General features: G+C 38.9%; 1 protein-coding gene, 1 long non-coding RNA gene and 1 pseudogene across 2 annotated transcripts; all 3 read right to left on the bottom strand.

Moving 5' to 3' along the window:
- Window positions 1–24,253: 24,253 nt before the first annotated feature.
- LOC148028675 (uncharacterized) lies at window positions 24,254–40,012 on the bottom strand (annotated as a pseudogene).
- A 12,542-nt stretch (window positions 40,013–52,554) lies between these two features.
- LOC148028674 (uncharacterized) lies at window positions 52,555–53,678 on the bottom strand. Its single transcript, XM_087688474.1, has 7 exons — window positions 53,608–53,678; window positions 53,441–53,518; window positions 53,257–53,349; window positions 53,097–53,159; window positions 52,948–53,010; window positions 52,742–52,862; window positions 52,555–52,562 (listed from the first exon to the last, which is right to left on the bottom strand). The coding sequence occupies exons 2-7, from the start codon at window positions 53,441–53,443 to the stop codon at window positions 52,555–52,557; spliced, it is 351 nt and encodes a 116-aa protein (XP_087544600.1). The 5' UTR covers window positions 53,444–53,518; window positions 53,608–53,678.
- Window positions 53,679–54,568: 890 nt separating this feature from the next.
- LOC148028673 (uncharacterized) lies at window positions 54,569–60,474 on the bottom strand. The gene is made up of 3 exons (XR_015692458.1): window positions 60,457–60,474; window positions 54,829–54,939; window positions 54,569–54,664 (listed from the first exon to the last, which is right to left on the bottom strand). It is a non-coding gene; the product is annotated as an uncharacterized LOC148028673 (long non-coding RNA).
- Window positions 60,475–72,089: the final 11,615 nt, after the last annotated feature.

Below are 72,089 nucleotides of genomic sequence, written 5' to 3'. Positions count from 1 at the left end.
AGGCATGTCATTTGGAAATTCCTAGCCAAATAGTGCCAATATGCTTAGAATCTAGACTTTAAAAATTTCATACTATCATGGTGTGATTGTACATCTTTTTGTTAGGGTGGATGATATATAGCCACCCGAACCTTCTACAAACATAATAAGTTAAAAGAGAAATATGAAAATCTTGTTATTTCTCTTAGTCTCAATGCTATAGATGGAGATGAAGAAAACTTGCAAGCTAAAAGTGTAGAAGCCAATGCATGTGATGCACATATAGAACATGGGGATGAAGACATAGGATTCAATAGGTGGATGATGTTCCCATGGATAATACAGGAGTGCAAGATGATGCAAATCTATCTAATAATACTTTTTATGAAACTTAAAAATAAAACATTAGAAAAACAAATCATGGAGACTATAATTAAGTTATAGCCATTGTGGAATGAGCACAATGCCTCAATAATGCTACAAGAGAAGATGCTAGAAATTCCCTTTGGTGGTATTGGGGATCAAAAAAGTAATGAGAAGAGCACTTGTCTTATAAAGCTCATAGTATAGCTCCCTAGTACCATGGAGTGGGTGCAATGCCTCATGCAAATTAAGGTCCCAAAAAGTTGGAACCCATTAAATTTTTTCTTTAGCAATCTTGGCATGCATCAAGTAGAACATTAGAGGAGATTATGAATGAGGGCATCCATAAATACACATCAACCTTAGATACTTTGTTCATTGAAGAATGATAAATATTTGGGAAGTATGGTTTATTATGTATGTGAGGATCACTATTTGCATCGTAAATAGCGTGGTTATTTGTGTCGCTAAATTAATTAGCAATGATAACTGCAACACTAACTACGACACTGATAGTGATACTTAGAAGTGTAAACTGTGATACTAATGGGGACACTAATTGTGATGCAAAGAGTGATGTCCATGTGAGAAAAAAAAGGGGCGAAAGCCCGAGCATGGCCTTTTTCACAAAAATTTTCAAGAGAGAGTGAAAGAGAGAGTGAGAGAGTTTATCATCTTCTTGAGAGAGAGAGAGAGAGGGAGAGGAAGAAAGAAAGAGAGAGAAGGAGAGCTCCTCTCCACCACTGCCAGTGTACACGAAGAAGAGGGACAAGTGTGCACGGGAGAAAGAAGGGACGTTGTGAAGAGGAGGCAAAAAAGAATTCATCCTCGAGCCTTTGTGGTAGGTACATTGCCTCTTCTTGCTTTTTTTTATTTTCTTTTTTTTTTTTTCTTCGTAATGAGATGCATTGAAAGAGAGACATGAAGAGAGGAAAGGAGGGAGGAAGAAGAAGGAAGGAAGAGGAAGAGAGAACGAGAGAGGAAAAAGGAGGAAAGGTAAGAAAGAGAGAGAGAGGAAGAGAGGAATGAGATATGAAGGAAGAGAGAGGGAAGAAAGAGAGAGAGAGAGAGAGAAATGGGGAAAGGGTAACAAAGAAAGAGAGAAAGAAAGAAATTAGATACGAAGGGATGGAGAGAGGAAAATGAGTAAGAGAAACAAAGAGGGGGGAGAGAAACAAAGAGAGAGGCAACAAAGAAAGAGAAAGAGAGGGAGGAGAGAAACAAAGAGAGAGGCAACGAAGAAAGAGAAAGAGAGGGGGGAGAGAAAGAGAAACGAAGAGTGAAGAGAGACGTGGAAGAAAAGGGTGGGTTAAGGAGAGTGAAAAGAAAAGAGAGGGAGGGAGGGGGAGAAAAAGGGATGGAGCTAGGGAGAAAAAGAGAGATAGAGAGAACAATAAATAGAGAGCAAGAGAGAGGGAGAGAGAAAAAGGGAAACACGGAGAGAAATAGAGAGAATGTAATGATAGTAAAATAAAGGGAGACACAAAGAGAGGTGGGGAGATAGGGTATTGCAATGTCCTTTTTTTATAATTTTTTTATTTTATATATTTCATTTTAATTGTAACAAGATGCATTGAGTGAGAGTGGAGAGGAAAATAGAGAGAAGAAGCGAGGAAAACAAAAAGAGAGAAGAAGTGAGAGTGGTAGGGAAGATGGGGGAGAAAAATAAACATTGAGAGAGACAGAGAGGGGAAGAGAGAAACAAAGAAGGATGAAGGGAGGCAAATTAAAATGGAGGGAGGGAAACAAATAAAGGGAAAGGGAGAGAGAGAGGAGTAGATATTAAAATGGAGGAAGATCACAAGTGAGGGGAACAAAAATCTATTGTTTGCCGGAACATAGACTAAATGAAAAACGATGATGGTCATGATGCCCAAGATCGTGAGGTGTATCTTAATTAACATATTACGCATCCTTGCAATCAATACAAGTTGGATTTTAGATGAAAGTGTCCCTTGTCCATAGAACATACGATGCTTCGACGAGTTTCAATTGGAGATCATTGACCAGGGGATCTCAGACTTTGAGCGAATGGTAAGAAAAGTGTGTATCAATCATGCTTTACATTCGCAAAGTAATTGGATATCATATACAAAAATATCAGGCGTGCCCATGAAATTTATACAGAGAGGTGATGCTTCGTCCCAAGGAATGCACCTATTTTATGGCCCATTAGAAAGTTTGTGGGCATGCAATGGATGGATTGTGTGAGCTAGATATGCCTATTGGAGGGCATATCGTAGATGATACCCTCGATACCAGAGGAGACAATGGGCCTTTCGAACCTTCCTCCAATCTTGGAACTTGAGATAGAGGCAATGATCGATGCATTAATACCCATGGACGCCGAGTCATATGATCCATTGAGAGAAGAAGTGTCTATACCATTATATGATGGGTGCCGAGTATCTCGGCTAAAGATGTCACTTGCGCTCCTAAGTGTGCAAGAAAAGTACGAGTGGAGCGATACGAGTGTGACTGTGTTATTCATATACATTCTGTGCCCCGTCGATTTTTTTACTCTATTATAAAATAAAAAACATTTCTTATGCTCTTTAACGCATCTTCTGATTTTTTTAAAGATTGCTAAAGTATCATATATTACCACTTGGAAGCACGATGCCAGAGTCCTGTGATAATGCGTGATTGGTGTTACAAAAGCTTGGCATGGACTTTGATTCATGATTTTGTCTAAAGTGGTCATATTAGAGAGGCTCCACACTGCCAGCACAGCTTTCTTTAATGCATATCTGGCTTCTTGGTGTTGAAGGAGAAGGCTGGGGAGTGTTTGCTGAGTGGAGAGGACGAGCGGCGAGAGGGACCGTATGAGATAGCAGATGTCAGTGCATTGAGTGCGATATTTCTTGACGTCATGGGAGACGTCTTTGAGAGCCTTCTCCATCTCCTCTCTCATTAGACCTTCGTTTCCTTGTACTTCTCAGATTGTCATGGCTCCTCTATCATGAGAATGATTAAGTATGAGACTTTGCAAAAAACAAAGCCATCGAAGCCTTGGACCCTTTCCATGTATTTCAAAGCCCATCTTTCTTGCAATCTCCATAGCCACCTCTTTTCCGGCCAGTGCACCAAATGAAGAGCACCCTGCCACGACACAAATCGAACCATGAACTGGCCAAGAGAGGCTGGAAGTACACTTGCTGGCCACAAAAACCTACAAGAAACCTTCTTCTTCACCAAGAACCATTTCTCCAAAACACACAAGAGGAAGGCACACAAGAAACTAGGAAATTCTTCCATCCTCACCCTCTTCCTCTTCCTCACTCTCCATTAGATTTGGCAATGAAGCACAAGAGAAAGGAGCAAGAACAAGAAAGATGAGAGTTGTGCAAAAATGGGAGAGAGGAGGAAATGAAGTGTGAGAGGAGAAGATAAAGGAAGAGAGAGGTTGTAACCATCTCAACCTCTCACCTCCTCAAATCACCCAACAAGCCTCTTCCTTTTCCTTTCTTGATATTATAAAAATTTGAATTGCATACATTTTGGCTAAGGTCTAAAGACCCTTTTATTTTTGTAGGACACAATAGGTGTTTGACCTTTCTTTTCCTTTCACCATTTTTTTAATGTGAGCCTTTTGGAGTACACATTTTACATTGCTTCATATTTGAAATTTTGACAAGAAAGTACAAAAGCAAAGTGTCAATTTGCAAAGGATGTTTCCATGTTGAGCACATTTTGGTGCCTTTATTTGCACATATTTCCTCGTTATCATTCCTCCCACGCTTAAGTGTGACGCGTCCACGCGAAAAACTTTGAAGGAGATCCACGATCAACACTTTAAAAACCTTCATCTTCATCTTTGTCTTGGTTTCTTCATTTCTTTTCTTCATCATCTTTGAATTGTCATTGGATCGAAAAAGGAAATAATCACAAAAATACACACACAACCAGGTCATTGAAGCCTAGGTCACAAACACACCAAATAAAACCACAAACAAAACCCAAAAGATAGGGCTCTTCAACAAATTGAACACAAGAGCAATATCACACTCAATATAGAATGAAGGATAATCACTAGTGAAGCACAAATAGAAACTTGTAAAATATATGGAATCAAAGTACACCCTTACTACTAAGGATAAAACATTGAAGTTCTCCCACCCAAGTCATGGAAAAAGGAAAGAAAAGTAAGCTTTATTGAAGACAAAACAAAAAGAAACAAAAACATTTCTTGTGTCTTTTAGGACAGGGTGATCTTGATGAAAAGAAGAAGTGAATTGATAATGGAACAAGATGTGCATAAGAACACCCATTAAGAAACTTAAACATGCAACCATAGCAAAAAGTATTGATTTTTTAAGGCGAAAGGTTGAAGGATTGGTTTTAAACTATTTCTCAGGACGACAACATGGATTTCCCTCCACGCGGATGGATAAAATGATGGTGAGATAACCCTTCTGTGGAGGGCCAAGAGTCAGAAATGGTCGCTTATCAGTCTTACGGAAGGAAAAATATTCATCTTGCATTCTACGTCCTCTGGGGAGGTGGCCAAGGTTGCTATCATACCTAGGGGACTCGCGACAACATCATCCTAGAGCTTGTCAAGGAGACCCATTTCCACAGAAGTAGCAGGACTCGCACAGAGGAGAGGGGGGCAGAGTCGGGTCGATGACACGAAAGCCGCAGTTGGCGGAAAATCGATCACTTGCAACTAGCACTCCTCCTCTCTTGAGACCATTCGCACTCCTTCCATAGTCTTTTGCAAGCATTTCGTTGGCTCTTCTTGATTCATGATTTTGTCTAAAGTGGTCATATTAGAGAGGCTCCACACTACCAGCATGGCTTTCTTTAATGCATCTCTGGCTTCTTGGTGTTGAAGGAGAAGGCTGGGGAGTGTTTGCTGAGTGGAGAGGACGAGCGGCGAGAGGGACCGTATGAGATAGCAGGTGTCAGTGCATTGAGTGCGATATTTCTTGACGTCATGGGAGACGTCTTTGAGAGCCTTCTCCATCTCCTCTCTCATTAGACCTTCGTTTCCTTGCACTTCTCAGATTGTCATGGCTCCTCTATCATGAGAATGATTAAGCATGAGACTTTGCAAAAAAAGAAATCCATTGAAGCCTTGGACCCTTTTCATGTACTTCAAAGCCCATCTTTCTTGCAAGCTCCATAGCCACCTCTTTTCCGGCCAGTGCACCAAATGAAGAGCACCCTGCCACGACACAAATCGAACCATGAACTGGCCAAGAGAGGCTGGAAGTACACTTGCTGGCCACAAAAACCTACAAGAGACCTTCTTCTTCACCAAGAACCATTTGTCCAAAACAGACAAGAGGAAGGTACACAAGAAACTAGGAAATTCTTCCATCCTCACCCTCTTCCTCTTCCTCACTCTCCATTAGATTTGGCAATGAAGCACAAGGGAAAGGAGCAAGAACAAGAAAGATGAGAGTTGTGCAAAAATGGGAGAGACGAGGAAATGAAGTGTGAGAGGAGAAGATAAAGGAAGAGAGAGGTTGTAACCATCTCAACCTCCCACCTCCTCAAATCACCCAACAAGCCTCTTCCTTTTCCTTTCTTGATATTATAGAAATTTGAATTGCATACATTTTGGCTAAGGTCTAAAGACCCTTTTATTTTTGCACGACACAATAGGTGTTTGACCTTTCTTTTCCTTTCACCATTTTTTTAATGTGAGCCTTTTGGAGTACACATTTTACATTGCTTCATATTTGAAATTTTGACAAGAAAGTACAAAAGCAAAGTGTCAATTTGCAAAGGATGTTTCCATGTTGAGCACATTTTGGTGCCTTTATTTGCACATATTTCCTGGTTATCATTCCTCCCACGCTTAAGTGTGACGCGTCCACGCGAAAAACTTTGAAGGAGATCCACGATCAACACGTAAAAAACCTTCATCTTCATCTTTGTCTTGGTTTCTTCATTTCTTTTCTTCATCATCTTTGAATTGTCATTGGATCGAAAAAGGAAATAATCACAAAAATACACACACAACTAGGTCATTGAAGCCTAGGTCACAAACACACCAAATAAAACCACAAACAAAACCCAAAAGATAGGGCTCTTCAACAAATTGAACACAAGAGCAATATCACACTCAATATAGAATGAAAGATAATCACTAGTGAAGCACAAATAGAAACTTGTAAAATATATGGAATCAAAGTACACCCTTACTACTAAGGATACAACATTGAAGTTCTCCCACCCAAGTCATGGAAAAAGGAAAGAAAAGTAAGCTTTATTGAAGACAAAACAAAAAGAAACAAAAACATTTCTTGTGTCTTTTAGGACAGGGTGATCTTGATGAAAAGAAGAAGTGAATTGATAATGGAACAAGATGTGCATAAGAACACCCATTAAGAAACTTAAACATGCAACCATAGCAAAAAGTATTGATTTTTTAAGGTGAAAGGTTGAAGGATTGGTTTATTATGTATGTGATAGCTTTATAATGTCACATGTCTTTGTTAATATGCAATCTACAAATGCATATGGATGTTCTTCTATAGACATGATCATAATACACTGGCCATATATTACATTATCGAGTCTTACAATTAATGTGAAATTGATAACGTATTATTTCTATGTGAAGTCTTGAATACATGTCATACTACTTGCTATTATGGACTTGAAGAAGATGTCAAAGGATGGGTCTACATTAGTTGATTGCTTTACTGGCCTTACAGGTGAGACATTGCACAACATTCCGCTTATTATCCTTCTATACATATTTCATAGGACTCTTGTGAAACTCATAGTTCATGAGAATAGCTTATTTTGATATCCTAACCTTCATTTTTACAAATTTGAGGTATCATTTATAGAATCTAGAGGAGTCACTATTGTGAAACATCAGCTGTGAGCAAATCAAAATTTGCTTGGCATATATGGTATTTGTATGATGCTTGTCTTGTGGGCATGTAGAGTTATGTTTCATTAACATGCTTGTGGAGAATTGTATCAATTGACTTGCTAGAGGTGTAGCGATATTTGTGTGGGATAGTGCTCTTCAAAAATTTAGAGTCACGCCACAAGCTTGTAGTTAATAAAGCCTATAAAGAGGTAAATATAACATATTAAAATAGAACCATGGTGTGGAGAGAATATGCCACATAATTTTGCCTAATTAAAATTTGAAAGGTTTTTCTAGAGCCCACATGTGGCTTGTTTATTAAAATTTTTACTATGTTGTCATAAAGCTGGCTATGAATAATATTTTCTAACTTGAATTGTCAAAATAAAGAATATATGAACCATTAATTGCAAGCCTATATTTGACAGAGAGCGATATGTGATTTGGAAACTAGTTTCAAATTTTCACATTGCATAAACATAGAATACCATTGAAGATTGGTGAGATAGATAGCGTATAAAAAATAAAGTTGTTGTGTCAAGAGGCCAACATCATAGCAACCCCATGATCTCTTTCACTAGACCTCTTTTTTGGCATAGAAGTATGCTAGCATAAAGAAACACAAGGAACAACCTAATTGAAGAAGATTGAGTACTTTCTAAATGTGTTGCCACACAAGGCCCTCTTTGTTATTGGGGCATACTTGTGACTTGGCTAGCTAGGTTAATTACTATTTAAGAAACTCATATATCATGTTCTTCAAGCCACTAGCTAGGGAATTCCTTAGAAAATGGCTATGGCCATGATGGCACCAAAAAGAGCAAAGCACTTACCTCTTGGGTGTTGTTTTTTCCTCAATTTTGAATCTACGAACCTTGATTCCTGGTGGCATATACTTACAATTTCATGTGGCCTTAATTGAAGATATGGTGTACTTTCACATGGACTCTATAGCCCTTATGATGGCAAACCTCTCCTCTTCAAGGCAATCAATTTCCTCTATGAATAATATTATGATTTATATTTTATTCAAGCATTGTCTCACCTTCCATTTGGAGATCTTGTCATGATGGAGGAAGGTTATAACTTATAGGTCATTGTGTGATAGCTTGTTCAATTTGGAATTTGTGTAAAGTGGCATTGATAAAGAATACATCATACTAGAGTAGAAAGTGAGTATGAAAAGGAATGCAAGGTATAGATGAGAAGTACAAAATTAGAAACCTGAGGTGCACCATATATACCCTACTAGCATGTACTATGCTATATGCACTTTGGTAAAGTACTAGAAGTGATTAAATAGTACCTCTCGATGATTTAGAGAGCAAGTAGAGGAAGAGACAAGTGATGACCATTGTTGAAATTCTCATCCTTAATTATAGATGAGAATTGACATCAAAAGTAATATATGTTTTCTTTTTTGCCATTAAGTTGCAAAAAAGTATAAAAAACTATGGAGATGTATTTGGAGCCTTTTTAAAACCACTAGTTGAAGAGTTAGAACACCCCTTTGTGAATGGGATTGATTTGATATTTAATTAACCTTTGAAAGAAATATTTGATCAACCCCCTACCACTTTAAGGTTTGTGTCATGTTGATGATGGCGATTGGAAATCACCTTACACAATGTAAAATACGCCCTTTCAAGGATGGAGAACAATCATTTTGTATCAAGATAAACCTATTTCATCGCTAGATTGTAGCAACACATCATTTCAAGGGTGTTACATATATGACAATAATCGTTACTAGGCTAGATATCCACCGAAAAATAGAAGGATATCAGATATGGTAGAAGCTAAGAAAAAAGAGCTTTCAGTCGAGCTGAGAAAGATGTTACCTTAAAGAGAACATGTTTATCACAAGAGTCAATCTTATGGGGACTTTATGATCTATATGGCTTCAACTTGTCATGTGACTTGGTGTACGATACAATGCATATGCTTAGCCTAAATGTATTCTGCAAGTATATATCCACTTTAGAGAGATGCGAGCTTAGAAATAAAAAGACAATAGACTCTTGTAGTTAGTTGATATTCAAACATGCTTCTCCCTCAGTCTGCTTGGGTGTTGGCCACATTCACTAATCAAGCACCATGATAGCTTCAGAGCTAAAGAGAATCATAAGTTTATACAATGGTGTCTCCCATATATTATTTGTGTCACTCAAAATATACAAAAGTACATGTATGACTTGGGTCTTCTAACGATTGACATTGTTCACTTTTTTAATAGCTCTACACGTGAAAATGGATAGTCTAATGAAAATATCCAAGTCCTTAGGAGATTATTACTCTCTTTGAGAGTTTGCAAGGAGAAACATTTGCACCAAACTCATCTTCTTTAGAGCATGTGTAGGTTAGTGCTATAATTACAATATGTTTCTATGCCATTAAATGAATATTTTGAACTATTGTAACTTAAGTTAGCTTTTATTTTTTCATTATAGAAATTGGAGAAATTTTAGATGATGTCATTAGATATGGTCTACATGAAATATTTTGGTGTTATGAGTTGGAAAGATATGTATCACAATGTGTGAAGATATCCTCAAACAACTAAAATAATGAGGTTACATATGTCTTCTTCTACATAAGAAAAATTGTCAATTATGTGTTCCATGCAATGCATGTCAATAGTGATGGGGACTTAACTCATCAAAGAGCACTTGGAGATCTTCACAAAATTCTTAGGCCTCCATATGGATTTTCTTGTAATACATATTCATCAAATGAATGTGATCAATAGTTTGCTCAAGGCGTTTTAGAAGTATCTTTCATCATGAAGGCTAGGGAGATATGGACTCAATGTATGATACATCTTCAAAATAATGCACCCTACTATTTCACTTTAAAAGAAAATGGTATAGCAATAACACCTAAGAAAAGCGTATGTACAACTCTAACTTTAGAGGAGATTCAATATCTTCAAACCTTCATAGGGTTATTGGATGAATGACTGAGAACTTTAGAAGTGACAGAATATAAACAAGTATTTTACAAGGGAGAGGTGTATCGTAGCGAATATTATATGATTATCAAACATCGAGTAAGAATATTACTACATCATGGTTTTGTGGGATGTGTTCCCCCATGGGTAGAGGAAGGATAAATAATAGTAATAAGAGTTGTACAAACTTCTAGTGACTCAATAAATAGTAATTTTGCACATGCCATAGTACATAAGGTAGATCACATGCAAAAGAGTGTTCAAGTTCGATGGTTATACGCTTATGGTGGGAATGATAAAAAATCAAAGATAGATAAGGAGGATAATTGTCTTATGCAAGCGATTCATTTTTCAGTGTTCTAGAAATTGGATAGTAATAAAGATGAGAAGTGTGATCGTTAATTATGTGACAAAGCTATTACCACTCGCATGGCAAAGTAATTGATTGGATATTTTATATATCCATAATTTGTGAGTCATCCAAGTTTTTTATAGCAAGTAAGTATAAAATAAGTTTGTACCTTGGATTTTGTTTTTATGTTGCATTACATAGATTCATTTGTCCTTGGAATCTCAAAGTTTTATAAATGAGTTGATGTTCAACTATTAACAAGATTTTAAATTTTTCATTGGGCATAATATGGGCCCCCAAATTCTTCAAAAACTTTAGCATTTCTATGAAGTTGTGATGAAGAAAGATCTAGAGGTAATGAGAAAAGTGAAGGCTATTCTCAATGAGAATGTTAATACAATATATTATGAAGATGGTTTCTCATCAGGATCCATGTTGAACTCTAAAGAGGAGAGTCGAAGCCTTGGAATTTTACAAAATAAAGAGACATGAGTGCTCACCACCCAATAGAGTAAAGGAGCAAAGTCTCTCAATTATAGTAAGGAGTACATCCTAATTTTATCTTTTAATATCATTATTTAATATCAAATACTACTAAACAAATTATATAATTTTCTCAATACTAATTGACATTATAGCTAATTTTTTAAAGCAATATAAGGAATATATGGACCCAAAAGGTTATCAAGAACAAGTGAATCATTTTTTTCTTTTAACTAACATGTCATATTATAGTTTTAATTAAAGAGTTTATATGACAATCATTGTGTTTAGTACAACAAATTTAGGTTAAATATCAAGATAAGAATACACAATATTTAGATAAGGTAATATTTGAGACTAAAAAAGGTTTTTTTTTTCATACATTGGTAGCAATGCGTTGCTTTTTCGTATTGGTATAGGAAGGTGATGTTGATACTTTTTCTCTTCAATTGCCAACAAAAGCTTTTAATGATATACATGTAAACATCATTTATAAGATAAATATTATAGTACTTGTATCCTAAAAAAACTATTGATAATGAGTTCTTGAATTATTAGGATACATAATTAGATGTCTATATACATGAACCACTTTCATGTGATAATAATGAAGTATTTATATTCTATATGTAGAGAATTAGCTTCATTTTTTCTTTTAATTGTCTTTTCTAGACATAATGATATTTATTAAGCATTTAGTATTTAATATACTTGATTTACTTGTGTTGTGATCACTTAACTTTAGGACAATAATGCATACACAATGTACCCAAATTTTGTACGGGAAAGCATATCAAAGAGTGAAATTAGCATAATAGATTTGAATGTAAGTATTTTTCCCTTCAAGTTTATATAAATGCATGCATTTTAAGGTGACATTATAAAGTAAAATAGTTAATACAATTAAGATGATAATTTGGTCACATAGATGAGGTTAACTAAAACATGGGGTATAATGCATTTTCATTTAATAATGATGTTACTACGTGTGGCCCATGGATGATGGGAGCATGAGTTACAAGAATATGCCGATGACCACATGAGGGGCACACATAATTGCTGATGTGGTGGCTCTTGGCTACTTTCAATAATTGCACTCTCTCCAATGATTCTAAGATAGAAAATCCTATAGTTAATCAATCATGTAAGCATGCTCTTATCCTAATAAAAGTGATGCCTATGTACACTTTTGCATTGAAATAAGATTGTTGCCATTCTCTACAACATGGATTGGAATATTCCCTGAGGTTCGACACTAACTAGAGAGTCGTTACTAGGCATGTCATTTGGAAATTCCTAGCCAAATAGTGCCAATATGCTTAGAATCTAGACTTTAAAAATTTCATACTATCATGGTGTGATTGTACATCTTTTTGTTAGGGTGGATGATATATAGCCACCCGACTTTCTACAAACATAATAAGTTAAAAGAGAAATATGAAAATCTTGTTATTTCTCTTAGTCTCAATGCTATAGATGGAGACGAAGAAAACTTGCAAGCTAAAAGTGTAGAAGCCAATGCATGTGATGCACATATAGAACATGGGGATGAAGACATAGGATTCAATAGGTGGATGATGTTCCCATGGATAATACAGGAGTGCAAGATGATGCAAATCTATCTAATAATACTTTTTATGAAACTTAAAAATAAAACATTAGAAAAACAAATCATGGAGACTATAATTAAGTTATAGCCATTGTGGAATGAGCATAATGCCTCAATAATGCTACAAGAGAAGATGCTAGAAATTCCCTTTGGTGGTATTGGGGATAAAAAATGTAATGAGAAGAGCACTTGTCTTATAAAGCTCATAGTATAGCTCCCTAGTACCATGGAGTGGGTGTAGTGGCTCATGCAAATTAAGGTCCCAAAAAGTTGGAACCCATTAAATTCTTTCTTTAGCAATCTTGGCATGCATCAAGTAGAACATTAGAGGAGATTATGAATGAGGGCATCCATAAATACACATCAACCTTAGATACTTTGTTCCATGAAGAAGGATAAATATTTGGGAAGTATGGTTTATAATGTATGTGAGGACAACCAATAAAAAAATGTTTTGCAACAAGATTTCAATCTTTATTGTGAGAAGTGTCCTCAATGTGAGACACCAAGGTGAGAGACAATTGTGTTTGACTATATACTAATAGGAAAGTAAATTGAGTTACTCACTAAAAGTAGATTATTTTATCATTAACTACTTGTTTGAGATGTGGCATAACAAAAATAGATGGTACTACAAGGGAATGAGAACATAGAGATACCGGTTTGCGATGCAAAATAACGACATCACTATTTGCATCGTAAATAGCGTGGTTATTTGTGTCGCTAAATTAATTACCAATGATAACTGCAACACTAACTACGACACTGATAGTGATACTTAGAAGTGTAAACTGTGATACTAATGGGGACACTAATTGTGATGCAAAGAGTGACGTCCGTGTGAGAAAAAAAAGGGGCGAAAGCCCGAGCATGGCCTTTTTCGCAAAAATTTTCAAGAGAGAGTGAGAGAGTTTATCATCTTCTTGAGAGAGAGTGAGAGAGTTTATCATCTTCTTGACAGAGAGAGAGAGAGGGAGAGGAAGAAAGAAAGAGAGAGAAGGAGAGCTCCTCTCCACCACTGCCAGTGTACACGAAGAAGAAGGGATGTCGTGAAGAGGAGGCAAAAAAGAATTCATCCTCAAGCCTTTGTGGTAGGTACATTGCCTCTTCTTGATTTTTTTTATTTTCTTTCTTTTTTTTTCTTTGTAATGAGATGCATTGAAAGAGAGAGAGGAAGAGAGAAAAGGAGGGAGGAAGAAGAAGGAAGGAAGAGGAAGAGAGAACGAGAGAGGAAAAAGGAGGAAAGGTAAGAAAGAGAGAGAGAGGAAGAGAGGAATGAGATATGAAGGAAGGGAGAGGAAAGAAAGAGAGAGAGAGAGAAAAATGGGGGAAGGGTAACAAAGAAAGAGAGGAAGAGAGAAATTAGATATAAAGGGATGGAGAGAGGAAAATGAGTAAGAGAAACAACGAGGGGGGAAAGAAACAAAGAGAGAGGCAACAAAGAAAGAGAAAGAGAGGGGGGAGAGAAAGAGAAACGAAGAGTGAAGAGAGAGGTGGAAGAAAAGGGTGGGTTAAGGAGAGTGAAAAGAAAAGAGAGGGAGGGAGGGGGAGAAAAAGGGATGGAGCTAGGGAGAAAAAGAGAGATAGAGAGAACAATAAATAGAGAGAAAGAGAGAGGGAGAGAGAAAAAGGGAAACACTAAGAGAAATAGAGAGAATGTAATGATAGTAAAATAAAGGGAGACACAAAGAGAGGTGGGGAGATAGGGTATTGCAATGTCCTTGTTTTATAAGTTTTTTATTTTATATATTTCATTTAAATTGTAACAAGATGCATTGAGTGAGAGTGGAGAGGAAAATAGAGAGAAGAAGCGAGGAAAAGAAAAAGAGAGAAGTGAGAGTGGTAGGGGAGATGGGGGAGAAAAATAAACATTGAGAGAGACAGAGAGGGGAAGAGAGAAACAAAGAAGGATGAAGGGAGACAAATTAAAAATGGAGGGAGGGAAACAAATAAAGGGAAAGGGAGAGAGAGAGGAGTAGATATTAAAATGGAGGAAGATCACTAGTGAGGGGAACAAAAATCTATTGTTTGACGTTATCGTAGAGTTCATGTAAGAGCTGCAGAACACGGGGTTCAAGATACAGCAAGGAAAGAAGGTAACAAGAATATCTCAATTTTTGATGTCAAAGATCACTATATTGCTTGTTAAGTAAATTACAAGAGATCCATGAGTACTCATTTTGAACATCCAGCTTGTGCAGGAATTTGCATAGGCTAAGCGTCCGTCAGCTACAAAGTTTTGATAAAGCTTTTTTCATAGACCAATGTTGAAGATTTATGGATATGAAGTCAAAATAAATGACAAAGCATTACAATCTGTTCACTGCTTTACAATAAAGCGTAAGAGCTTGCTTTTCAGGGCACCAAATAATTCAACCAGATTCAGGACTTCATCATAGACAGCTTGTTCAATCTCCAGGTCCAACGGATAAAACATCTGATAAGTGCATGCATACGCTCCAGACATGTATACTGTTCAGGTCAGCATAGCTGTAACCTATTGCAAAGAGATGCAGACCATAATAGCATATAAGGCACACTCTTGCATCCATTGCATCAAAACTTGTATCCATTTTCCTTGTTTCTATGGTATTCATTATCCTGAAACGTCTAATATGCTCCAAATCCACTCGATTCTTTAAGACTTTCAACACAATCCCATACTGAGCAAGGAGCTCTTGCCACACATTATCAACTGCATCATTCCTATCTTGTAGACCATGGCATGCACTCCTTGGAGCTTGCTTCACAGCCCTAATAGAAGCTTATCATGAGAAACAAAGCTTTTACGTCTCTGTTCTTTGTGCAGCTTTACTGCATTCTGCCTAAAGGGTAACCAGTCGATAGGTGCAACATTCATAGCCTTTGCACAGTTGAAGTCACATTTAAAACCAGCATGTTAAGCTCTGGGAAATGTCACAACAATTTCACCAGCCCTTTGCACTGTCCTATACTCAAAATAGATGGTGATTTAGAGGCGCAGCCGGGGCATTTGGCAATCTCCTCGCGTCACATGCACACCATGTTAGTGAAGAATCTGACTAGCTTTTAATTAAAAGGGGAGGTGTCCACGATCTTCAGAGACGGGTCAATCTTGTGGGCCTTGAAGAGGATTGCGACCTCGACATTGAAGGGGGTGTAGTCGACAGAGAGGCGCCTGCACACGAGGATTTAGACTGACCGACCCTTCCATCAAACCTGGTCGCAATGATATCGCGCCTCTAGTTCTTGTCGTCTTAGTCTACTGTCCGAGCGCGAATCGTAGAGACGACTGTCTCAAATCCCTTCTGCAAACGCCTGTGTCACTCGCCTCCTTTGACTTCACAGCTTCTTCTTCATCGTTGTCTTTCTTCACTTCTACTGCGTTCCAAAATTCAATTGTTGCTTCTGATGCCGTTCACTTTTTCGATAGTCTTCTTCCAGTTCTCCTCTATAGCTCCCACTTTCCTCCTCTAGCGCTGGCAGCAGATTCCGGAAAAGAGATAGCGACCCCAAAACGAAGACGTCACACCTGTCCCTTGGCATCCAAAAGCCTCCATCTCCCCCCCTCGATTAGCTCTCATTCTCATCAAGCTCCTCATCTCGATCATCTGCAGCTTACTTGATACTTGAAAGCGTCATTTCTCTCCACTTCGATCAGTTCCTTGGTTTCTTAAGTCCCTTCTGCGAAGATCATTGCGTGGATTAATGTTTTCCTTGTCCTGAATATCAAAGAGTTCTTTAGCCTGCTCGATGGCTTTCCTGTTTTATGCACCATGTCTGGGGAAGCCCTGTTCTCCTCGAAGACATCAACCATGACAACCAGCTTTCTTCTCACTTTTACCTCTGAAATTCCAGCAGCCAGCGCCCGTATTAGATTCCGAAGTACCCCTGAAAGAGAGCTTCCCCCCAATAAAGGCGATGGCGTAGTCCACCGGTTATAGCGGATTCCCCCAAAACATGGGCAAGACGCTATGCCTCCTTTTTGCTTAACATCCCAAAATTCTGAACCAATATTTGATTGGATTGCTTGCAACACAGAAGTGAACTCCTTGAGCTCGCTCTCTGTTGACTATGTGTGCCATGTGGAAAGTCCACATTTAATTTTGTCTTCAACACCATAACTGACTTTAAAAGGTGACCAGATCTTTTTGTTGAGGATTAATTTCTTTCTCAAGCCATGAACCTCATCTATCAAATCTCTTACCAAGACATGTGGATATTGTTCTGATATCTCAACCAAAAGTGAATAGCTTGATAAGTTCAGAACCATAGAGAAATTCCCATCAAGTATCCGAAAGATTGCCTCGTGAACCTTCCTCTTTATTGGTAAATTCTGGAATTTGCTGGAGTGACCCTTGGAAATTTCGAACTGCATTAGGTTCAAGGTCCATTCCACCATGAGAAATAACCTCGTAGATTCCATACAATTTCCTTGTATCGAAATTGAATAAGAACAAGAGCGTGCCAGGGATAACCTGCTCCACCAGATCTCTTATTGCAAGTGACAAACCAAAAACCTTATATCACAAACACTCTTGCTTGGTTTGATTGTTACACCAGCAAACCAGGCCCAATAGCCATCCTTGTCGAAGCTTGACACGTTCTATGGGATGCAGTCTTTGAGACAACTGCGGAGATTCCTCCCATCAAAGGCAAAGGCATATGAACCCTTCTTCTCCATGGCATGTAGTGCTAATATATCTTCTTCAAAAATGATTTGTCCCACATATTACGTCGACCTTGTTCACGTGTAACCTCTATCTTCATAGCTTAAATGTCAGCTTCTACAAATCCACGATATCCTGCACTTTTCTTGGAGTTCATCATTGAAATTAACAGCTTGATAATGTCCTTTGGCATCAGTTTTTCATATTTTTCTGACACACACATAACATGCACACAAACTGAAACACACACAAACACAAACACACAAGTGGAGTATGTACATTGGATGCGGGTACTGAAAAGGACGGAAAGATAATGTAGCAATCACACACAATGAAACACACGCGAAAAGATAACACAGATGCACAACAAAAATGGAGGTGTTTACGGCTCGGATGCACAGCAGCACGACATCCACCCCCTCTAAACATGTGCATTCTCTGGATGAGCCAACTATCCAGGATCATCCAAGTCCAAAAACAGGTCCAGTCCATCCGTTTTTGGTAGACCTGTTTCTCCATCAGCTTCATCATCCATATTCTTTGCTTCTTCTGTTAGAATTTCTTCTGACTGCTCTTCTTCTGCCAATGCTTCAAGTGCATACTCTTCATCTTCTCTTCTCTTAAAAATCTTGACTTGTTTTCCAGCAATGGGCACCCTCAATACCATCCCATCCAATTCAGCCAACTCATAGGTAGCATTGTCAAAAACCTGTTTTACCTCATATGGTCCAAACCATCTTTGAACCATTTTTCTCATGCTACTATGCTGATTCTCTAGGCTACTGTCATAGATTAGAACCCAATCTCCTTCTTTTATGGCTTTAGGCCGCAAGTGATGCCTCAAATAAAACATGTCCTTGTTTCTGAGTCGGGCTGCCTTCAAACGATCAACTGCATAGCTGCACATCTTCTGCCCTTCTCTCTAATTGACGAATCCGAAGAGCTAAAAGCTCCTCCCTTGATAAATTCTCATGCCATGGAAGAGCACTCCATGTGAGAGCACAAATTTCAGTAGGCATGACAGGTTTTTGCCCATACATCAACTCTGCAGGCATATATCCAGTAGTCACGCTATGTGTAGAATGATCTGTCCATAATGCAAAAGGTAATAATCTCGCCCAATCTCCAATCCGACCTCTACAAGCTTTTGCCAATGCCTTAACTATCGACGGATGTCCTCTTTCGCTCTTTCCATTCCCCTCTGGATTATAGGCAGTAGTAAGAGCCAACTTAATCCCAAGCCGTGAGAAAAATTCTCTAGCTTCATCTGCATCTAGCTCTCCAAGATCAGCTGTAATCTTGCCTATACATCCATACCTGCAAAATATTTCTTCCAACAAGAATTTACATACTGTAGTGGTGGTGTTCGTCCGCAAAGATCTACCTTCAATATAGTTTGTAAGATCCTCCTTGGCCAAGACAAGATATCTCATCTGCCAAAGTCCCACTGGCAAAGTAACCAAGTCAACCATCCATTTATAATGCATACATAGCGGATAGGTCGGATGCAACTCATCACGATACCACACTAAAGAGTAGAGCTGATAGTCCCTGCAAGTCTCCACAAAGTGGGAAACATCTTTATACATCCCTTTCCACCAGTATCTTTCTTTGATTTTCTCATAGGTAGCCCACACACCTCTATGTCCAACCCAAGAACTCTCATGAAACTCTCGCATAATCTGTATCTGCATTGCTACCTCACAAACTACTCTCAAGGGTAGGCCGTCTCTCTTCTTTGGGTGCTTCCAAAGAAAACCATCTTTCAAGAAATACCCATAAGCCTTTCTTCTAATTTTCTTGAATACATCATCTGTCCAATCAGTTCTTCGAGTCAATGAACTCAGATACTGACCAATTTGCAGCCACTCGCCAACATAAAGTTCTTCAGTAAAGGCTTCAACAGTAGATACATGACAATCATGAACAAGAACAGAAGCTGCAAACTTTGTCTCATCATCTTCTACAAGCATTGACTCGTCATCCTCATATCTCGCTCTAGACAACATGTCAGCAACAACTGGAATATCTTTTCTTGCTATGTGTCAAAATTCTAGATTCAATGATTTGATGTAGGCAATCCACCGAAGCATCGCTATATCTGGAGTCGAACAGCTAGTAATCATGTCAAGCAAAGGCAAGCAATCTGTTTCCACAACAACTGAAGCTCCAATAAAATATCCTTTATCACACTTCAGTGCAGTGACTACTCCCCACAACTCTCTTTTAATCTGCGGATATCTCCTCTGTCGCTCATTAAGAACTTTAGCTCCAAAGCGGATTGCATATCTGTTTCCATCAGCATCATCCCATCCCACTGCCCAACCTATGCCAATAGGGCTAGTATCAACTGTCAACATGATTGGCCGTCCACAATGATAATCCGCCTTGAGAAGAGTAGGAGCTGACTGCAACAACTTCTTGAGTTTACGCATGGCTTTCGAATGCTTCTCATTCCAATGAAACTTCTGCCCCTTTCGAAGCAGCTGATAAAGAACATCTGCAATGTGAGCAGAATGAGGAATCCAAATTATGTAAAATACACAAGCTCCCACAAATCTCCGCACCTCTGAAGTAGTCGAGCAATACTCTGCAATCCTACTTATGGCATCCACCTTTGCAGGTGAAGGCTTCCTGCCATAATAACCAACCATATGCCCAACTATGATAACTTCATTAACACCAAAGACAGATTTCAGCCCTGAAAGAGTTAAATTCACCTCCCCTAATCATGTCAATATTTTCTCACAAGCAACCAAGTGTTCAGCCACAAATTGTCTACATCCTCGCAAATTAAGACTCTCATTCTTTTCTTCTTCTGCACAACCCTTAATAGGCACATCATCTAGGAAAGGCATGGTATAATGCGGAATATAGTCTCGCAAAACTCTATGTATAGCATTCATCATATGAGCAACTGAGTTGGTGGCACCTTGAGGCAAGGTACACATCCTCACAAGACCAATAGGTGTCCGCATAGTGGTAATATCCCTGCTTTCCAAGGCAAGCTGAAACTAGTCATAACCAGAATACAAGTCACCTAGGGAATAGATGGCTCGTCCTGCAAAAGCCTCTGCAAACTCATCCACAACTGGACCTGTTCCCACATTCCTGATTGTCACTCTATTCACGGGCTGCATATCCTGAATAAATCTCAAGGTTCCATTCTTCTTTGGTACAGTAAACCACCTGTTAGAATAGGGCACAGAAGAGGGTTCCAAAATCCCCATCTTAATCTTCTCATTCAGCAACTCTATCAGCTTTGGCAAGTGTGCTTTAGGCACATGTATAGGACGTATATTCCATGGCACATGAGGGACAGTGAAGATGACCATAGGCGCAACCAATTAGGGACTAATGCAACCAATTTCATGAGGAAAGAAAGCAAATGCCTTGCCATGTCATCCAAGCATCGCGCCAAAACATTCTTTTTCCACTGGAAGCAAGAAATCATCATTTCCAATCTTCAATTCTGCAAGAGTTTCAACTGTAAATTTATGTCCAATATTTGCAGGATCTCTCAACATAGGCTGCTTCATAGCTTTTTCTATTTGCTCATCACTATAAGGAGGAAGCGGCCCTGCAACCGGCTTAATCTTCTTATCAACTGTTTTATACCTCGTATCAACCTTGGCATAAATCAGGCACTCTTTTCTTTGCTGCAATTTCTGCAAATTTTCAGCAACTCTCAACTCTGTTGGCTGAAGATTTCAGCCCTTTGCTCTATGGACTGCATGGGTACAGTCTGAAACTCTGTATGCTGAAATTTTCCAGCATTAAACTCTGTTGGCTGAATGGTTTTAGCTCTCTGCTCTGTGGACTGCCATGATGCAGCCTCATACTCTATATGCTGAATTTTTCTAGCATTTAACTCTGCTGGCTGAAAGGTTTCATCCCTCTGTAACTCTGAAAGTTGATCAAGCTCAGCCATAGATTCGATTTGCTGAATTTTCTTAGCCTCTGACTCTGTTTTCAGTATAAAATCAGAAATTTCCTGATACATATCCAAGGTTTGCACAGGTATGATCTTTGAACCCTTACATACATCAGTTTTCAGCATATTTTCCATCTCAGACAATGTATCTGCATAAGACATTTCTTCATATAGCCCATCCACATGCTCTTCTGCTTGCAAAATACCTACAGTCTTCAACTCTTTCACCTTACCAATGTACTACCTGGTAGCTCTAGACAAATCTGAAATTTTCTGATAACTCACTGAACTATCTGAAGAAAAACCAACAAAATTAGTGGAGAAAGACTGGTTACCAGGAGGCGAGATCTCCTATTTTCTCTGCTCCGTACCACTGGCATCTCGCAAGACAGCGGTACCTAATGAAAATCCAACTCCTTCGCAGGTAGTGGTGCCTCACGCAAGGAGTCCCTGTCTCTCAGATGATTTACTCCAACAGTCATAAACTGAACAACTCGCATACCATCCTTACTGTGTATTCGTGCATAGGCTGAGCCGTCATCCATCACTTTCATCTCCATTCTTGCTTTTGTAATGAAAGGTTGTCCAAGAATAATCGGATAAGAGCAAGAATCCTGAACAAAGCAATGATAATCCTCTTCAACATTTCCAATATAAATTCTGATGCTCGGACAAGCAGCATACATATCACCAGAAGTATTGGCTGCTCTCATGCGCCAGCCATGCTCTGCATCCATAGGCCACTTGCCACTCTCATAAACACCTGGAGCAATAAGATTAATCTCGGAACCATGATCAACTAAAGCAACTAAAGGAATCTATTTCTCTCCAATCCTTGCCACCGTCTCAGTGGTTTCTCTAGCCCAATGACTGCGTGAAAAATGGCTGTGAGGAATGAGGATAGGGGTATCATCATCTTCATACTGCATAGGCTGAACTATTTTCTCCAACTGCGGATTGACAGAAGCATTTTCAACCATCACTGCATCATCATGCTCTTCCCCAAGAGCTCCATGCCATAACCCCTGTAAAGCAGGTCCTTCCATCGCATGTCATTTCCTCTGCAAAAGATCCTGCATCTGATCCTGTATTTCTCTTCTAGCAATCCCAAGAGCTTCTCCAACAGTAAAAGTGACTTCACTATTCAAAATTCTTTCATGAAAAATCTTACTCATATCCGTCTGTATATCAAGGTCTGACCAGAGCTTGAATCCTAGCTCCTTTCTTGGTTGTCTCTTTTATTTCATCTACTTGTGTCCCATAGGTTTTCCAGGACCTGATTGAGCTGGAGAACTCGTCATAGGTGGAGCTATAACAGGCGGTGAAACAAAGTCACCCCCTCTAGTCTTTTTGGAAGTGCTGAGACCCTCCTCATCTCTTCTTCTCTTTTCCTCAACCATGGCATCTAAACCCTGTGTTTTCGCCATATAAGCAAAAATAGAATACCTATCAACAGGAGAATCCCATCCCATTTCTCCTCAGATGCTGGAGCCCACACAAGTCATAGTGGATGCTTGAACTTTCCCTCTTCTCGCTATCTCCAAGGCAGAGGACCATAAGGCAGAGTCTCCATCTAATTTCTGCTCAAGCTGGACTCCATAAGCTGAAGCATCTCCTCTAACACTCACATAAGCTGATCCCGTAGCCATATCATCAACGAGCTTCTTCATGCCTCCCTTACCAAAGTTCGTATCAAGAGGAGCACTAGTCTCTGTCAGCCATATCTTCCCATCTTGTCCCCAAAACACTACATTCTTCTTACGCGCTTCCTGAAAAGCATCACAATCTCTGTAGTGTTGGTGCTCTGTACTATCACACCAAATACATCGTCTCCCTTTTCTTTGGCCAGCTGGAAAAGCAGTCATTGGAGCAGATGCTACAGCAGGTACTGACATAAGTTGCTCTTTTAACTTCCCAACTTCAGCTTTGACTGCCTCTATCATCAAATCTGCCAAGCCTTTAATAACATCATCTACAGATAAGGGCACTGGAGCAATAGGAACTGGTGGATTTACAATAGGAGTAGTAGGCTTAGGCATAGAACTTGCAGCAGGGGTAGAAGTAGAGGTCTCCAAGGATTTTTCAGAAGCAGATCCTATATTACGATGCAATCGTACTCTCTTGCGCTGCTTCTTAACAAGCGCATTCACAACATCAATGACATGTCTCCACTTGGTCTTTAAACCTGAATCAGTAGCTTGATCTTCCAAAAGATCATCCAACTTTTCCTATAAATCAGCATCAGCAACTTGTAAAAATAATTCCACTTTCTGCATCTCCAAAGCTTACTGCTCAGTTCCATCCAACTGATCATAGCGGCTCTCAAACTCTCGCAGAAGGGCGGTAACTGAAAGTCCCTTATTAGGCATAGAAACCCATGCTAAGAAATTCCTGCGGTTCATAAGACCTGTATCCTCCAGGAAATATTCATCTTTTAATGCCTTCTTAAACTCTGTCCAACCAGCATGTGTTCCTTGAATTTCTGAAATTCGGACTTCAAGCGCGCGAACCACGATCCGCAAGAAGTAGCGGCTCCAAATATCTCGAAAAACCTTTAAAAACTTCATCTTTTCTTCATACAAATGCAGGTAAGTTGAAACTTGTTGGCCGTTGAAATGCTTCATCTCCTGTTGGACAGCTTTCAAGGCATCCATGGCATCACTATCACGCTTCACATGAGCTTGCTGCTGCATATAGGTTGTAAATGACTGAAACAGATGCTTCATGACATTGTCATCTGTCATCTCTTCTTGTGAGTCTCCCATCTTCCTGAAAATTGACGCAGCGCTTTCATATCGGGTTCACTAGAAATGTCGTAGAGTTTGTGTAAGAGCTGTAGAACACGGGGTTCAAGATACAGCAAGGAAAGAAGGTAACAAGAAGATCTCAATTTTTGATGTCAAAGATCACTATATTGCTTGTCAAGTAAATTACAAGAGATCCATGAGTACTCATTCTGAACATCCAGCTTGTGCAGGAATTTGCATAAGCTAAGCATCCGTCAGCTACAAAGTTTTGATAAAGCTCTTTTCATAGACCAATGTTGAAGATTTATGGATATGAAGTCAAAATAAATGACAAAGCATTACAATCTGTTCACTGCTTTACAATAAAGCGTAAGAGCTTGCTTTTCAGGGCACCAAATAATTCAACCAGATTCAGGACTTCATCATAGACAGCTTGTTCAATCTCCAGGTCCAACGGATAAAACATCTGATAAGTGCATGCATACGCTCCAGACATGTATACTGTTCAGGTCAGCATAGCTGTAACCTATTGCAGAGAGATGCAGACCATAATGGCATATAAGGCACACTCTTGCATCCATTGCATCAAAACTTGTATCCATTTTCCTTGTTTGTATGGTATTCGTTATCCTGAAACGTCTAATACATTCCAAATCCACTCGATTCTTTAAGACTTTCAACACAATCCCATATTGAGCAAGGAGCTCTTGCCACACATTATCAACTGCATCATTCCTGTCTTGTAGACCATGGCATGCAGTCCTTAGAGCTTGCTTCACAGCCCTAATAGAAGCTTATCATGAGAAACAAAGATTTTACGTCTCTGTTCTTTGTACAGCTTTACTGCATTCTGCCCAAAGGGTAACCAGTCGATAGGTGCAACATTCACAGCCTCCGCATAGTTGAAGTCACATTTAAAACCAGCATGTTAAGCTCTGGGAAATGTCACAACAAATTCACCAGCCCTTTGCACTGTCCTATAATCAAAATAGATGGTGATTTAGAGGCGCAGCCGGGGCATTTGGCAATCTCCTCGTGTCACATGCACACCATGTTAGTGAAGAATCTGGCTAGCTTTTTTTTTTTTAGCGGAGGTGTCCACGATCTGCAGAGACGGGTCAATCTTGTGGGCCTTGAAGAGGATTGCGATCTCGACATTGAAGGGCGTGTAGTCGACAGAGAGGCGCCTGCACACGAGGATTTAGACTGACCGACCCTTCCATCAAAACTGGTCGCAATGATATCGCGCCTCTAGTTCTTGTCGTCTTAGTCTACTGTCCGAGCGGGAATCGTAGAGACGACAGTCTCGGATCCCTTCTACAAACGCCTATGTCACTCGCCTCCTTTGACTTCATAGCTTCTTCTTCATCGTTGTCTTTCTTCACTTCTACTGCGTTCCAAAATTCAATTGTTGCTTCTGATGCCGTTCGCTTTTTCGATAGGCTTCTTCCAGTTCTCCTCAGTAGCTCCCACTTTCCTCCTCTAGCATTGGTAGCAGATTCCGGAAAAGAGATAGTGAACCCAAAACGAAGACGTCACACCTGTCCCTTGGCATCCAAAAGCCTCCATCTCCCCCCCTCGATCAGCTCTCATTCTCATCAAGCTCCTCATCTCGATCATCTGCAGCTTACTTGATACTTGAAAGTGTCATTTCTCTGCACTTCGATCAGTTCCTTGGTTTCTTAAGTCCCTTCTGCGAAGATCATTGCGTGGATTAATGTTTTCCTTGTCCTGAATATCAAAGAGTTCTTTAGCCTGCTCGATGGCTTTCCTGTTTTATGCACCATGTCTGGGGAAGCCCTGTTCTCCTCGAAGACATCAACCATGACAACCAGCTTTCTTCTCGCTTTTCCCTCCGAAATTCCAACAGCCAGCTCCCGTATTAGATTCCGAAGTACCCCTGAAAGAGAGCTTCCCCCCAGTAAAGGCGATGGCGTAGTCCACCGGTTATAGCGGATTCCCCCAAAACAGGGGCAAGACGCTATGCCTCCTTTTTGCTTAACATCCCAAAATTCTGAACCAATATTTGATTGGATTGCTTGCAACACATAAGTGAACTCCTTGAGCTCACTCTCTATTGACTATGTGTGCCATGTGGAAAGTCCACATTTAATTTTGTCTTCAACACCATAACTGACTTTAAAAGGTGACCAGATCTTTTTGTTGAGGATTAATTTCTTTCTCAAGCCATGAACCTCATCTGTCAAATCTCTTACCAAGACATGTGGATATTGTTCTGATATCTCAACCAAAAGTGAATAGCTTGATAAGTTCAGAACCATAGAGAAATTCCCATCAAGTATCCGAAAGATTGCCTCGTGAACCTTCCTCTTTATTGGTAAATTCTGGAATTTGCTGGAGTGACCCTTGGAAATTTCGAACTGCATTGGGTTCAAGGTCCATTCCACCATGAGAAATAACCTCGTAGATTCCATACAATTTCCTTGTATCAAAATTGAATAAGAACAAGAGCGTGCCAGGGATAACCTGCTCCACCAGATCTCTTATTGCAAGTGACAAACCAAAAACCTTATATCACAAACACTCTTGCTTGGTTTGATTGTTACACCAGCAAACCAGGCCCAATAGCCATCCTTGTCGAAGCTTGACACGTTCTATGGGATGCAGTCTTTGAGACAGCTGCGGAGATTCCTCCCATCAAAGGCAAAGGCATATGAACCCTTCTTCTCCATGGCATGTAGTGCTAATGTATCTTCTTCAAAAATGATTTGCCCCACATATTACGTCGACCTTGTTCACGTGTAACCTCTATCTTCATAGCTTAAATGTCAGCTTCTACAAATCCATGATATCCTGCACTTTTCTTGGAGTTCATCATTGAAATTAACAGCTTGATAATGTCCTTTGGCATCAGTTTTTCATATTTTTCTGACACACACATAACATGCACACAAACTAAAACACACAAACACAAACACAGAAGTGGAGTATGTACATTGGATGCGGGTACTGAAAAGGACGGAAAGATAATGCAGCAATCACACACAATGAAACACACACGAAAAGATAACACAGATGCACAACAAAAATGGAGGTGTTTACGGCTCGGATGCACTGCAGCACGACACCATAACATAGACTAAATGAGAAACGATGATGGTCGTGATGCCCAAGATCGTGAGGTGTATCTTAATTAACATATCGTGCATCCTTGCAATTTATACAAGTTGGATTTTAGATGAAAGTGTCCCTTGTCCATAGAACATACAATGCTTCGACGAGTTTCAATTGGAGATCATTGACCAAGGGATCTCAGACTTTGAGCAAATGGTAAGAAAAGTGTGTATCAATTATGCTTTACATTCGCAAAGTAATTGGATATCATATACAAAAATATTAGACGTGCCCATGAAATTTATACAGAGAGGTGATGCTTCGTCCCAAGGAATGCACCTATTTTATGGCCCATTAGAAAGTTTGTGGGAACGCAATGGATGGATTGTGTGAGCTGGATACACCTATTGGAGGGCATATCGTAGACGATACCCTCGATACCAGAGGAGACAATGGGCCTTTCGAACCTTCCTCCAATCTTGGAACTTGAGATGGAGGCAATGATCGATGCATTAATACCCATGGATGCCGAGTCATATGATCCATTGAGAGAAGAAGTGTCTATACCATTATATGATGGGTGCCGAGTATCTCGGCTAAAGATGTCGCTTGCGCTCCTAAGTGTGCAAGAAAAGTAGGAGTGGAGCGATATGAGTGTGACTGTGTTATTCATATACATTCTGTGCTCCGTCGATTTCTTTACTCTATTATAAAATAAAAAACATTTCTTATGCTTTTTAACGCATCTTCTGATTTTTTTAAAGATTGCTAAAGTATCATATATTACCACTTGGAAGCACGATGCCAAAGTCCTGTGATGATGCATGATTGGTGTTACAAAAGCTTGGCATGGACTATAACAGCATCCATGCATGTGTTAATCATTGATTGTGTGCTATTTCGAGGAGACTATGTGTAGTGGGAGCTCATGCTCAAGTGCGAAGACCCACTGACTGCTTATTGCTTCAAGTGTTTCAAGCTAGCACAAATGGCTATCTCTCACCTAGCCACCAAGAGCTCTTTGATCCTATGTGCGTGTGTGAGCTTACCTTGATGCCCGAATGAGTAGTCTCCTCACTTAAGCAAGCCGGTAGCTCCATGACTTGAGATGCAAGCTCAAGCAACCTCAAGCCTCCACCTTCAAGCTCCATCCTCCATAGCCACGTGCAAGAAGAAGAAGAAGAAGAAGAAGAAGAAGAGAATGAGATAATGAAGAGCTTATTTCCCATGATCCCTCACCCTCACACACTCACTCTCTCACTCCCTCTCTCAAGCACACACAAGAAAGCAAGAAGGAGAGAAGAAGAAGAGATCTCTTTTGCCACGCACCAAAGAATTAGCTTTTCATTCACTTTTTGAGTTTATATACAAAACCCTAAATCCCTTAGGCACCTATCCCCTTTTTTACATGCTTGGGCATCTTGCCAAAGTCCTCTTTCTTCGTTCCTTTCTAGTTTTCTTATCTCTTCACCCATGTCCATTTAGACCTTACAAGTTGCACAAGAGGGAGCTTGACGCTCTTATAAAATGAATTACATTGTGCCCCGCACTTTCCTTGTGAGAGCATTGCTAGAATATTCGATACTTTTCTGTGTTCTTTCTAAGCACCTTGCTGGAATATTCAATGCTCTTCTTCATCTCTGAGAGCATCTTGCTAGAATCTTCGGTGCTCTCCTATGTTTTTTCTGAGCTTGCCTTCTCCTCCACTTTTCCTACTTGGGAAAAATGAGTTTCTTCATTCACTTTTTGACTTGGGCTTCCTTGGTCTTTCTTTGCTTCCTTTTGGTTGCGCAATCCTTGTCTGTGACATGTCTTGTATGATTGTAATATTATCCCCCTATGGAGACATGTCCAAAGTGTGGTGCTCACAGATATCGATAGGATTTGCAAGGGCAAACCATCCCTCAGAAGATTATTAGATATTTTCCACTTATACTGTGCATATGTCACATGTTTTATACATCGAGAATGGCAAGCTTGACAATGTGGCATGCACAAAATAGATCCACAGATGGAGACAAACCAATATCACTAGATTCATACGCATGGAGTCACATTAACTCCATCTTTCCGAGATTTGCATGAGAGCCAAGGAATCTTTGGCCCAGTATTGCTATGGATGGCATGAATCCATTTGGTCTCCACTCAACTTCTTACAATGTGTGGCATATAATTCTTGTTAAGTACAACATTTCGCTATGGTTTTCTACAAAGAAAGAACACCTGATCCTTAGCTTTCTCATTCTTGGGCACTACAAAGTCAAGAACATGGACTTCTACCTCTGTCCATTAATTGATGAGCTTAAGATTTTGTGGGAGGAGGTGGTTGTTGTGGAAGACATGAGCAAGCACGATGGTTGACAGTTTGCTAATATACAAGTCATTCTCATGTGGACCATGCATGATTTTCTAGGATTCATGGGTGGAGAGTGCTTAGGTAAGTGGGCTCGTTCAAGTTTGTGATACCTAACATATCTTGTTCAAGTTTGTGTTGACTAAATAAGGGTGTTGTGACAGGTCTAGTTACCTCTCTTAGGCTATTATGCATTTCCATTGTATGGGCCATAGTTAGACTCCGGAATAATATTATGAACCATGAAGAAGATGGTATATCAAGGACACACCACTTTCTTGCCGGAGGGTCATGAACTGAGAGAAGATTTTGTTAGATGATCTCCAACATCACAAATGAATGCCCAAAGCTAGTACGAGTTGAAAATAGTTCACAAGGAGTCACATTTAAGTAGAATGCGACGATTCTTGATTTTCTACGAGTTACCATATTGGACCCACTTGCAGAGATCAACTATTTTTTGGATCCCATGCATATTTTTAAGAATGTGGGTAGCTTATTAGGGGACCACATCAGAGAAAAGAGAGACACTGCAGGGACACAAATGGATTTGAAGGAGATAGACAAGATGGATGCACTTTGGCCACAATCGAGCACCAATGGTCACTTGCAACTACCTTGTGCTCCTTGGGTCTTGTCCACTAAAGAAGAGTGCATCGTGAAGCAAATTATTATGTCTATCCACATCCTAATGCGTATGATGCGTTTCCTTGGGTTTTCTTTCTATAAAGATGACAAGCTATTAGGGCTAAAATCCCATGATTGGTATAAGATATGTCAGGTTTTGTCTTGATGTTGGTTGCAACTAGCCTCAATATTTCACTATTTAGTGTCTACTCGATGTTCATAATACTTTTTCATTTGTGACAGTTTGTACTTCCGATCGCATCACGAGGTGCCTCACTCTAGAAATACATGAGACGATTTATAGGTTGCTGAGTTTAGTGCAATGGATCTCACACAAGGAGCTCAAGTTATACTCTATTGAATCCACAAGATAAGGAGCAGTAGAAGAGATGATGTGTCTCTTTGAGAAGTACCTACCCACAAGCACTCTCACGATACAAACTCACCTCCTGGTGCATCTCGTAGATGAAGTGGAGATTGTGGGACCTATCGATACACAATGGATGTTTTTCTTGGAGCCCTTCATGAAAACCTTGAAGGGCTTTGTGTGACAATGAGCTTGGCTAAAAGGTAGCATGGTTGAAGGTTGGCTAGTGTCAGAGGCATTAGTGCATATTTCAGAGTGGCTACTAACGGTGGATTCAGACAACAATATGCTATGGTCATTAAAAGACAATGATAGAATGATTGGAGATATGGTGGTTGGAAATGGAGTAGAAAAAAGGATGGATACTGCCATGGAGGAGAAAGTGAATCATTTTTGTATGTTGCATCATGTATCCATGGAGAAGTGGCTCGCTAGATATGAGGAGGCTAGAAAAGACCGAGAAGAAGCGCAATTGACTTTTCAATGCAATAAATGCCATCGTCCCATTTGATATCCTGAGAGAGCATGGAGGAGATGTTGCAGTTTATGTCTATGTGGTAGTTACATAGAGCTTTGATTGCAACTTCACATGAAGGGGTGAAGGTCTCTACTGAGGAGTAATGTGATCCACAAGTAATTGTGGTGTCATGGAAAAGTTTGAGCAAGAGAGTTGACGGCAGGCCATGGATTCGAATACCTGGTAGATGAGATGAAGCATTTTGGAAACTTGCAAAGTATTATCTTAGTGGATTACCGTGGCTTCTCCATGATTATATTTGACGTACAAAGGTTTAAAGTGGTGTTGGAAGGAGCTAGGGAAAGCGTTTGATGAGGTCCATTTGGATTTCTAAAATAGATTCCAAGAAAAGATTGATAGATCTACGCGACATGTTTGTCCTGCACAAGTCATTCTGAACAGGTGCATGACCTTTAAAAAAAATAAAAATCCATCACACAAAACAATCACAAATGTTGATTTACTCTTATATGTCATATTGAACATGTAATCATCTATCCAAATCCTTGACAACCTCAATGGTAGAATGTTGTGCTATCAACTCCTAAGAGTGCATGAGTGTATGATGAAAGTAATGCTCCAAGCATAGACAAGGAGAGTATGCAGATGGAGGGGTCAATATTCTGGAGGGTGGAGAGGGTGAAGAGGGCATAGAACATGTATAGCAAGGGAGACAAACACGGGGGTAATGTAGCAAAGAGGTAGGAGGCCGAGAATTTTTTGAGAATGAAGTGGACTCCTCTTTCTATGGTGACCTATCTATAGAACTTCTAGTGTATATTGGGCTCTATAGCTAGGAGGTTGACCTGGGGCCATAGGCCGAGTTGTATTTGCATCCGCTTACTCAATTCATTGATGATTCACTTTTAAGGGTACTTTAGTATATGCATTTTAATTAGCATCATTTTTTTGAGATTTATATTATCCTGCTTTACCTAAATATTGATTATGCTAATATTATTTTTTGTATGTGCAGGTTACTTTGACAATATCCAAAGAGCAAGATGAGTTGCGCGATGATCGACGATGAGGAGTTGTAGGAGATATTCACACGTATGTCTGTAGCTAGTTAGATGGCCCCATTCAGAGACATGGCAGACCAGGAGCTGTCACTGACATTGTCAAGTCACTTCGATTTCTAGTAGGATGAGGTCGACGCTCTAGACTGGCCCCAGATGGAGGGAGCAGTTCTAGGGGATATTGCAGAGATGTGGATGCTGTGAGCCCATGGTCGGTTGAGGGTTGCTACTCCTCACTCTTGTATTGGTTTTAGAGAGGGTGGCTCAGGTGACTATTCTGGAGGCAATGATGTAGTGTCTTTGTCTTGTTGATTTGGTTGGTACTTATCACCTCCAGGATTTGGGACATGCCTCTCACATTCTTGGTATGCGCATTAAGCACGATAGGCATTAGGGACTACTCTACCTCTCACAGAGGGAGTACATTCATAAAGTCCTTGAGCATTTCTGCATGCAAGATGTGAAGCCTATTGGCTATCCATTACCTTCTTATGTGAAGGTCTCACAAGCCGATTGTCCGTAGACAGATGAGCAGAGGGCCGAGATGGCCAAGATCCCTTATGCATCAGCCATGGGTAGTTTGATGTATGCCATGATAGCCACTCGTTCAAATATTTCCTTTGCAGTTGGTGTTGCGGCACGCTATATGGCTACACCTGGCAAGAAACATTGGGATTCCATAAAGGGTATCATGAGATAATTGAAAGGCACGACATATACATGTATTTGCTATGGCAGCCAGGATACAAGAGTTGTGGGGTACACAGACTTTGATTATGTAGGACATGCAGATAGTAGGAAGTCCACTTCTGGCTATGTATTCACCTATGCTAGAGGTTCTGTCTCTTGGATGTCCAGGTTTCAAAAGTGTACGCTCTCTCTACCACTGAGGTCAAGTATGTTGCAGTCACTGAGGCTTGCAAGGAGGCCACATGATTGGGCCGTTTGGTTCATGACCTTGGGATTGATTCTATACCTACGCTGCATTCGTATTCTATGAGTGCTATTCAGCTAGGTCTTCCATGTGAAGACGAAACACATTGAGATGAGGTATCATTTCATATGTGGGGTCGTGGAGGACAAGTTTGTTGACCTTATTAAGATCTCCACTAACAAAAATCCTACCGATCTACTCATGAAAAGCCTCATTACTGAGTGCTTTGCCTTCCTCAAGAGATTGATGGGCATTGGATAAGATGACATTTTTCCTCATCTTGTTGTACATGTGTACATTGTATTGTCTTTTCTTTTTCTTTTTCACTCCTCATTGGGACAGATTCTCCTTTAAGGGGGAGGTTGTTGGGGGTAAAGGCACCTTTGCCTAGCTGCCCATGTATTACTACACTGATAGTACCTGCCATTGCACATTGTAGATGGCAGGCGCCTGTCACTATCACTTTATTATTTATTCTTTTAGTGATAGTTTGAATAAAAGAAGGCCCGATCACACATTGTGATTGTTTGAATTCCCATTTGATCTCTCTCTTTTCCTTGCTCTTGCTATCCCGCCATAGCTCTTCCAAGCAAGCTTTGTTCCTTCTCTCCTTTCATGTGCAACATGGATCAGAATATTCCTTGAGGTTTCATCCTCTTTGCTAGCTAGAGGGTTGTTGCAAGGCATGTCATTTGGAAATTCCTAGCCAAACAACACCAATATGCTTAGATTCTACTCTTTAAAAATTTAATGCTATTAAATCCCAAGCAACTATAGCATTCCACTGTTTAATTGAGTTCGAGGCAAAACAAAAAACTTGGAAATAAAATAACTGAGGTGAATCTTCCCAACATGAGAGTCATACCTAAAAATATTTCATGTATTGAATCCATATGAACTAGTCCTCTCTGTTATGGGTGTCTAGGCTTAAATAGAGAAACCACATATGTGTTTTTAAGAAGCTACCTTTGGCTATCACAAATGATACATTAATTTTTTTTAGAAAAGCATGTTGAAACCCCTCGTGGAAGTATCTTCTCCATTTCAAAGGCATCAAAATGTACCATGACTAGTTTTTAGCCATTATACCAAATCTCTACCAAATCTATGATGCTCGTATTGTCATTGGACACAAATATTTCTTAATTTCCACTTTGTACTTTATGGCCTCCATGTCCTCATGAGCACCTCTACATGTTTTACATCCCATGAGAGATACCTACTAAAACATAATAGTTAATGACCAATGTTGCAATTAGGGGCGATTGTGATTGAAGTTTGGGCCTTTTAATTTTTGAGAGAAAAAGTATCTCAACCAATAGAGGGAGAGATATCATTATGGTGGAAATGAAGTTTTATAAATTTGAATTATTTTATTCCCATTTAAAAAATTAAATAGAAGATGTGAAATGTAGGTACTTTTGGAGCACTAATTTATGGAGGCACACAAAATAAGAGGTATAATTGATGCAAGTTGCCATGCTAAATGAAGATATTCCTTATCAGTCCCATAAACCTTTTTGTCTTCCAATCGTTTTCTTAAAATTCTTGAATAACACAACCAATTTTTTTCTCTCCATTGTAGTATCTCTATCATTTTCTTAAAAATCTCTAACAAATCTCTATCGTATTGTCACAATTTAAAGGCATATCATCCTCATCCTCATCCTCATACATAACCCTTGATAGCATATCATATAAATAGATTACCTTTACTTTAAATATGATTAAAATTTAGATTTTCCTTAATGTTAACAACTAAAGTTGGCTTTACATTGCTAGACTACAATAAATTGTGCATGCAAGTACATTTTGTGCCCTAAGGATGAGCATGATGCACACTCTTGCCACTCTTAAATTGTTGTCATGGAGGAATCGAAGTATCAAGAAATGTGTGAATGCTTGAGCTAACAAGGAGCAAAAGAGCTAAGAATTCAACCAATAAGCCCTCAATCAAATCCTGTCTCAGTGGTGTCACTCTTCACAATGGCCCCTAACTGACTACTACAAACCCATATCAAGGGCTAACTTATCCCTTATAGTAGGCTTGAGTTGCACAAAATATTGAGCCAATGGTCACTACAACATATACATGCTAGAACGACGTTTTCTTTATATATGAAAAATATCCCCATCGTCGGTATTAGCATCGCTACAAAAGCGTCACTATTTGCCTTGTTATTTTCATCGCTAATTTCGTCGATATTAGTGTCGCTATTTAGCGATGCTAATACCGATGAAATTAGCGACAAAAATAGTGACGATTACAGAGGAATTTTCGACGCTAATACTGACGATTCCAAAATTATTTTTCGACGCTGATACCGACGGTTGCAGAAAATATTTTTTTTTTGTGGCAGTGCTACAGATGCAGCCCTGCCACAGTTAGAGCCACACAGGGCTAAGATACAATTCCTGCTATCAAAGAAGTTAGACAATCAATCCCAAATAATGACAAGACTTTGCAAACAAGTACTTTCATGACATTAATTAACACAAATGTGTACTGCATTGATAAAGAAAATAATAGAACTTAAATTGAGAAGTGCTACTACGACAAAGCAAATATGGAGTCATGCTACAACATAGAAGTTCGAATCATATACACTTAGCTATTACATATGGAGGATAGAGGCCATAAGGCCTTACATAATACAAGATGGGGAGTAATCCTATGTAGCCTAATATGCTCTCTACGACTCATCTGCATCAGAAAACTCCTCTCCCTATAGTGGCATATCGAAGGGTCTGCAACAGCAAATACATATATAATTGTGAGTACCAAATACAAAATGACATATAATGACAGATGTCTCAAATTAGGAATGATATTTATTACTACTTACCGATCCTCCACGAGCATAGAGCTTCTCGATCAGGGTACTCAAGCCATGCTTCTCCCCGTATGTCACCTCTAGTGCAGTCGGGTCGCGAGGGTCACGATTCGTAAAACCTTGCTGTGGCACACAAACATTGAAAAACAACATACTTGAGATTCATATTCGAAATACATACATCAACATGGATGTCATTAAATTAGAGTACTCTACCCTATTAATACTTACAAAATCTGCCAGGAATGTTGCATGGCCGCCGCTATCAAGGTGATGCACCGATCCTGCATCCTTCTGCTGCTTCCACTTGTCTGGAGTGGATGTCACCTCATCCTGGAGATTACTCCAGTCCTCTGTATCCAGCCACTCCGGCTTCGATTTGCCCTGCTTGACTACTTCGCGTGCATCAGACCGCCTATGCGACTGATAGGCATGCATACACGTCATCATCCACCCTCTTGAAAATCTATCATTGCTAGAGGGCTGAGGGAACTCTCAATATAATGTATCGATTATGTGCTCCTTGCTGGCATCTGGGATCTCCTTCCACTTGTCTATAATGTTGTGCTGAAATACTTGTTGGCACAACTCATGCATCCTAGAGATGACAGCTTTTCCATGATCATTCATGTATAAATGGTCAGAGGCCTTATCTATGAGATACAAGTAACCTGCAAGATTTTGCAAATGGGTACTTTCATGACATTAATACAAAATATGTCAAACACAACTTGAATTGATAAGTGAAGGAGTGGGAGCAGTAGACGTCTGCCCGCCACCACTAGTGAAAGACGGTGTCGACTCCCTGATGGTAGTGCTAGTGGGAGAGACTACATCTGTATCCCCACAAATGGAGCTGCCTCCTCCTCGACTACGTGACTCTGAAGCAAAGCGAGACGTGCAACTGCGTCTACTGGAGACCGATGCATCGGACCGTCTAGAGTCTGCCGATCGTGCTAAGGTGGAACGGGAAAGCTGTGCATCGGCTCTATCTCTGACCCGTACTAGTTGCTCCGGTGAGAAATGCACTAGCATCGTGTCAATGCCATCATCTGTAAAATCGTGACTCATCCTGTCGTCCGTGCCCAAATCCTAAACCTGCACATACAAGGAGAAATAATAATATTAGATAACAAATTGCAAGACATAATAAAACTAAGACTTAATTAGCAAGACTTTATTTTAAAATAATAATAATAATTAGATAATACAAAACACCATACTCCAAAAACATACAAACTGTCCTAACCAATTTGCAAAAATTGGCATTGCTGTAGTGGGAGGAACATTTTGATTGAGTCACTTTTGTTTATGGTTTCACAATCTCATCTTGACATAGCTTGGTATACACCGGGAGATCTATACAAAATTCTCCACAAAATGAGGACTCTGCTTCATTTTCAAAAAACCCATCCTCTATCTCCTCTATCTCCATAGGTGAGATGTCTTGGTCCTCCATGCGGTTCATCCTAGTTTCTTGTATGCCTTCTGTCATTGCTGCTATTAAAGGTGTCTCTTCTACGATCGGTACGGGGGTTCTGGCAAACACGGGGATACTCCTAGATGTCATGGGAATGACATATCACCATTGAGGTTGTTGCGGATTAGGGAAAAAGATGACCTGATCCATATTACGATTAATATAAAAGTCCACTTTGAGATTGCTAAAGCGCGTCAAGTATTAGGGACTCTTACTTGCTCACAGTGATTTGGCAAAACAAATGTATCACTCAAATCGGTCCACTTCTTCGTTGAGTCAATCTCAACAAAGCCACTTGGCCCTCGCTGAATAGTTGCACCTGCTCCTTCGAGAGTAACCTTGAACCATTGCACATCAAATATGGTCACGGAGAAAATTCGATAGTCCACTGCAAGGATACTCTGTAAACATCCAAAATACTCCATCTCTGCAACTACACGGTTTGGATCTGTGGCACATCCTTGGCTTTCCTGCTCAAACATTGCCATCACTCCACAGTCCATTATCGAGCGTAACTTGTCGATGTGCTCTACTCTGAAATGTCGTCCACGTGACCATGCTGCACTATGGACCTTATAATGGGAGAAGAACAAGCATATTAGTTGCCATTTGCAGTATAGATTGTAATTTCTTGGGATTGCATACCTTGGGATTGCATCCACGTGAGAAGTCCCACTCTTCTTCAGTAACTGTTTCTCCATCTTGAGATGCTTTGGTTAGGGCCTCATGTAGCCATCTAGTGGACATGAGTATAGGCATCTCCTTTAAGCCCTTCAGATATCGAATGGGCCATTGCCGCGTACTCCGTCGAAAGGCAGATCTTGCAGAATCTCGCTCAGCTCGAGCATCCTCATACCGTTGTAGCCACTTCTCCATCGTAGTGCTATGAAGCATACAAAATTGATTCACCTTGGACTTCTCCAAAAGACAAGTAGTCTCTATTGCCATGCATTTTGCGGATTCAATCAATGATGTGTGAATCTCTTTTTGGGAGACAAACTGAACCAACTCAGACAATTTGTAAATGGCTGTCCGTACCTTCGATGTCAGAGACCCCGCGATTGCGATCGGCAATATAAACTGTGAAAACCATGTAATTAAAATTGTGTATAAACAAACAGAGATTTTGAAATCTAATATGCAAAATCATGCCATATGCAGCCTCATACCGTACATACCTGACACATCTTATGCCAATCATGGGATTTGAGTCCTGTCAGTTGGTCATCCTTTGTGAATGCTGTCTTGAGAGAACGCATTAGGCTAGTCGGCGTGCGAAAGGACTTGATGTTTTCCTTTAATCGTCGCACTTCATTGCTAGAAAAAACCCAAGGAGTGCGCGGCAATTGCACTCGACCATCGACGCCACTTACGAGCCAATATGGTTCCATCTTTCCCACTGCTTTCAAATCCATCCTCACTCCTAGTGTGTCTCGCTGCCCAATGAGGTGGTCTCATAGCAAGCTACCCACATTCTTAAAAATGTGCATGGGATCTAAAAGGTGGTTAATTTTCAGATTTTTCCAATAAGTCAGCTCATAGAAAATTTGGAAGCCTTGCATTCCACTGGGAAGCGAGTCTTGGTCCACCATCCTGCGATCAAACCAGCTCAGTGCGTTCATTCTCGCAGGAGGGCGACCAAGAAATCCTTATCTCATGACATGACCCTCTGGCAAAAAAGCCTGATGTCCCTCAAATACCATCTTCTCCATAGATTTTGACATAACGAGAATCCAACCTTGGTCCACACAGAGGACATGCATGGTAACCTGACGTGACTAGCCCTGGAGAACACACATGTACAATGAGGCATGTCATAATACCAACATCGCTCAAAGAAAACTAGAAAAATAAGAAAACACACTTTACCAGAGCATTCTCCATAACCTCGAAAGTCATGCATGGTCCACATAACAATTTCCCTTATAGTTGCGGATCGCCTACCAATATGTTTGCTCATGTCCTCCACTACAATTCCCTCCCACAACTCCTTTAGCTCATCAATCAGTGGAGAGAGGTAGACATCCATATTCTTAACTTTGTATCGTCCAGGCACAAGCAAGCTAAGCAAAAGGTATCCTTTCTTGGTGGAAAGCCACGGCGGTATATTGTAGTTAACAAGGACCACGGGCCATACACTATAGGAGGTGGAACGTAAACCAAAAGGATTTACCCCATCCATGGCAAGACTGAATCATAGATTCCTTGCCTCCTTTGCAAAGTCAAGGAAAGTCTTGTCAATGTAATGCCATGCTTCAAAGTCAGCTGGTGTACGCTGTACACCATCAGTGGATCGATTTTCCGCATGCCGTGTAGTCAACTTTGCAAAACTCTTGGTCCGAAAAATGTGACGAACACGCGGTATCAGCGGAAAGTGCCTCAAAACCTTCTGTGGAACAGTCTGTCCTTGCAAGTCATTTCGATATCTCTTTGCACCGCACTTGGGACATGTGGTCAACAATTCAAACTCTCCCCGGAAGAGAACACAATCATTGGGGCAAGCATGAATGCAATTATAATCCATGCCTAGCTTTCGCAGCACTTGTCTTGCATCATCACGAGACTCAGGCATCGTGTTTTGGGTAGGCAAAATGTAAGATTTCCACGTTCGACAAATTGCAATGAAACACGTTATTAAAGTACTACATAGCACATTTTAATGGCTTTCAATAGACATCATAATATACCTGAATAGCTCTGTCACACTCGTATCGCTCCATCCATACTTAGTTTGTATGCTCAACAATGCAAGAAGTGTCTTCAAACGGGATACCCGACTCCCATCATACAATGGAATGGTAGCCTCCGCAATTAAAGGATCTTGGGATTCCGAGTCCGTCGGAAGCAATGATTCGATCATGTCCTCTAACTCGGGCTCCAAAAGAGTAAAAGGATCGTCCATGTCTCCAGCATTCTCACCCATAGAAGGGGGTTGAGAGTTATCACATTCTATGAGACAGTTAGTTATCTCAGACAGCATTTGTATAGAGCGCAGATGAACCCGTCTTACTGGACGAAAGAGATCTGCAAACTGCAATGTATCGACATGGCCCTGACCCTGTAAAGGACGTTAAGGAGCTAACTTCTAAGATAACCCCAAACTGTTATACTTAAATCAATTACATGTCATATAGTAATGAGAGATAACTTACCGCAATCTCGTAATTCAAGATTGCTTGGTCGATTATCTCAACTCGAAACTCTCCATACTGTTGCACATGCTCTATGGACAAACGACGTTCCCGACGAATGGCCAATTTGCATTGCGTGCATGGACAGGGGACACTTTGATTGAGCCAAGCCTCACGATCACCACCATGTTGGTCGTGAGTGCCAGACATCTTGACTGCGATGTAATGGAATGATAATTTAATAACGATTCTATATTGTATATTGGGACCACTCCACTATATATATTTCAGGTCTTTTTTTTTTAATTTTCGTACCTATCTCTTTGAGTTCGGCTCTAAACTTATCTATCTTTGAGGTCGGCTCTAAACTATGCTCACACACATACATTTTCGTACCTACATTACAAAGAATAAAAACCAACACAAGAAAAATTTTGAAAACACTCACTTCCATTTCTCTCTCTTTCAACACTTCCTAACCTACATTGCAAAGCAACACAAAGCAACACAAAGATCGAAGAGAAACCAACACTTTCTAACCTACATTGCAAAGCAAAACAAAGATTGTAAAGAAACCAAAACAGGGCATACCGTCGTGCTCTCTTCTTATTCCAGGACCTCTTCGTGCAAGCGACGCTCCTCTCCTTGCGTGCAGCTTGCGGCTTGCTTCCTTTCTCACCTCCCTTGCTCACCTCCCTCTCTTGATCACCTCCCTTTCTCTTTCTCTCCACCTTCACCCGCTCATTTGAAAGAAACGTTCGGGTTTTTGCGAAATATTACTACAGTAAGTCGTCGCTATTAGCGTCGCTATTTACGTCTAATAGCGACGTTTTTAGTGACGCTATCGAAATGTTTTCAAAAGCAAAGTCGCGACCACAGAGGTTCTTGAGAAATTCCAAGATAAAAGATTAATCAAGTGAGATTAGCTATGCAACAGTAAACTCCAAACTCTTCATATTGAATGCAAAGATTGTTGATTTAATATGCATCTGTTCAATAAACTTGCTGTTCTCAGCCTCAAGAGCTATTGAATTCAAGCACCACTGGTTCCAGTCTGTTTCTTTAAGCTACACCTGTGGATGTCTTGAACCAAGTGTCTGGAGAGGGTATCCGCCAGCCTCCGAACAGCCATGAGAAGAAGTTTGAGGTGCTGGCATTCAGGATCTTGACTGTGAGCTCTATGGATGCATGCACTTCTGCAATGGACGCAGAATTCTTCAGAGACACTGTGCTCCAGGTTATGCAAGCCCCACTAACTGTTGTGGGGATTTAACATCTAGATCTCGATTGCAAGGCCTAGGGATATCATCCTGTGTGAACACAAAGCCCAAATCTATGCAATCTTTCAACTCTGTAAAATCATTGGCTGTAACGCTCCTTGTTCTTGGTCTGTTCCTACTGTTAATAGTACTTTTTCTCAGTGGACTCTTGCAATCAGGCAAAGAACCCACTGTGATTCCTGCATTCTCCTCAAGCTGGAGATTGAATTTCGTTGCCCGTACATTTACTATGTCAATGGGATTGGTGTTAGAGCTTGTCTTAACACTAGTTTCACCATGTGGGTTCTCCTGATGTCCCACAAGGGAAACTCTAATCTCTATGTCAGGGTACACTGTCTCTCTCAATTCTTGAATCTCCCTCACAAGTGTGGCACTTAGACCACCTCCTACAGTAGGAATTGCAGTACTTTGTTCTGCAATTACATTAATTTTACCACACAATGCATCAGAAATTGCTGTGATTCAGTCTTCGACAGCACTGATTGCATCACTTTCACTTGTTTGTACACAGCTTCCGGCTATTTTTTGAGGCATTGGAATGCTTTGCGAACTGATAGCATCTACTTTGACAAGAACAATACCAGCAGAGCTGCTTTGACAAGTTTTTGATTGATCCCCAGTGTGTGAAGCATCACTCGGAGGACTTGAAGTAGTGGGTTGAACTGGCTGGGTATTGATCTTGGGAGCCTTGACGATGGTGGCAATACCCTTGCTTTCTTCCACAGGAGAGTGCATTTCGACCTCTGTCAGCATGCGGGTACCGATGTAGAACCGCCCTTTGAACATGTCCTCATCATCATCGTCTTGCTCTGAATCCTGCGCATCTAGGCAGCCACCTCTGGGAGACTCCCAAGCGAAGGCTTCCAATTCTCACTTCAATCGTCGCAGTGTCCAACAGTCGAAAAGGAATTACGAAGAGAGGAACCAACACAAGACTCATGGATCCGCCAAAGAGAGCGATCACAGAAACATCACATCATTGGCCTTTTACTAGCGACGAAGCAACTAATTGCTTCCTCTTCTCTTCTCAGAATTCCCCCAGTACCATTCTTTCCTAGGAACAGAAAAAAAAACATGGAACTCCCCCGTTCTGCTTTCATTCCGAATTCTGCTTTTTCCCCCCAAAACTCCTCTTTTCAAAAATAGTCCTTCTTGCTTTTTCTTTCTCCCTTCTTGCTTTTTCTTTCTCACGCCCCCTTTGTCCTCTTCCCCAGCGCTATATATTCTGCTCAGAAAAGCAGCCTCTTTTTTTTAAAACCAGAAAAGCGGCCTTCTCCCATTCGAGCATTCCATTGAAGAGGGCTTGAGCATCAACCATACATGAATAGTCACCATACGTGCATATAAGTGCCATTCCAAACTCAAGAAGCAGATCATAACTGGCAAAGCAATATAAAAATGAAGCTATCTGCACATCTCCACACTTCCAGTGGTACTGTAAGCTGCTACTGCAGATAAAATTGTGATATCATTCAAATCACATCTTCAGCTTTCATTTTGAAGTACACTTACAAAACTTTATCTTCTTGACTGACCTCTAGATAGGCAGAAAACAAAGCATTCCATAACACAATAGTGTGCTCAGACAACCCATCAAACACATTCTCTGCTTCTACAATGCTCCCACATTTGCTATACATAGTCACCAGGGTACTATAAACATAAATGTCTGATGTGAATCCTTTCTGAAGGGCATCAACATGTAACGCTTGTCCAATTTCCAGAGACTTTATTTGAGTTATTCGGTCCTTCTCTTTTGGATTGCACATGCTTGGAGTGCAATGACAATTGTCTACTCCAATGGATTAACACCTTCAACCTACATGTGCCCATAAAGTTGTAAAGCCTTCTCTCCTTAGCCCTGCTCAACATAGGCTAAAACCATCCCTTCATGCCCACCATTATTGAAGGAAGACCTATCAGGTGCAACCCCAGCTCAAAGAAAAGATAGTAAAAGACCCCTCTTTACTATATTACCATGCAGAATAAAGATGAAAACATAAGAACTAAGTATATACAAAATATCAACTCCCACAAACAAATTTTGGGTGGATTTCACACCTCGAATGCGCAGCAATATGACATCCACCCCCTCTAATCCTGCGCATCCTCCGGATGGGCCAACTACCCATGATCGTTATCATCAAGATCCACAAAGAGATCAATCTCTTCATTGTGCATTTCCAGTATATCAACAAGATTATCTGTCATATCATCTGTCTCTTCCATTAGAGTTTCTTCTCGTTGCTCTTCTCTTGCAAATTCTTCCAATGCATAATCTTCATAATCTCTTTTCTTGAAAATCTTGATTCTTTTTCCTGCAATAGGCACTCTAAGCATTGTCCCATCCAATTCGGTCAGCTCATATGTTGCATTGTCAAAGACATGTCTGACTATGTATGGCCCAAACCATCTTTTCACCATCTTCCGAAGTGCAGTATGCTGATTTTCAAGGCTGCTATCAAAGACTAATACCTAGTCTCCCTCTTCTATTGCTCTAGGCCGCAAGCGATGCCTGCTGTCAAACCTGTCCTTATTTCTTAGTCTAGCAACCTTCAACCTATCAATAGCTAGTTGAATATCCTCTGGTCTTCTCTCCAATTGTTGAATCCGAAGAGCTAAGAGCTCCTCTCTTGTCAAATCCTCCTGCCAAGGTAAAACTGACCAAGTCAAAGCACAAGTCTCAGTCGGCATAACAGGCTTTTGACCATACATCAACTCTGCAGACATATATCCTGTGGTAACACTATGAGTCGTACAATCAGCCCACAAAGCAAATGGTAAAAGTCTCAGCCATTCTCTAATCCATCCTCTGCATGCTTTGGCTAATGCTTTCACTATTGGCGGATGCCCTCTTTCACTCTTCCCATTTCCCTCTGGATTGTATGCTGTGGTTAGAGCCAACTTGATTCCTAGTTGAGAGAAAAACTCCCTAGCTTCATCTGCATCCAATTCACCGCGATCCGCAGTGATCTTACCCACACAGCCATACCTGCAGAAAATTTCTTCCAATAAGAACTTACACACTGCACTAGTGGTCTTCGTTCTCAAGGATCTGCCCTCAACATGATTGGTAAGATCCTCTCTAGCCAAAACAATATATCTCATCTGCCATAGACCCATAGGCATAGTAACCAAGTCAACTACCCATTTATAATGAATGCATAGTGGATAGGTCGGATGAACCTCATCTCGATGACGCACTACCGAATACATCTCGCAATCCCTGCAAGTCTCTACAAAGTGAGAAACATCTCTATACATGCCTTTCCACCAATATTTCTCCTTGATTTTCTCATAAGTAGCCCACTCCTCTATGACCAGCCCAAGGACTCTCATGAAACTCCCTCATCACCTGTAACTGTGTCTCTCTATCGCAGACAACCCGCAAAGGTAATCCGCCTCTTTTCTTCGAATGCTTCCAAAGAAATCCGTCCTTGAGAAAATAACTATAGGCTTTCCTTCTGAGCTTCTTGAACTCTTCATCTATCCATTCATCTCTTTTGCTTAGTGTACTAAGGTACTTGCCAATCTGCAACCAATCTCCAACATAGAGTTCTTCTATGAAAGCCACAATATCATAGACATGACAAATATGATCAACCATAGCGGCTGAAATTTCTGCATTATCCTCTTCTACAAGTAGTATTTCCTCATCATCATATCTGGCTCTAGACAACATATCTACCACTGGATTATCCTTCCCTGCTATGTGTTTAAATTTCGGATTTAATGACTTGATGTATGCAATCCATCTCAGCATAGCTATAACCGGAGTAGAGAAACTCATAATCATACGTATCAATGGCAAGCAATCTGTCTCTACCAGAACTGAAGCTCCAATAAAGTACTCCTTATCACATTTGAGAGCTGTAACAATCCCCAGTAACTCCCTCTTGATTTGCGGATATCTCCTCTGTCTCTCGTTTAGGACTTTCGCCCCAATCCGAATAGCATACCTGTTTCCATCTACATCATCTTGATCCACAGCCCAACCTATGCCAATTGGACTAGTGTCAACTGTCAATACAATAGGCCTTCCACAATTATAATCCGCTTTCCTGAGAGTAGGAGAAATCTGCAATAACTTCTTCAATTTCCGCATGGCTCTAGTGTGGCTCTCATCCCTATAGAATTTCTGCCCCTTTCGAAGCAACTGATATAAACAATCTGCTATGTGTGCAAAATGGGCTATCCAAATCATATAAAACACACAAGCTCCATTGAATCTCCGTACCTTTGAAGTGGTAGAACAATACTCCGTAATCTTGCCTATAGCATCTACCTTATCAGGTGAGGGTTTCCTGCCAGAATACCCACACATATGTCCAACAATGACAACCTCATTCACTCCAAAAACAGATTTTTGCCTTGATAGTGTCAAGTTCACTTCTTCTAACCTGGCCAAAATCTTCTCACAAGCTGAAATATGATCAGCCACAAAGTATTTGCATCCCTGCTCATTTAGACTCTCATTCTTCTCTTCTTCTGCACACCCCTTAATGGGCACATCATCCAAGAAGGCATAGTAAGCTGAGGTATATAATCACGAAGGACCTTATGGATGGCATTCATCATATGCACAACAGAATTAGTGGCACATTGAGGCAAGGTACACATCCTGACAAGCCCAATAGGAGTTCTCATGGTGGTTATGTCCTTGCTTTCCGAAGCCAGCTGAAATTGATCATATCCCGAATACAAATTACCTAAAGAATAGATGGCACATCCAGCAAATGCTTCTGCAAACTCATCCACAACTGGACCTGTACCAACATTCGTGATAGTAACTCTGTTTACTGGCTGCATGTCCTGTATAAATCAGAGGGTACCATTCTTCTTTGGAACCGTAAACCACCTATTTGAGTATGGTGCAGATGAAGGCTCTAGGATTCCCATCTTGATTTTCTCATTCAACAAATCCATCAGCTTTGGCAGTGTGCCTTAGGCACTGGAATAGGTCCGAGGTTCCATGGAACATGAGGAATAGTAAAGATCACCATAGGAGCAACAATATCTGGATTCACACATCCAATCTCATGCGGGAAAAAAGCAAACCCCCTTCCATGTTGCTCAAGCATCTCCTGAAAGCATTGCTTCTCTGTGGGTAGCAAGAATTCACCATTTCCAATTTTCAATTCAGCAAGAGTCTCTACCGAAAATTTATGGCCTTTATGCTCCGGATTCCTCAAAATTGGCTGTTTGGCAACCCTCTCTATTTGTTGATCACTATCAGGTGGAAGCGGTATAGCTACCGGCTTCACCTTCTTATCCACAGTCTTGTATTTCGTGTCAACCCTGGCTTCATTAGATCCTCTGCATTACTCAAATCTTGCTGTAAATCAGCAATTCTGCACTCCAATGGATGAATATCCTTAGCCCTCTACTCTATGGATTGCATAGGAATAGCCCTAAACTCTGGATGCTGAAATATTTCAGCAGTAAACTCTGTTGGCTGAAAAGTTTCAGCCCTCTGTGTCTCTGTAAGCTAATCATAATCAGCTGGAAACTCTGTTTGCTGAATTTCTTCAGCACTCAGTACTTTTTGCTGAATCACCTCAGCCTCTGACTCTATCTGTGACACTAAATCTGCAATTTCATGAAACATGTCCAGGGATTGCACTAATACATTATTGTGACAACTCTGCATATCAGTTTTCAGCATATTTTCCATCTCTATCATCGTATTTGCACAAATCATACTGTCATACATCCCATGTATATGCTCATCATCCTCTAAAATTCCTGCATTTTTCAAATTTTTCTCCTTCTTGCATATGTACTGCCTGGCAACTCTAGGCAACTTAGAAGTCTTCTGATAACTCATTGAACTGTTTGCTGAAATCCCAACAAAACCGGAGGAGAAAACACTACTGCCAGGAGGCGAGAACTCCAATCTCCTCTGCTCTATACCACCGTCGTCTCGCGAAACGGCAGTACCTAATGAAAACCAGAATCCCTCACAGCAAAGGTGCATCTCTGAGAGTATTCCTATTTCTAACATGGTTCACACACACAGTCATAAACTGAACTGCTCTCATGCCATCTTTACTGCGAATCCGTGCATAAGCAAATCCATCATCCATTACCTTTGTTTCCATACGCATCTCTGTGATGAATGGTTGTCCAAGAATTATGGGATAAGAGCATGAATCTTGCACAAAGAAATGGAAATCCTCCTCTACATCTCCAATAGAAACCCTGACACTAGGACAGGTAGCATATAAATCACCTGCAGTGTTGTTGGCGGCTCTCATACGCCACCCATGCTCTACATCCATAGGCCATCTGTTACTTTCATAAACTCCACGAACTATGAGATTAATCTCTGAACCATGATCCACCAAAGCAACATAAGGCACTTGTTTCTCTCCGATTTTTACCATCGTTTCTGTAGTTGCCCTAGCCTAATGACTCCACGAAAAGTGACTATGCGGTATCAAGATAGGCTCATCAGTTTCAGCATAATGCATAGGCTGAACTCTCTTCTCTATCTGTGGAAAAACAGAAGCATTCTCAACCATAACCTCATCCTCATCCTCATCCAACTCCCCAATCAAAACTCCCTGTATATCAATAGTAGGCAATGCATGTATTTTCCTCTTCAGAACCTCTTGAAACTCTCTTTTCGAGATGCCCAAAACCTCAGAAATAGTAAAAGTCACCTCACTGCCAAGTATCTTATCGTTAAAGATTTTCTTCATGTCTGTAGATGTCTCAATATCAGACATCAATCTAAACCCTGGCTGCTTTCTCTCTGTAGGCTCTTACCTCTTTTCTCTCTTTTGAGCATCTTCCATCTGTCGTTATGGCCCCGGTCTCAAAGACGGTCTTGTCGTAGGTGGAGTAACAAACTCACCCCCTCTAGTCTTTTTAGCTGCACTTGGATTTTCTTCATCCCTCTTACGCTTCTCTTCAACAAGTACATCTGCTCCCTGAGACTTAGCCAAGTAGGCATAAATAGAGTACCTGTCAACAACATGCGAATCCCAACCTGTCTGAGATCTGATGCTAGAGCCTGCACTAGTTAAAACAGTTTGCTGAATTTTTCCCTTGTTTCGCGTCTCCATAGCATAAGTCCATAATGCTGATTGATTCTCTGATCCCTTCTCAATCTGGATTCCATATGCAGAAGCATCTCCTCTAGCTGCCACATAAGAAGTACGCGCAGCCATGTCATCCACTAACTTCTTCATTCCGCCTTTCCCAAAGTTGGTAGCAAGCGGAGCTCCTGTTTCAGTCAATCAAATCTTACCATCTTGTCCCCAAAATACCAAATTCTTCCTCCTTGCATCCTGAAAAGATTCACAATCCCTGCAATGCTGATGGTCCGTACTATCGCACCAAATACATCTTCGATCTCTCCTAGGTGCACTAGGAGCACTCCTAGGTGCAATAGGAGCACTAGAAGAAATAGTAGGCGCAGTCGAAGCAAACTGCTCTTTCAATTTTCCCACCAACTCCGCTTTAATTAACTCCAGTGTCAAATCCGTTATGCCTTTGATTATGTCATCAAGAAAGGTAGGCACCGACGGAGTGGATGGTTTTGGAGCAGAAGGAGCCGGCATCGATCTTGGAGCAGGAGGAATAGGAGGAGTAGAAACAATAGGCACTGGCATAGGCCAAGAAATTGGCTGAGGAGGAGAGGAAATAACAAGGATAGAAGCAGGCATAGGAGCAGAAGACGTTGTCGGTGTCATTGATCCTGGGAGCCTTGATGATGGTGGCAATACCCTTGCTTTCTTCCACAGGAGAGCGCATTTCGACCTCTGTCAGCATGCGGGTACCGATGTAGAACCACCCTTTGAACATGTCCTCATCATCATTGTCTTGCTCTAAATCCTGCACATCCAGGCGGCCACCTCTGGGAGACTCCCAAGCGAAGGCTTCCAATTCTCGCTTCGATCATCGCTATGTCCAACACTCGAAAAGGAGTCACGGAGAGAGGAACCAAGACAAGACTCATGGATCCGCCAAAGAGAGCGATCACAGAAACATCACATCATTGGCCTTTTACTAGCGACGAAGCAACTAATTGCTTCCTCTTCTCTTCTCAGAATTCCCCCAGTACCATTCTTTCCTGGGAACAGAAAAAAAAACATAGAACTCCCTCGTTCTGCTTTCATTCCGAATTCTGCTTTTCCCCCCCAAAACTCCTCTTTTCAAAAATAGTCCTTCTTGCTTTTTCTTTCTCCCTTCTTGCTTTTTCTTTCTCACGCCCCCTTTGTCCTCTTCCCCAGCGCTATATATTCTGCTCAGAAAAGCAGCCTCTTTTTTTTTAAACCAAAAAAGCGGCCTTCTCCCATTCGAGCATTCCATTGAAGAGGGCTTGAGCATCAACCATACATGAATAGTCACCATACGTGCATATAAGTGCCATTCCAAACTCAGGAAGCAGATCATAACTGGCAAAGCAATAAAAAAATGAAGCTATCTGCACATCTCCACGCTTCCAGTGGTACTGTAAGTTGCTACTACAGATAAAATTGTGATATCATTCAAATCACATCTTCAGCTTTCATTTTGAAGTACACTTACAAAACTTTATCTTCTTGACTGACCTCTAGATAGGCAGAAAACAAAGCATTCCATAACACAATAGTGTGCTCAGACAACCCATCAAACACATTCTTTGCTTCTACAATGCTCCCACATTTGCTATACATAGACACCAGGGTACTATAAACATAAATGTCTGATGTGAATCCTTTCTGAAGGGCATCAACATGTAACGCTTGTCCAATTTCCAAAAACTTTATTTGAGTTATTCGGTCCTTCTCTTCTTGGATTGCACATGCTTGGAGTGCAATGACAATTGTCTACTCCAATGGGTTAACACCTTCAACCTACATGTGTCCATAAAGTTGTAAAGCCTTCTCTCCTTAGCCCTGCTCAACATAGGCTGAAAGCATCCCTTCATGCCCACCATTATTGAAGGAGGACCTATCAGGTGCAACCCCAGCTGAAAGAAAAGATAGTAAAAGACCCCTCTTTACTATATTACCACACAGAATAAAGATGCAAACATAACAACTAAGTATGTACAAAATATCAACTCCCACACACAACTTTTGGGTGAATTTCACACCTCGAATGTGCAGCAATACGACAACGCTGAAAAAAAACGTCGCTACTTAGCGTCGATATATGTGTATACCCTTGTAGTGGGTGGCCATGTTTTTGAGTCTCCCCACTTGCGATGAGTTACTCAACAACCCCAATTAGTAATGAACAAAACCTCCATCAAGTCATGTTTCAATACCATAGCAACCTCTATCTCCATACTATAAGAACAAGGTGTAAACATAGGGAAGGAAAGCAAATCAAAGGGTGAAGGACTTAGAAATGATGAAAATGAAGATGAAATAAAAAATCAATGATCTAAAAATAGATCAAATCTTAGTGGATCCCAATTCTTCTCATTTTTTCTTATAGATGCACATGTAGTTAGACTCATATAGAGTTGGAATGGTTGTAGAACTTACAAATACTTGATTATGAGAAAAGGGGATATCAACTAGCTAATATGACTCCCATCTTCAAAGAACTAATAGCTAATAGTAAAGTTGGTATAGCCTTTCACAAGGAACTTTCAATCGATCCCCATATAGGAAAAAATGAGAATTCCCCATGGAATTCCCTAGTTGAAAATACATATAAGTGGGGAAAGTAAAAACTAGGGAAAATGGGACATTTCCTAGTGATAATAAGTAGGGAATCACGTAAGACCTTTCCTATGTAGGAAATATTTCCTACATAGGAAGTAGGAAATATTTCCTACATAGAAAAATACAAAATTTTCTATGTAGGGAATAATTCCTATATAGGAAATATTCGATATATAGGAAAAAAATTCTAGAGGTGATTCCCTAGGTACTCTCACTAGGAAATCTCTCATTTTTCCTATTTTTTACATTCCCTACTTATATGTACTTTCAACTAGGAAATTTCGTGTGAATTCTCTTTTTTCCTTATCACTTTATCTACTTTGCCCTTACTATTAGACATGCTAATATCAAACAAGAAATTACACAACAAATTTTTAACTAGAAAATTATATAGAGAATGTCATCATTTCTAAGTAAGGATCAATAACATACATCTAATGATCAAAATAGATTAAACAAATTAAGACATCAACATCTACTTCTAGCAACCAAAAGAAAAATGAAAATACTTTTAAAGGAGCATAGAACAAAAAACTAATTAAGCAACATGCGTGTCTTGATTGTTTTATCCCTTAAATCTCCAATATGTTGCAAAGTAAAAAATGTTTAAGTAATCCCTCAAATATCCAATATGTTGAAAAGCAATAAATTCTTAACTCAAAGTAGAAGTTATGCTAAAACTTTCACATTATCTAGACTAAGCACATTGCTATTTTTGTTTAATACAACTTTGCCATTTCCTAGTAGCCAATAAATAATCTCCTTAATCATATCATCACTTGTTGGCTTCTTTGTATCCTTAATCAGGACTCTAAAGCTAGCTTCAATCTTTTTGAGATTCATGTATGTACTCTTTAAAGAAAAGTACATATCATGAATTGTAGGCACACCAAGATACTTCAAAAGTATGGTTTCCATGTTCTCTTTTGTGTCATATTAACCTGCATTGAATAACAAAAAGAGAATAAGTAACTTATTATACTATGTATAGATAATTAAATGACACAAATTATAATATGAAAAGCCATAAATTTAACTACATGACTATTATTTATATATATATATATATATAAACTATAAATCTATCCTTTAAGCATCATTTGAAATGTTAATCTCAATGCCTTGGTTTGGGAGATCTTTAAATTCCTAATTCAAATAAAATAAAAAAATTAGATTATGCTTTTCATGCATGACATAAACAAAAATATAAACATTTACATCTAGCACCTTTGGTTCTTTTTCGTTGATATTGGTACCTCGTTTCATGCTCCTTTGTTACAAAAGATCCTTGATCTTCTCACTTGGCTAGTCAACACGTAAAATAAATAGTTATGTAATAAATCATATCTTTAGTTATTCACTAAACTATGACGCTATTGTTCTCTCACAAACATATATCAAATACCTTTCTCTTTCTTTTACTTTTTCGAGATGTTTCATTAATGTCATCATCTGGATTAGCCTACATTCAAAACTAAAATTAGTAATCACATTTAAAAAAATTATATAGAAAAAAAGTTACATACCTTATCATTGCTTGAACTATGGATACTTTGTTCCAGAGTTTCTTGACGTTTAGTTGAGTACATTATTTTGTCTAAACCATGTGACAATAACTTTGAAAAACTGGCACAATTTTCCATATCAAGTGTCTCATCTTCATTTTCAACATCCTACATTTTAAGCATATAAAGGATAAGATATTGTTAAGAACATGAATCATATGGTCAATCTTAAATTTAATATAAAGCAAAGAACCTCATCGGATGTATAACATTGAAATTCTTCAAAGCTCTTTTCTTCCTCCACGAACATATTCATCTATGGGAAATGAAAGTTAATGTATAAGTATCTATATAAGAGACATTCTCAAAGAAAGTTATTAGATATGAGCTTAAAAGCATTACTTGCAATGATAAATCAGTTTGCTTGTATTGTTGTCCTTCAAAGGAGCTACTTTCTTCAAGATGCTACATCAACAAAATAAGATCATGTGTATATATCAAATGTCTCCAAAATATATGGAATCAAGTACAAAAATGATAAACATGTAAGATTATAAGATACCTTTTTCAAACCTTGTTCATTTGCAATATCATCCATGCTAGGAATGTATACATCAAGTTGATTAGAATCAATAGTAGCAACATATGGTTCACTCTGCCATCAATAGACACCCCTAAATGAGTATAGGAGAAAAACAACCAATCCTACACTTATGATATCAAACTTATAAATCATATCATCTTACCATTGATGATGTTATGTCATTTGATACATTTTGAAGCTTATCTACATCATCCACTCCAAGAGATGCTGATAATTCTCTCTATATGTCATAAGATTAATAGTTCAATAACTAAGAATCTACACCTCAAATATTAGGAAAGTCAATAAAAAATTTCACAATCAACTTACCTTCTTTAAAATATCTTTTTTCTTCAAATACTTTCTTTCATCTTGCTTTGTACCCTTCCACCACTCATATATGTCATTTTCTCTCCATATGTACTCACATCCAATAAACTTCAATGGTAAATCTCATGGTGATTCTCTGATATGATTTTCATGATATACTCTTTATCCACATTTTTATAACGTAGATCATCTGGGTTTAAGGATTCAAACCACCTATGTACTCGATGATAATTTTCGAGCATGACAGTGTGTTGACTTTTAAAGTATTTAGCCAAGAGCTTTTTTCCATAAAGTCTACCCTCTTCTCTAAATTTCAACATGGGTGGCCGATAGATATCATCATATGATGGTATGCGTATCACTCCTATTGATACTCGAGTGATCAAATATCATTAGTTAGTATAACCATTTCAAAAAATGGCTCATTATCAACATAAGAAAGCTCGTAATACCTAATTCTTGGCTTGAATAAGTGTTAAGGGAAGCAATCTCAATGTCTTCCTTTCTTGCATTGTCTCTTGTGTCATCTTTAGTAACTTGTTTACCTATATATACATAGAGTTAACCAAAGCTCACGATAATAAAAGGTTATGAAAATTTTCAATAACACAAAAGAAAGTAATTAGATATTTTGTATCAATTTGGGTCACCAAATTTGTACAAGTTTTTGATCCTTAAAGTTGGTACCTGCATCTTGACTTGAAGAAACATTATCGCAAGTAACCTCCTGATCTCCCTTTCTTACAGTACCTCTTTTCCCACCTTTTGTTGTTCTTTTATCTATGTTTATATATATACACACAATTACCCAAAGTTTAAAAATATGAATAACTATGAACATTTTAAATTAGGCAAAGAGACTAATTAAAGCTAGTTAATCTCAAAATGAATCACATAATAAAGCAAGCTGTAATATATGTACAAATTTTAATTTTCAATGTTTAGTAGAAATAAAGACATATACCTGTATCGTGATTTGAAGAGACATTAGGGCCAATGACCTCCTTAGCTTTCATTGTTTCATTATCTCTTGTACCATCATTTGTGATTTTGTTACCTTTATGTACACATAATAAACCAAAGTTTAGAAACATAAGAGACTTGTATTTTTTAAAAAGAAGTGTTATATCAAACTAAATCACTTAATTTCTTAGCACTTGGATTAGAACACATGAATTAGTAATAAAATTAGGTATAAATTTAGTTATTAGAGTTAGTTACCTTTCACTTCTTCCACAAACTGAATCCATAAGCCCAAGTAGTTTGGGATCCTCACTCATCATTTTTTTCAAAAGAGCCATCATCTCTAGATTAGAAGTCGACATGGCAAACCTACATAGGCATGGTAACAATAAGAAAGTGTTTGCAATGCATGTTTGAAAATGTAAATTTCATTAAGCAATACAAAACAAAAGACTTCAATAAACATACCGTCATAATGTTTGAAAATGTAAATTACATTAAGCAATACAAAACAAAAGACTTCAATAAACATACCGTCATAACATTGTTGCCTCATGCTCATGCGAATGCCACATGGTAGGTACAATCTTTCTTTTATTGTCAATTGCAATTACTTTTGTTTTGAGTACTTGCCATTGCTTTTTCGTGGATACACATAGCCACCAATCCTTCCAATCTTGATCCTCTATTCTCACTTTCCAAATATTTTCTTGCAAGTGTACATTAGTTAGCCAACCCACTTTTACTTGCTTCATGTCATAGTGTATTGCTCTTATAACGGCACATTTGAGGTCATTTGGCTCACATAAAGCATCTAGATGAAACTTCATATAGACAACATCATTTTCCTCTAGCCAAGGAGGAATGCAACCGATGCAACCTATCTTAATCAAACATGACCTTGGTCTCAAATCTTTTGTCTCATATGCGATGATATTGTTTCCATGTTGAAGTGGAATAAATTTGTGTAACAATGATTGTATTGATCTAATACAATCCCATGAAAATGGAACAAAACCATTTTGCAAGAAACTCATACCTGTATTGGTATCCACAACTAGACTTTCATGGCCACTTTCAACCACAATACATTGTCTGTAGTAATAAGCTCCAAAAAATAATTTCACTTCACCATTGCATTCAAACGAAAAAAATGATGATATGCATGCTTTCCAATGGCCAACATCTATGTCCACTCTAGAGTCTTCATCGCATCTTACCACCACTTTATCTCCCACTTTATAAACTTCTCCCTTTAGAAAAACCTTTTTATATTCTGTCACTGTTTCTACCTCTATGTTGAAGCTATGATGAACATATCTCTTTTCTTCATTAGTTGCATCCCTGCGTCTTAACTTCTTTGCTCCTATGGTTATTCCCTTTGTTAGAGCTACTCTTTTGCATGCACAATCATTAGCCTTTTCTAAAAAACTCCATATTTCTTTTTCTTTCTCCACACATGATACATGCATGAGACCTGATGCATGCCATTCTGGACATTCATCGTACCTATTAGAATCCACTAAGTATCCATCAGGTGGTAGTAAAGCTTTGTGGAGTTCTCTTGTCATCCTTTGATACGGCATAAGTCTGTCATGTTGGTCTTTTGTAATATGCATAAATATCCATGTAAAGAATCTTTGTCTTTGGTAGTTTGCATAAAAAATCTCATTATCTTTGTTATTTATCTTGATATTGACATATACTGAGACCATATGCTCATAAATATAACACCAGAAAGCATCATGACTACCATGTCGAATAATGTCATCCAAGAATTCTCCAAAACCTACATTTAGTAAGACAAGAAAGTTTACACGATTAAAGTGAAATATAATTGCTATATAAATAAAGAAACTAAGAAAATAAAAAATATTTATACCTGCAACATGTTCCAAAGGAGCCGAGTTTGATCTTAAGAGCTCCTCAGAGCTTACTCTCCATGAACCAAGCAATTCTCTCAAAGTGTCTATATTTTCTCTAGACCAACCATGGTCACGAGTATAGTTGTAAAAAGCATGAGCAATGTCTATCAGAATCAATCCTAGGTCATAGAATACCTTCGGAATACCTTCAATCTCACATAGTACATAAGGCAAACACCATTGAATCCACTTTTGATTTTCCTCAGCCTTGTAGCTCTCACAATACTTACTAGGATATCTTGGCCAGCGACCATAATGAATAGAGTATGGTGTCACTTTAGTGACACGATGTGTTGTCTCATCAATTTTTACTTTCATCCTGTTATCCATAGTCCTTATTAGAGCACATATATATTTTGAGAACAAATTTAGAGCCAAAATATGCATGCAATCATATACAAGGTCCAGGGATAAATCAAAGCCATAGAGTTCATATAGTCTCCACAAGCATGATCTACTAGAAAGTCTCGCATCTTTCAAAATCTCTTCTCTTTCTGCTTGGGTGAGGGCTCGCTTTGCCATAGTCAAAGAACTAAGCATTTCATTGGTTGATCTTTTAATTGGTCTATATCTCAACTCGAATCTATTTTGATCATACAAGTAACGTCCTGAGCGCTCACCCTCCAAAGTGGCTATTGCTTTGTCTCTACGACAAAACGATTGACCACCATCTTTGAAAGATCCAATCTTGCACTGAGCTGGATGGTCTCTAGTTACCATCATTACCATAGCACGTGCAATGAATCTTCGACTAAGAGAATTTTCATGCTCAACAATCTGTGTGACTGGATAATTGAAGTCTACTTCAAATCCATCAACTAATAGACTTCCTAATTCATCTATCAATGGCTGCATGAATATGTGAAAGAGTTTACTAGAGCTTCCAATAACTTTTTTGCAACTAAATGGAATAAATAAAACCGGTATAACTCCAATAAAGGAGATCTTTCCAACATTGAGAATTTTGATTTCAACAACTCCACAATTCTTCTGGGTTGTCTTTGAGGCTTGGAATCCATCCCAATGTAATAACAAGGCGAAATTGCGTGGATCACCCTATTTATCACAAAACACACCACATTTTAGTAGCCTATATCAAATTTCATTTATATTAATTAAAAAGATGAGCATGATAATAAAGTGTACCTTACAAATCCTTTTGTACCCATGTATGTGAGTTTGACATGATTTGCAGATAAACTTGTAGGCACTCTCAATATCATCCCATGAATGATCAAGCAATGGTGACCTTTGGGCAGAAGGCCAAGCTATATAGACTTGTTTGCAATGCATGTTATTACATATCAATGGAAGCTCAAAGTATGATTCAGGATTCCAAAAATCATTTACACTTTTGCATTTTGTACCATCCCAAAACTCATTTATTGTAGAATCACAAAGTGTATTCGCCTGTATTAACCATTTGTTTTTATTTCTCCACATTTCCAATAATTCATGGCATAGAGTTCTACTTCTAGTTAGTAGACGCAATTTTTCTCTAATGGAGACATAGTCAAAAGAGAGCATATCTTTTCTCGATAGAGAACACTTGGAACACTTTTCACAACATTGTGAACAATCACGCTTTAACTTCTTCCTTCCTCCTTTTCTGGTGTTACACAAGCATTCAATTGTGTCTCTAATGTAGTTATCCTCCTTGCTTGGCTGATAAAGCAATGGTGCATGAATAGAGCTCTCACTTCCTTGGCATACCCTGTAACGTTGGGAGTTAACCATACCTAGCCGTGTGAACATGATACCAAGTTTCTCCCAACAAGTAGGAATATTTATACCATTCAAGTCTCCATCCCATGTGTTAGGCATTTGCACTAGTAGTTTGGCCAAGCTTGGCATATATATATTGTCCATATGTGCTTGGGGGGGATTAGAACTAACCATATCACCAAAAAGAATTTTAAGCATTTTATCTTGAAACTCAATTGAAGCTTGATGCTCATCCCAAAGTGCTTGCAATTGAATTATTCTTTGAACGATTTTGTCAAATAAAAAAGGTTCAACATCATCCATATCGAACGCTTCATGTTGTGGTTCCACCTCATTATCCTCCCTTTCGTCTAAATTGTCAATCTCATCTGATGGGTCATTATGGACCTCATCTCCCATGTCATTATGCTCTAGTAGAATGTCATCTTGTGGTAGTCCTTGAGAGTCACGTAAACCAAGATTAGTAGTGAGACTCTTAAATCTTTCCTCAATTTTCATGTGTCTTGCATATGTTGAGTGAGAAACCATACGTCCACCTCCACAATATGTTTTGCATGTGCACCACAAACGCCTGCATCTAGGCAAAGAGTGAGATGATGGTTGATCCATAGGAGGGTTATCTTCACTCATAGGAACATCATTGTTAGTAGAATTTTGACCTTCTTGATGAGCCAGAACTGATGAATGTATTATCCCATTCATATCCTTGCGACTGTGTGCATAGTAAGTTTGTCTAGTAACATTCTGATAACCAAGGGTTGAATGCCTACACTTATAATTGCATTGACATCTCCTTAAATTATTCATTATGGCTTCCTGAAACATAGACATAAATAAAAAATAATCAATCTATATATTAAAGTTACATATCAAAGGTGGAAGATTGATATGCTAAAACATATAGAAAAGCTGATTTATACTTTAGAAAAGATAAATACTTCTCAATAAGTGTATGAACTTAAAGCACATAAGTGTACGAACTGATTCATATATGAAGGCACATTGAATATGTGATTTAGGCTTAAGAAAAATAAAGATTCTCAAGAACTATAAGCACTTAGTAGTCCGTCACAACAGTTATCCCTTCTGCCTGTGGTTTTACAATCTTCTTTATCCACAATTATGAAATGACATATTCATATTGGACTAGACTAGGAAAACTAGAGATATGGTCAGAAACACAAAGATCAATCCATATGGGGGCCAATTTTACTTAGCACTAGGATGCAAGAAAAGTGGAATTGTTTAGGAAACTCCACAAAATAGAAAACTTGATGAGGAAAACTTGACTTACGATATAGATAAGTAAGGAATGTGAAGAGTTAGTAACCCAGGGGTAGACACCATATGAACAAAAGAAGAGTATCCCATGAAAGATTTACATAAAATCAAGAAAGACACAAAGTGGATTGATGAAGGATGCATAAAATTAGGTCTCTAACAAGATGGATATACAAGAAGCTACTAAAATCTCAAGTCTACAATGAAGGAAACCACCAAAAGCCAAATGTAAAGACCCCTATTGAAAAAGAACTTGTGGAAAGAACCACACTAACAATGATACTAGGATTTTTTACAACCCTAGAAAGAGTAAATCTAGTTACTCAAGGCAATCTCAAGCATAACTTTATATATGTGACATCATGTTTTATTGGTTCACAATACCTCTTATGCTATTAGGAGCTTCATGATATGATAGATCCCTCACCCAACACTAAATGACTTGTAAGTGAGATGTGCCTTGTGCCATAGTACTTAAGATAGCTAGGTAGATAGATAGGAAATACATAAATAGAGAAAGAGGCACATGAAGATAGAGAAAATATACATGCGTGTGTGAAAGAGACCTCATGCTTGTACTAGCTTGATCAGCAAAAAGACAATAATTTCCTTGCCAAGCATCCCACCAAAAGTTTCATACATTTAAGAGCTTAGAAACTACAATTAGGTTTATAAATCCAAGTGAAATTTACACAATATTCTTAGTGAAAATGATATTGACCCCTGTCTAGGTTATAGTTGTTTCCTATGTTTAATTGGTATGTTTGGTATAGTTGTGCTTTACTTGTAGATGATGACCATGACCATGAAAGTACTCCTAGCAACCTACTACAAATCAAAACATATCGCAAGACTTATTTACAAGTATTCATTCTAGTATGAATTAAGGGAGGGGAGGGAGGGGGGACAGGTGAAGGGGAGAGAGAGAGAGAGAGAGAGAGAGAGAGAGAGATACCTCGGTGTCACACAGATGACGATCAGTTCCTTGGCCTTCTTGAACAGTCCAGCTCTATGCGTGCTTGCTGAAGGTCACGACGTTGCACATAGTCGCATTCTCGATCCGACGCAGCTCCACCTTCCCACGGCCCATCTTCCGCGTCCTCTTCTAATCCAACTAAATATATTTTGACGATATTAATTCCCGTCGTACATCGCTTCTGATCTGAATCTTTAATATTGAATCTTTGAATAGGCGCTTATATATTGATGTCAAAAGGATGACGTGTTGCTGGATACCTGCACGCTGTGGGAGATCTAGCTTGTTCTTTTTAGTAAGGTCTGCTATATGATGTGTAGCTGACATTCAACCGCTGCGAAACTGGCATAAAGCACAACTCGATCAAACACGCCCAAGGGGCGCTGAAGAGTAAGCGCCTAGTTTCGCGGCGGTTGAATGTATGAAGCTGTCTGATCGTGTTTGATTTCTGAACAAGATGTCATGCGACGAGTAGACACTATTTCTGCAATCAAGAATGAAGATGTAGGCCCCATCCTGTCGGGTGTGGAAAGGAGGCGATGTAGGTGATGAACACTAGCTATCTCAGAAATTAATCGATGGTTGCCTACCTGCACCAGCTGCTCCTGGACTAACGACCTCGAAAGCCCCCTCCTCTATAGAAGCCACAGGCAGTATTGTAGATGAATAACGACAACAAAGTGAGAGGATTAGAGGATAGGCAGATGAATAGTGACGATACCATAACTCAAAGAAACCTCTCTCTCTCTCTCTCTCAATATTGGTTGAGTTATAACACGTCTCCCTCAAAATGGGGGCAAAATGAACATTGCTACCGACCCTACGCATGCATCCTAAAAGCACATTAAACCCCTTAATAATTTAATGAAATACATAATGTCTCCCCCTTTTTCATTCTATTATTAGACCTTAATAAAGGATGCATCATCTTGCATATGTACATATGCAGTTATGCCACCAAGTCCATTTGACATTGGAATATGTCTTTGTCGGGTTGAAATAAAATCCACCATAATCTCATAGCTGCTAATCTCTTACCATGCAAAAGCACGTGACGTATTTAGTCCTTCCCCTCGGCCTGCAAACATTTGTGTAGCAGTCCTCTTGGATCAAATATAAAAGTAATATTACTCTCATCAAGCTCACCAATAATGAAAATTAGATTTTGGTGTTTCTTGGTAAAATATTACATTTATATAATGGATCAATGTTTGATACCTACATGCTTACACAATGTAATTCTATATTGGATTTTGATGTTTCTTCTTTTACATTGCACATGCTAAAAAGAAGAGTCTTCACCCTTTGGAGATTCTAAAAATAGGCAAGTAGCTTGTAATCAGAGTCATCATCATCAATGTCATGAAATTCCAACTATAAAATGCAAGTGGCTCCTCACAATCTCATGAATCATGTCATTAATTTTGGTGAACATACGCTTAGTGTTTTTTGTAACAAAGTAACGATCTCAAGTCCTCTCTTAGATTTGAGGAGCTTTGAGAAAGACAACACAGAAGTTTTTATAGAGGAGATTGGTATGTACATTATAAAGTTGACTTATACTCAGAACACAAAGTTCATTGCTAGATGTCATCATTAAAGTAGAAACAGATGAGTGGTTGCAAAAGAGGAGGCATTTTGAAAATAAAATTAACTTTGGATACTTTTCAATGTTTTTAGTCTCCTGTTTGCACTATATAGAACTCCACTAGGTCCTCTAAAACTTGTGGATGAACTCAATTGTACTAATAATAAATTTAAAACTAATACATATTGCTTTCCCTATTGTGTATTATGGACATGTCATATGTGTTGGGTGAAACGATGATGACGAGGCTACTTACCTAAGTGCCAAATAATTTATTCGTGCAATAGAAGCCATAACATCTCAAGCAAGTGCAATTCTTCCATTAGTAGTGTCCAAACTAGTAATATAAGGTAGCCTATTTTGGTTTAAATTTTCTTTCCAATCAAAAGCACCCTCAATCCAGGATTCCTCTTGAATAGTGGTTTTCTCTTTTGTGAAGATCCATAGCTTGCCATGTGACTTTAGATGCATTGGTACCAATCTATTTTCCCCAGAACAACCCTCTTCTACTTGTGAATTAATCATTGAGACCGGTCCTAGTTTCGATGGCTACAACCCTACTTGCTTTTTGTATGAAATTACTACTGCAACACTTTATAAACCAAATGGAATCAATTTCTATCTTCAACCTTATGGAGGTGATTGAGATCAATCATGGTGGTGTACGTTCAAGCTACCGGGTGAGTGAGTCTTTGCCTAGATGCCCTCTAGACCTTTATTATAGGGTTCTTACAAGGATTTGAGGTCTAGCAAGTCAAGGGGGACTAATTACAATCTTGAGGGACAAACATAATGATATATTTTATCTTTCATGCGATGATCAATGAATGTGATGCAAGTTTGAATCATGTCACATCTCACATCTAGAAAGCCATCAACTAGGGAAAATAGTATGATGAAATTAAAACCATTCATGATATGAAAATCCTATAAAGAGGTTTTTCTCTCATGTTGTTGTTTGTCGATTTTTTTTGGGATTATTTTGCAACTTTCACCAACATCTGACACAACCTTACATCTTCCAATTGGCACACCACAACTCAAGTGTGAGTAATTGTTGGGAAATTTCTAAGGCAATTATCTTGATTCCATTGTAACTCAAGAGACTCCTCAACATTCAGATTCCATTGTATTTTGATTTCTTTCCCAATTGTTGGGCCATTGCTAAGGCAATAATCTTGACTATAATAGCTTTAGCTATTAGGATATCCCAAGATGTTGGGCCTATCCACCACAAATCTACTAAAGTATGGTAGGTTGCCACCCAATTCTTTATAATGATAGCCCATAGTTGTTGTGCATCCAACCTGTTAAGTAGTTGAAACACCAAGGAATATGTTCCCTCTTTTGGTTTCATTAATCCAAGTCCTTTTGACCTCTCAACTATTAAAAACTCCGATGCTACAACATGCTATCAATATTTGTTTCCTTCATGTACGAGTTAGTCTCCATATTAAAAGCCATCCTAGCTGACCTACATATTTGAATTTTAAGTTGTCCATACTTGCATTGTCACCCCTCATGCCAATCTCAGGAGCTAGGTACCTCATTTCTTGAAAAAGTTTTGAACCTCCACATTATGCACCTCAAAAGAGCATCCCTCTTCTTATATTCCCACATTACAAATGCATAGTTGTTGTGCATCGAACCTCTTAAGTAGTTGAAACACCAAGGAAATAATGATAGCCCATAGTTGTTGTGCATCCAACCTCTTAAGAATTTGAAACACCAAGGAATATGTTCCCTCTTTTGGTTTCATTAATCCAAGTCCTTCTTTTGACCTCTCAACACTTAAAAACTCCCATGCTACAACATTCCATCGATATTTGTTTCCTTAATGTTTGAGTTAGTCTCCATTTTCAAAGCCATCCTGGTAGACCTTTATTTGAATTTTAAGTTGTCCATACAAATGGCAAGAGGTTGAAAATTTGCTGAAGGTTCAAATAAGAAATATACGCCTCAGCTATCTATATCAGTAAAAACATGCAAAAAATTGATTGTTGAATATATTGTATGCAAATCAAGAGCAACTATACTGACAAAATTGCCCACTTCTCATGTCCTTTCTTCCTAGAAAATTAAATTGGATCCGAGAGCACATAATCTACCTTCAATAACCACCAATACCTTTCATGGCTTCATTAGCACATGAAACCCAATGGGATCCATTTTCATCTCCTAATGCTATAATATTGAAGCAATTGAGGCACGCTTCAGAAACCACATAGGCACAAGCCGTCCAAAAGCTCACGTGCCATAACTAGAATCAAACTCTATTCCTATTTCACACACATCCATTTTCTCTCTCTGTGATGTATTTTGATTGGTGTAATTCAATTTTATCTGTGGTATCTTTGATAACTATATTGCATGACATGTATTCTCATCACCATATTGGGATTGTACTTTTGATAATTGTAAGTTGGATTTAAAGATTTTAGTCCCCCACAAGACAACAAGTGTGATTTATGAATAGACTTGGAATGGTGCTTTGTCTAATCTTGGATAGATGTACTAGGTTATGAATAGACTTGGAATGGCACTCTGTTGGCTAGACATACTAGGTTATGGATGTAAAGAGCCAAAGCTGACTTGTGGACCTCATCACCTTGAGGAACATTGTTGGCTTAGGAAGGTTTCATAAATGCCCAAATGAACAAACACCTTAGAATGCATAAACCAAAAGAAATGAAAGGCGGATCAAACATGATTTGGGTGCTCCTGATTTCAAATTTGTTTGGATGCTTGCATCATGCATTTGATTGGTGGTAATGGCTAGCCACTCCTTTTTGTGTACTATAGAAAACTATCCACTCACCTCCTGCTTGTCAAATTTAGCAACACTATGATAGTTCTATCCCCCATTGAATAATTGCAACCTCAATTAACAACTTTGTTGCACACATTTGTCCCCGAATGAATATGAAATGACCCTTAGTTATTCTAGAGTATTGATCCAAATGGCAAACACTTTTGTCTTAATTTGTATGGTTAGGTCCCTTACGAATTACATGGACATAGCTCAAAATGGATGTTTTCTAACATCGTCACTCTAGAATGAGTTGTGATAAAGAAGTAAAAGTGGAGTTCTTGTCTATGGCTAGGGCCCCACCCAAGCTTATAATGCCACCCTTAAATTCATTTGGAGAATTTTTGTATAAGAATTACTTAAGAGTGTAACTCCTCCTCTCTAGGGACCTCTAAAAGTTGGTCCATAAGGGGCCTTACGAGGAGATCCCAAGGTCTTTGAATTATCTAGAGTATACAACATATGTGTCCTGCTATTTTAAGAACTACTGAAGGAAGATTACGACTCTTGGACACATGTTATCACTATGGCACTCAAAGGCAAGTGTCATCTTGCTCATTTAAAGAAGTTATACAAATACCAACATTTTCTCCTAACAAGAGTAATAGGATATCTCAAAAAAATTGGATCATTTCAACCATCTAGTCATTAGTGGAAACACTATAACTATTCAAAATCTTGATGGTTTCTCATCCAAGGCTCATAGGGTGCTAAACCAAGATTATGTTTACATTGGCATGTCCAAGCTTGCAAGGGTGAGTATTTTACTATTGTTCTTAAATTAACCATGATTTGTAGACCAATTCATGCAAGGAGTGCATGAAAACCTATAAGGTTTTTAATCCAAACATTGCCATGTGTGCCATTATACAATATCCTATGTCTGCAAGAAATATTAAAACATGTGCATTAAATGGTTACATCATCCAAAAAAGTTAGAGAAAAGAGAGTAATATTGCACAAAATAAGTATGTAACTACTTGGTTTGAGGCCTCCTTTTTTCTACAACATGGTGGTCATTTCCAACATTTAGTGCTAGGATAAACAAGCCCACAACTATATTTAGATATGGCCTTTTGACTAAAAGTGAAGAGGCTTGCATGTGTGTGTATCTATGTGCATGTGTATGCATGTGCACACATGTTCGTGTGTGTATGTGTGCACGCATACATGCAAACAGGTGCATGCAACATGTTCATGTGTGTGTGTGTGTATGGGGGGTAGAAAATCTAGGTTCACCTCCATATGGTTACTTTCAATTTCATTAATTTTTATATTGTGTTTACGAGCTATATTAAAGCTTGAATTTCTTATAATTTCCTATACATTGAATTTTGAGAGAAGGTAGAAAATTCTCTATGTACTTAAAGTTCCCTACTATTACAATTAGGAAGTGTCATTCTTAGATAATTCTTTTATATAGGGAATTTTGAGAGAACATAGGAAATCTTCGTAGTGACCTATGTTTCCCTACAAGGAGAAGTAGGGAATTACGTTCATGTATACTCTTATATAGGAAATTTTAAAAGAAGGTAGGAAATAGTCTATATTGACCTTTAATTCCCTACTATTAGATGTGGGGAATCTCATTCCCTAGTTTTATATAGGGAATACATGCATACACACACAGGAAAAATTGCAACATTTCCTACATTTCACAAGATTTCCTATATAGGGATTGATTAAAAGTCCCTTGTGTTTGATGCTCTACCTAGATAGAATGCTAACTTGAAGATAGATGGGATTGAGGACTTCAACATTGAAATTCCAACAGGTGGAGAAAACCCTCAGGGAATTCACTATATGTATACCCTCTATATCACATGCATTCAAGGCCTATTTATAAATATCCTTACATGTAAATTTTCCCTTAATAAAACATAACCCTTTTCTATTCAATCTGTAAGTGACTTTTATATGGGACCCTTATGTATATAAAAAATTTGTGAAAATGGCATTTTTAAACTCCCTTATGTTGAACCCACGTGATACATACATATATTTATGACTGATCTCTCTGGGAGGAGAAAACCACAAGATCTCCCCAAATGATTTACAAAGTACAAGAAAGGAGATTGAGTCATTGTTTTGCTTGGTGTCAAGAGAGAAGGCCATCCTAGGGAGCCAACTACCTAGTGCCAAATAATGTGAAAGAGGTAAAATTTGTTCATCTAGGGGAACACCCTAAACCTATCTATGTCATCCAAGATCTTAGTGCAAAAGATGAAAAAATCTTATCAATCTACTAAAAGAATAATGTAACATGCTCGACTGCATGTTTTTTGAGAGCTACTTGAACTTAAAGGGCACACTGCCTCAAATGTTGGCATATACAATCCCATTAAAACTTGATGCCAAGATCTTTAAACAAAGACCATATCCTATGAATCCTCACTATGGGTAGATTGAGTATATGGAATGGGTGTTTCCCATTTTCATAGTAATCAAGAAAAATGGTAATTTTCAAGTATATGAACTATAAAAAGATTTAAATTTCAATGAAATGAGGCCATTATTCTCACCATTGTGCACAAATCACATGATGAATGACTAGCAAGCAAGGAATCTTCCAACTTCCTAGATAGGTTTTCTAGTTATAATCAAGTACAACTTTCCAACATTGATCCACCTAAGACAACATTTGTTGCTGAATGGAAATTACTCTTCTACATTGTCACATGTGCCATATAGCTTGAACAATGAACAACCTAATTTCCAACATCTCATATGTACTATTTTAAAGGATATGCTCAGATAATAGTAGATGTCTCATATGCTCTATTCACAAGACAAGCCTCACATCCCATTGGAAAGAAAATCTCATTCACATTTTTTAAATATGGCCTACGAGATTGAACTATTGAAAGCTTTCTCATCTAGGAGCAAGTATCATATAAACTTTCCAATAAATAATTGCAAAAGTGTTGAATATTTCCTAGTCATGCATTTGCTATGAAACTTATGAATAAATTCAAGGTTGAAGTACTCAAATAGAAATGTACATCCTCTTGCCTCTTTGTCAGTAGTTGGTAGTGACTATGATATGACATGGCTACTAAATAAAGACAATTGTTCTATCCTAGGGTCGAGTCTTGATTAGAAAACATGTGAGAAACTACGATGGAAAGATAGCATCATCACCTCCACATGGGTTGAAGCCGCTGTAGTTGTGAAAACCTAAGCCATCACAAACACGTGTGTCAGGTCTCATCACTATGAGCTAAGCCTTCTAACTTTGCACACAATGTTGATCATAACAAGGACTTTTTACTATAATAAGGAATGGTATACTTCCCCTCTTCCTCTTTATCTCTCTACTAAACCCTATTCCTCCTCTTTCTTAGGCTTGTCTAACTCCATGCTAGAGTCTAAATCCATGAATTCAAATAATCTTCATATAAAAATTATAGGACACAAATAGAAGATTTTGTTGAAGAGAAAAACTCAAGAAGATATGTATATACCAAGATAACCATCTCTCATATGAGAAGAAAAATTGCGATACCTAGCATTGACCCTACTTGATATTTTGAAGGATCAACTCAATGAGATCAATAAGAAGCACACATTAGCATGTAATACTTCTAAAGTACTTGTCTTCTCAAGGAATACATTAATCAAACAATTACTTTAGGATGCACTTGGCACTATGCTTGTCTTATAAGGTAAATATATCAAGCTTAGGCTTGAGGATGGACTTGAGAGCACCGCACTTGGCTTATGAGGTGAATATATTAAGCTTAGGCTTGAGTATACCTCTGCTTGTCATGGCATGTCACATTTGAATGCACCTCATGACAAGACATAGTCTATTTCCTTCTCGTTCAACTCTATAATATCTCCACTCGTCATAGGTAATAACAACTCTCCTACTCTCTTTCTGGCTCTAATCTTTCTCTCCATGTCTCTACTCTTTCTTTCTCATCTATTTCTCTCTCCACTCTTAGTGTTTCCACTCTATCTCCATTCCCTTCTTCTTTCTCCCTCTTTCTCTTTGTCCCTCTCTCTATAAGCAACTAAATTCATGACTAAAACATATTATTTCATAATTTTTTCGTTATTTACATTTCTAATTTCTCTCTTTTTTTGACCACTTTCTTGGTCTTCTACCCAACACCACAACTAACATTCTCGTGAATTTATGAAATTTAATTATTTTATCATGATAAATAATTAAAATTATAAGTTTCTAACTCATGTTCATTTCTTTAATTTTATAAAAATAATTAATTATTTCTATAATTGAGTAATAATTTTCAATCACATGGTTGTATTTAAAACATGCTCATTGATGAAAATCATGATATCAATCAATTGCAACATGATCACATTTACTCCAAGACCCACTATATTATATATTGTACATTAAATAATACATTACTTCTCTCTATCTCTCTCTCTCCTCCCCTCTCATTCTTTTTATCCTCAAATATTTTTGGTGTCAATTGTTGAGGAACTTTCTCACAAGGCCTATACATGTAAGAAATGGTGATGAAGTTACAACTACTCTTTGTTATTCTAGATGACATCATTCAATTTTGTTGAAGACTTTAGGATTGCATGCGTAGTGAGATATTTGAAAGAAGACAAGTGGTTAAAGATTTTCAATAGAGGACATGGAGCGACTTGACAATGGCTAATGGAATCCATGGCCCAACAAGTTGCAAAGGTCCTAATGATCATTGAACAAAAACAAACTAAACACATCATAGTTGGGGTAATTGGTGTGTCAAAAAGTTGAAGATCTTGGAAATCTGTGAAGGGACATTGTCTCTTCTTTGTTTATTGCTCAGCATTTGCCTTGTCTTATGATCCTTCCTAGTATCTTTTCCAACATTCAATTGTACCTTGAAAACATACTTTTGCATCATGAATTACCTTATCTGATATAATGAGCATAAAAGAAACACTATTATTGCCGCGAAAGATCAAGAAGCTATGAGAGTGATGCTTAAAGAAGATGAGTTTAGAAAAAACCAATCTCACTTTTATGAGTATATCACTAGATTATTGAAACCTCATCCTAAAACAAATAGTGTTGGCTTACACAACATTTGTGTGAATCATTGCACATGTGACAATGTTGTGCATCTATACAATGTGCCCCATTACTACGCAACATTCACTCTAGTCAAATCACTTAATTGATGCAAATTTAAGATATACTAGAAACCAACAAGAGATGCATTTATAGCTAGGTGAATTGTTGTCAAACACTAGACCCTGCTATTGTGCCACTACACAGACATGGTGTGAAAAACTCTGGAATGCATCATTATCCAACTTTCTTATTGATTAAGAGAGTCAATGTGATCTGAGTCATTAGTACTAGTGTGAGTGGCATGGGTTATCTATAAATACTAGATTTTTGAATAATTTTAGTCTATTTTTTATATTATTTATTGTAAAAAATCCGAAAAAGTTAAAAAACTTCTAGATTAGGATGGCATGCAAAAAGCAAGTTACTTTTTCAGTCAGTTATGGGATTTTCATAAAAAAGATAGATTAACAAAATCACACGCATTGCGATTGTTGTTGACATGCTGAAAACTGCAGTTTGAACTGGAAGAGGAAGAAGAAGTGATTTGGGAGATCTCTGACCAAGTGTTCTGTGTCTTGAGGTTTTACCCCCCTTTTGGGGCCAACGGAGCCATCAGATTTGGATTCCAAGCAGCAGAGAAGGAGCTGTTATTTATGATCCACGTTTTTATTCTACAAGGGAGCTCTAGGAGATCTAATGCCTGAAAAGTGCTTCTGAGTAGTGCCAGACAAAGGATTTTAGGTTCAATCAATACATATTGATTTGAATCATTGTGCTTTGTTATTATTGTGTTTATCTCTTGTGTATTCTTTATCTTCTCTTCCATCTCCTATCTCTACTTCCTTCTACCTTTGATCCCCGATGGATTCGACCTTTCGACAAAAACCCCTCTGACATTGGTGAATTCGACGTGAAAGGTCATTAGAAGAAGGAAAGACAAGATGGGAGAACCTTCGAACACAATCTCCAGTGATGTTTGCAACAGTTGGTGCAAAATATGAATATGCTTATGCAGGTACAACAACAACAACAGGTGATGCAAGCTTCTGCTCAAACAGAAAGTGTTGCAATGAATGCTTTGCAAGCAGTTGAGAGTGAGGTAAATTTATTCAATGGCAGGAATGTATTTGCATATGCACACACCTATGCTCAAAAGATGTAATTCTTTGGAGTGGCTCAACTTGCATGGAGCTGGTATTTTGTACGTGTTATTGTACATGAACTGAAAGGGCGAATCACTAAATTATACGTGTAGGATGCTGAGTGGGTAGCTTTCAAGAAGACGCTCAGGGAAGAATTTTACATTGAGAATACCAGTTAGATTATGCACAAGACTTTTCAGGAGTGGGTTTAACAACCCAATAAAAGTCTTGTGGTTACAGAATTGTTAAGAGAATTTGAAAGTCGATTTGAGAAATTGGATCTTGTAGAATAGCAAGCTCTTGCAAGTCAGAAAATTGAATTGTTTCTACGGGTAGCTGATCCTGAGCTTCAAGAGAAGCTTGATGATTTGCTAAAGAATCAGACTATAGAGAGAGGTCTTAAAACAGAGTGGAGACATGTCAAGGAAGTTGTTACTGCACTTGTGAAGAAGCAAAGAAAAATAGAAAGATTGCATGTTTCTAGCTTGCCTTGTTATGGGCAAGAGAGTTGATGTATCCAGTAAGCCACCTACTTCTATGGCTAACCCTATGGCTGTACCTGCTATTGTTTTCTCTGTTAGGGAAGATGTCTTAGATGAATTGGTCAAAGTGATGCCGGATCTTCAATTGAAGGTTGCGAAATTAAATGAAAAAGGACAAGAGGATAGGGGATGGGCAATAGTCCCTAAGCCAGGAAAAAGATGTATATGGTGTGATAGTTTGCAGCATGAGAGAAAGGATTGTGTTGTCTATCAGGAGGCCTTGGCATGACAACTCATCTTTTGGAAAGATGGCAAGATCCATGCACAAGAAATGGGATTGTCTCTTGCTTTGAATTTTGGAAAGGGAGGTATGCAAAAGTTGTGGGAAGATTTGACTCTTCGAAATGCTTATGCGGCGGTACATGCTTCTACTTTTGGTCTACAGTTGGATAGAATGCATGCCAAGTGATGGTTGATCCAAAGGCTGAAATATGGACACATGCTTTACATGCAACTGAAAAGATTTAGATTACCGATTGTAATGAACAGG

Source organism: Lygodium microphyllum, chromosome 11 (genome assembly GCF_053477565.2).
Source record: "Lygodium microphyllum isolate KBCC chromosome 11, Lygodium_microphyllum_v1.1.10, whole genome shotgun sequence".
Lineage (NCBI taxonomy): Eukaryota > Viridiplantae > Streptophyta > Polypodiopsida > Schizaeales > Lygodiaceae > Lygodium > Lygodium microphyllum.
The sequence above is the reverse complement of the archived record's forward strand: the minus strand, read 5'-3'. Positions and strand labels throughout refer to the sequence as shown.

Bases quoted from the DNA above. Each gene is read 5' to 3' on its own strand.
- LOC148028674 (XM_087688474.1), bottom strand. The intron at 53,011-53,096 runs GTAATGCTTTTA...CATTTCCCATAG, and splicing joins AAACTGATTTATCATTGCAA to ATGAATATGTTCGTGGAGGA. The intron at 52,863-52,947 runs GTTCTTTGCTTT...CTTAAAATGTAG, and splicing joins AATGTTATACATCCGATGAG to GATGTTGAAAATGAAGATGA.